Below are 68,963 nucleotides of genomic sequence, written 5' to 3' on the forward strand. Positions count from 1 at the left end.
CCTTTATATATGGGCTTGCTATGATGTGCTAATCTTGTACATATTTAACTAAGTGAGTGATACAAATAACAAATGTTATATTTTATTATTTTATATATTTTTCTAAAAATAATTGTATTTAAGTGTAAATGTTTTAAATAATAAGATTTTAATGATTTTACGTGTATATGTGTGATCATAGTTAATGTGATCTTTTCTTATATGTTTGACTAATGTTAAGTGTGCAAGTATTTATATTTTAATTATTTATAAGTATCTCCTATTTTTGTTATTTATTTTATAAATAATTATCTTCGAATAGTGGTAATATTGTGTTTGATTTCCTTTATTTTTATATTCTTGCTATGACATTGTGATTTTTTATAATTTATTATGATTTAGTAATTAATATAAATTATTGATGTTGTATTTATTTTATTTTGTGATCTTGACTATTCTCTAATGATGATATTATTTTAATGCGAGTGTTTGGAAAATAAGTATAATTATAATGATTATTTTGAATACGAGAGTTTAAGTGGTTAGTAATATGTATATTTTTTTTAACGATTAATTATTTTAACTGCTCTAATTTATAATATATTAGTTCTAAAATATTATTAATGTTTTGAAAACTAAACGATGTTTGAAGGAGTATTAAAAATGAGATTAAGTAACTATTAATTTTATTTTAGTAAAATAACAATAATAATAGTAAAACATACAATAAATAAGGGGACCAATGGATGTGACCCATGTGTGAACTCTAATTGTGTTAATAAAATAAATAAAAGAAGGAATGGAGTTGTAGACTTCCGCATCTTCCGTGAAAGGAACAAAAAAACACAACAATTAGCATATCATTTGACAATGGTGATCGATAACTATTCCAAAAAAAATTCTTCGTTTTCATCGAAATTTCAACATGTTATATTTATTTAGTTAGTCAATCAAACACATTTTCTCATATTTTTAACCATTCAAATTTTTCTTTAAAGTATTGACTTCTCTGTTTATGGAATTCTTTATTTTGCACTGTTCTTCTTCACCGTAAGTCTGATTTTAGTGAAATCAACATCAAAACAACCGTGTAAACAATGAACATATTATCCACTAATTATTTTTTTATCTATGGTAGTTTTATTTGACTCAGTTTTGAAATTGACCTCTTTTAGAGTGTGTTTTCATTATGTTTGACGTTTACCCATAAACAGTAGAGTTAGATAGATTGAAGGACAATGAGTCAAAGAACAAATGATTTTTCTTGTGGACTTGTGTTCTGTGACACCCTAAGCCCAAATTTTAATAGAAAGTAAAATGTACTAGTTTTGAAAGAGATTCGTAGCGGTCCCAAAATAGAGTATAAAAAAAATCATTTTACACAAAACATTTGCATAAAAATTCTTAATTAAAAATCCATTAACATCAAATGTAGTTGGGGTTTATTAAACAAATATTTATAACATAAAAACATGTTCAAAATTTAGAGACAATTAATTTTTTTTCTCCAAATACAACATCGAATATAACACAATTGATTAATAGAGTTTACAACACAAAAATTAGTTCATAACTCAACAAAATACTCCCACCTAGTATCACCTATCAGAGCACAGATCACCAACCGATAACCTAAAATTATTGCGCTCTCGCAAGCACCAAACACAAGCAACAATGAGTGAGCTTCGTAATAGTATAAAATAATTGAGAAGAACATGTAAAACATCAATTGAACACCATATCATATCAAATCACAATTAACAAGAATAATCCAAGTAACACATTGATACCATCCACAACGTCAAGTAAGTCAACACACAAATCAAGTAATTGATTAGGAGGCTTGATACTATGTCACTATGTAAGTACTAGATTAGGAGGCTTGATACTATGTCACTACGTAAGTGGACGGATAATTCAAATTGGTCATGTCCTCATAAATCCCATAAACTCAACCCGAGACACATATACGTGATAGTCGAGGTAAACGTGTGTTGCATGGTAGCTCTTGACATTTGGAGTGCTACCTCCAAGTCACCTAAGAATTCCCCATTCGAATACCTCCATGGTCTAACAATCATGTCTTAAGGCTCAACAGCAGACCGCCACAATCAGGCTCAATTCAGTTGTACTTCGCCAAAATCACTAGGCTACTCAGACCCTACCTATAGGATGACAAGATAATCCCCACTTCAAACAGTTATTTAACATCAATATTCTCCCCTCGTTGGTCTAGGTTACTCACTCTATTAAGAGAACCATTATTGGCACATATCAATTTCATCACTATTCAATTAAACACAATATGCACTTCATGATATTTATCAAGACGATAACATCATAGGTCAACAAGTACACATCATCAATGCATATTTCCATAGTCATATATTACATTCAAAATTTATCATAATACACAAGCTCTAACAATATAGGGTTTTCACTCACATATAATAATATTAGATCAATCACACACACCGCTTCCATTGAAATGCAAATAATTAAAATTTATCATATTTTATATCGTATAACAATATCAAGGGTGAATATAAACAAAACACAAAATACGTCAAATACATAATTCTACAATAATTCAACTACCATACGATCTTCGAAATCAAATCAAACAACACCATATAAAAGTTTCTAACTTATATTTTAACATCGCCAAATTCAAGTTCTTTTCATTAGTCAATTATTACTCAAAAGGCTTCAGCTGTATATAGCGAGTCTCGAATGAATTATGGGAAAAACGGTTTTCCCGTTCATCTCACTTAATTTACACTCATGAATTGGAACTCACTCTCACCCTATACCTCTGTTGAAGATTTCACGTAGCCTTAGAGAAGATAGAGAACTTCACGACAACAACAAACTTGAATAACTTATTTAATATACGTCTCGCCTTCGTAAATCCTTGTCTTTAATAGCTCGCAAAGACAATCGAACAAACATAACAAACCAATAAAAATAAAATATTTACAACTCGTAGTATAGTCTAAAACATTTCTTTTATAATATATAAATTTTATATGCATATCTACATAAATTGAATCATTAAATATTTGAAATAAATAATAGTTATAGTATTTTAATAATAAAAAAATATCTAACTTATTAGAATAATCCAAACAAATTATATACTTTCAAATTTAACAATAGCAATTATGAATATGAAAAAACGTATGCATAAGTTTAGCTAATCGATCAGATTGTAAATACAATAGATTAAAATTCTTTATTTAAAATTAGTTGATGTTTAAAATAATTGAAATTATAATTTAAAATATAGTAACTTTTTTTTAAAGCATAAATGAAAAAAAAAAAAAAAAAAAAAAAAACGAGTAAGAAAAGTGTGTAAAAAGACATAAAAAAAGGTAAGCGAAAAAGATCCCACACAAACAACTCGAAACTGTGCTTAGTGGTATCAACGACACATAACATGACGAATTTTCCTGATCGTTTGCAAAACTGAAAATAACGGATGTAAGATGAAACTTTTGATGCTTAGACCACGAACTATTGTTTTCGAAAACCACCATGTTGATTGGAATCAAGGTCCAAAGCCGGCATTTCGGTTCTTGATGGAGACGATGACGCTGATGCTAACGTTAAAGATATAACAATAGAAATTTTTCGGTGGGTAAAGAACTTCTGAAAAATGCATCAGTGACAATTGTTCTTTTGGTTGAGCAAGAGGTAGTTGGTGATGATAAATCAACACTTGAAGCCGTCGTTTCAGCTATTCTTAATCTTGAGTGGCGGCGACATCTAGAAGGGAAGAAGTATGCGCTTCAGAATTTTAATTTGTTGAGAGGGGGTGCTACTAGCAATTACGCCAAAGTCCATATTAAAATAGTAAAATGGGGGTGAAGCAAACAGATCGGAAGTGCATATAAGAATGTCTGTTGCAGTGTAATAAAGGGCCAAGTAGAATAGAGAACTAGAAAGAAAATAAGGTGTAAATAGCAGTCTAACTCAAACTCCCTTTTTCAATAACAAAAATCTTTAATAAATAATTTATTTTACTCCTTCATAAAAAAAAATTTCCTCCAAATTATTTATATTAAAATACTAATAATTTTGACAAAATATTTAAATAGAATAAAGTTATACAACGTTTACAATTTATCTTATTAATTAAATTAAATATTTATAAAATTATCATAGTATAGCAAATACACTTCTAACGAAAATTAATCATAATTATTTATCAACACATGCAATAGTAGATTAATTCTTTAAAATCCTATTAGATGATTAAAATAATTTATTATAAAATTTGTGGTGTTACATATTCACGTGTGAAAGCGTCAAAATAAGGTAAGAGGTGAGATAACGTTTGAATTTATGAGTATAATATAATAAACGGGAAAACCATATTTCCCAACGATTCATTCGAGGTTCGCTACGACAATAGTCCTTTTAGGAATAAATTAAATAATGTGAAGATATGGAGATTGTGAGATTAAAATGTGGAATATAAATATTTATAAGGTGTTGATTTATTTAATCTTGCTAAATGTGTGATATTTGATATTATTGTGATATTGGGTGTCGAATGAATTATGTGCATATGTTTGATTAGACGAGTTTATGTGATGTGATAATAAAAGATAAATGCATTGTGATAAGTTTATGTGATGATAATTATGTTTTAAATTTGTGATAAGTTTATGTAATGATATAGTGTATGATTGATGATATTGATATTATAAAATTGGTGCAAGTTTATGTGATGATGATGAGGATATATGATTAATGATAGTGATGTTGTAAATTTGTGATGAGAATATTGAAATAACCCCATAGTTGATGAAATAGTGGTCATTCCAATTTGTGTTTGAGATGACGATCTTAATAGAGTATCATAGGCCAATAAGGAGAGAAAAATAGATGTTGAGAATTTTTGATGTGAAGATTATTTTGTATTAATATAAGTAAGGCTTGACATGCCTAGTGATTTTGGGGAAGTACAACTGAATGAGTCTGATCGTGACAATCTACTTTTGAGCATTAAGGCAAGACTGTTAGACCATGGAGGTATTTGGATGGAGAGTTCCTAGGTGATTTTGAGGTAGCACTCCAAATGTAGGGAACTACCATACAACACACTTTTACCTCGAGTGTCGTGTATATTGTGTCTCAGGTTGAATTGAGGGGATCTACGAGGATGAGCCAATTTGAATTGTACAATGGTAAGTAGTGCCAATTTAGTTAATAATAATTTGGGTTAAATAAATTTATCGTCCCTATCAGATTTTAAAATTTTGGTTTTTTAGTCCTTATTAAAAAAATCACATATTTTAGTCTTATATAATTATTATGCAAGCAGTTTTAATAGAAATAAGTGCTAATTTTAAAAATATCAGCATAAATAAATTAGAAATGTCAAAACAAATAAATAGCAGAAATAAGTACAAAAATATATTAATTTTAAGCAATGAAGACCTTGTATTATTTATTAAATGAGAAAGTGAACACCTAAATTATGGAACAAAACAAAGAATATTAGATCATCTACAGTCACCAATATCCGAAAGAAGCTATTAAAAATGAAGAAATATGAGTTAGCTCGAATAAGCTAAACATTCCACAATGGCAAAAGACGTATAACATGTTTGAGCAATGTTTAGCCTCAGAGTAAATTTATTTATGTCCACATCTAACCCTCAACACAATCCAGCTATGAAAAGGCTTCATGAAAATGAGAAATCAGATACAAGATTCCATGCATGTATTCAAGATGGAATGTACGACACGAGCATCTGAAAATAAAAAATATTAAAATCGTTTAAGAAACACAACAAATTTAATCAATAATTAAATACATTTTTTGACCTTATGGATCATGTAATATCTAAGTTTAGTACAAAAAATTTCAAACGTTTTGTACTTCAATTATTGTATGTTTTAAAAATGATTTCTTCTATTCCTTTTTGAGTCTCAAGAAATAAATATTCAAATAAGTTCTTGCAACATGGACTTTTATTATAATGACACGACATCTATGTGATAGCTAAGTCTATATCTTAATTTTATATAATTAGTGTTCGACCCATAGATTATTTTAAATCAATTGACTAAAAAGAAAAATTTCTCAACCGCCACATAAACATCACACCATTAATAATGTTTGTTGCAATTACAAATTTTGATCGTCAAATGTTTAGTTAGCAAAAGCAATGGTACACATTATATCAAGAAATATGGAATCGATGGATGACTATCTATTGGAAAAGGAATTATTTAAGGACAAACCTAGTTGAAATATATCTATAGAAACTTAAAATATATTTAACTCTTGAATCAATACTACTAAAATATGAGATGCGTTTCATGAAATATATAATAAAAGAGATAAAATTTAATCTTACCAATATCAACTACATAGGACTTGGAAGAAGCACAATTAGTAGTACAATCATATGCATCTTTGGATAATGTCTTATGCCAATTCAATAATCTACAAGTAGCAACACAAGCTATATACATTGGACAAATTTCAAAGACATTTTTACATTTTATAGCACATTTTCCAATGCAAATGATTTCCCCGATTGTACTATTTGTTTCCTTAACTCTTGGAGAATCATCGAATTTTGCAAAAATAAACACAACCATTGTGATAATCATGACAATATTTTTCATCTCACTCTTTTTCATGATTCTCTTCTCTAAGTAAAAATTAATTTTTTCAAAGAATATGTTAAATTTGATTGTACAATAAAAATCGAAAAAACAACCTCCATTTATAAGCATAGAAAAATAAATTGGACCTAAATTTTGACATCATAACAAAACTGTTCTAGAGGCTCATAAATTGTGTCACATTCAATCTCTTATTTTGTTATAGGAACATATTAAAAATATAATTGATAATTGTCTCTTCTTCTGGAATATAATGTGGTTTATATTATCTAAGAAATTAAGACTAAACAAATTAATTTGTATGTACTTAGTGTAAAACTATTTGTGAGACTAATGTCTAATCATATTTCACCACTTGATATGTCATAATAATATTTCCTAACATAACTACAAAATATCTTAATTTATTGAAAGTATGCATAAAACCTAATTTCAGTTTAGTATATAAACTAAACTCTTATAAAAGATGACTAACTGGATCATTTAAGAATCTAAAGATTAAATAATTAGACACATAAAGTTTGGTATATTTTTTTTTACAAAGTGTTTCAAATTTTATATTTTGTTATTATATCACTTTTAATATAAATTATGCGTAAAATATGTTGACATATATCTATGAGGTGAGTCTAATTGTGTTTAAATATTTTACATTGTCAAGGTAAAGACGTTTTTTAAAAATACATTAGAAAAAGAAATTTTTTATCGTTCAAAGTTGCACTGATGGTCAGGATAAATGCTTTGAATTCATAAAAGAATAGGAATTATTTAATTTAAATATATTTTGAAATGTGTTTATTATAATTTGAATGTAATATTATTAATTTTTTAAATATGTTAAATATATTAGAGATATTAATTTATTAGCTTTTATATTTGTTAACATTATCAATTATAATAAAACGTTTTCATAAATAAGGAAAATTTCAAATGTCCCCTGTATTTGTTTCAAATATCCAATTCAAATTTATTTGTACTTTATATTTTAATTGAAATAAATGATAATGATGATGTCTTTTAGGTGTCAGTTCAAGACAAATAGTTTGACCTTGTAACTTCGTGGGACTTCAAATCTATTCGAGATTATAGTTGTACAATGGTAAGTAGTGTCAGTTTAGTTAATAATAATTTGGATTAATTAATTTTATCGTCCCTATTAAATTTTAAAAATTTGGATTTTTAGTCTCCTTTAAAAAATTCACATATTTTAGTCCATACAAAATTATTATGCAAGCAGTTTTAGTCTTTGTTGGAGCATGAACATGTGTTTTTGAAAGATTGTTTTGCATACATATTTACAACACTCTAAAAAGTTCGCAAAAATAGATCTCAAAAGTTTATTTCTAGGTTTAGATTCTAAGTGTGACACCCTAAATCCTAAATAAATATTTTTGAACTTTGACATTGAGTAATGAAATTCCTATAAAAAGTAGGCTAAATTACATTTTTAGTCCTTTAACTTAATTTCAGGTAACGTTTTAGTCCTTTATCTTTTTTTTTTCCCCCGATTTAGTCCTTTATTCCTAAAAATATCAAATAAAGTATGAAAATATGAGTTTATTTGAAGATTTGCGTTACGAATTTGATGAAATTTGTATTATATTGAAGAATATAATTAATTTTATAAGTTTTGATTGAATTTTTTTTTGAATTTTTGTATAAAAAAGGATATCATTGTTGAAATTTTAAAACATAAAATATCAAATTGTCACTTAAAATTAAAATAAAGGACCAAGTCGGGAAAAAAAAAAAGATAAAAGACTAAAACGTTACCTGAAACTAAGTTAAGGGACCACGAATGTAATTTAGCCTAAAAAGTAAATATAAACTTTCAAACATATTTACAAGGTAAAGAGAATCACATAATCACTTGATACATCACATTAATCCAGAAATATCCATCAAATTTAACCACTTGAAGTCATAGTATTAGACAACAAAATTCTGTTGAAATAAACATAAATAAGTTTAGTATTAAAAGTGAATATAATTTCAATCCGATGTCACTATCAAAGTGGGAATTTCCAAAATAAAAAGACGTTTACAAAAGGCATATAATAAAATTGTTCGAGATAAGATGACGTTCGACACTATGAGGGTATTAGTTATCACTTGCAGCTCGCCTGCATCCATTGCGAACGCCAAACATAAACAACAAAGGGTGTGTTTCAAAATCATATAAAAGTATAAGATAAGTGAGAAGAAAGCGCAAGTAGTCAAATTTTCATAAGCATGAGAAATATTCAACAACATAATATTAAAGGTTAATCCAAATCAATCACAATAAACAGTCACATGGTGAAATGCTATGCATGTCTTATATTTTATACTTCATCACTTGTTACCATGCTACTCTAAAGTACTTGGTTAGGTGACCAGATATTATGTCACTACATGAGTGGACAGACAATTCATGAATGGTCAAGTCCTTAGAGATCCCTTCAATTCAACCTGAGACGCATATGCTCGATGATCAAGGTACTCTTGTGTTGCACGATAGCTCTCGGCATTAGAGAATAACCCACTAATCCACTTAGGAATTCCCCACCAGAGATACCCCCAAGGTCTATCAGTCTTACCTTACAGTTCGACTGTAGCCCTCTACGATCAGGTTCATTCAGTTGTACTTCCCCGAAATCATTGGGCTTGTCAGACCCTCCCTATATGGTGACAAAATAATCTTCACTTCAAAAGTCTCTAACATCTATTTCATAGTTATTCGATGATCATAACTCGACAACTCTCAATTTGAATTCACAATGTTCATCAAAATTTACATATCAGTCATCCCACAATAATCATCAGAGTTTATGTCATTATATTTATAGTCAATCTCAATCAAATCCCAACATTTGTTCCGCACTACTCACAATGAACAATCTAGTTTTATCAATCATAAAATAAGGAATCAAACAAGTGGTGCATTCAAGTAAAATCATAATTTCAGTCAAGTAAACAAGAACATTCAAATACACATCATTTATACAATAATAATTAGCATAGGATTTCATAAAATCAAATATCATGCAATCTTGGCAGAAATTAATTCACAACAATTCTATAGATTTCTAAATCATATTTTAGACCTCACTGTTACCATTCATATGTTATTAATTAATTATTATTACTCAATAGAGCTCGACCGTACGTACTAAGCTCTGGATGAATCTTTGAGAATTACGTCATTCTCGTCCACATCAGGTTATATTATACTCATAAAATGAAATCCTCTCACTATTTATCTCGATTGGAGATTTCTTCAAACGAATTTGATACGCTAATGTGTTGCATCTTCGTTGATCGTCATCTCTAATAGTCCGCAAAAGAAACAAAACAACACAACAACTAAATATAAATTAATTACTTGCTACAATAGATAAATAAATTGTTTAATATTTACAATATTATCCAAAAATATATTTAATACTATGTATACTTATGGTTATATTAATATAAACAAATATCTTTCTTAAAAAAAAAAAAACAGAATTATGTATTGCTAAATAAGTAAAATGTATATAATTTTAATATTATAATAGTCTAACAATATATCATTCGTACTTAAAATAAAATAATAAAGCAAATCAATATATAATAAAATGTAAAATAAAATTAGACTTTTTATTATAAAAATATAAATTGTAAACTGTAGGGATATATATATATAAATATAGTATATACTATCTTAACTTAAAATAGAAAAGACGTATCAGATCGATTATGTGTTCTTTTTAGAAAATATATATGCAATGTTTATATAAAGGAAAATTTAAATGCATGGCACTCAGAATTGTCTAAAAAATATTATATTATATAAGATCTTAATATCATTAAATTTTATTAGATATTCAGTTGAGTTTATCAAATTTATTTCAGTACAAGATAACAATTATGCTACTTGTAAACATACTGAGAACAACTTTTGCCACTTTTAGAGACAAGATTTACAAATTTCGTTCACGCACGTTACTCATAAGATCAAAAATTCATTTTGTAAACAATTGGTACTCAAACTAAATATAAATTAAAAGTAAAAGAGTATTGATTATTTAAATTTTAATTTTATCATGATTGTGAAAAATCAAATAAAATAGGAAAAGACGGTAAAATAGATGATTAGAAAACAAAACGCAAATAACAATGGCATAAGCGTTAGGTGTTCGACAATAATTTAAGAATGATGAAAAACTAACCGAAGAAAATGAAAGGTTCTATAAAAAAGATAATATATGCTTGATTCATTAATCTGATAACATTAGCCAACAAAATCAGGAACGATGGACATAATGATAAGAAAGATAAACTACTGAGACACACTAATGTACAAATAAGTGTGTGAGATTGTGACTATGTGTTGGCTTGTTACTGTGTAGGGAGGAGTTGGAAATAAAACATAGAAAGAGGAGGAATTTGGCCGCGACAGAAATTGTAAACAAGTCTTGTAAACATCTTTGGATACAAATTACGCATTTGATTTTCGACTTCTCATGTAGCACTTTTACCAGTAGCACCTCCCCAGACAACCATAACCAATAGAATCATCACCGCTTAATTCCTTGACCTTTCGGTCCTTAATCCGTAGCGATGAAGTCTCAAAAGTTAAGTTCTCTTTTATTTTGACTCAATCACATTCGAAGGATCGAGAATGTACTTGCAAAATTGAGATATTTGGAATGTTAGAAAAGGATGAAGGCAACGCGGTTTGAGATGCTATGTTACCAACACATTTAAGGATTTGATAAGGCCTTATAAATCGAGGAGTAAGCTATCGCATTTCTAATGCCTGACCAATCCCAGTTGTTGGACTAACTCTCATAAATACATGATAACCTTCTTGAAATTCAAGGTTTTTTCTTCTTTTATCTTGGTAACTCTTTTGCATACTCTAGGACAGTTTCATCTTTTCTTGAATCATTTTTACTTTATCTGTAGTTTGTTGAACAATCTCAAGTCCTAACATAAGGATATCACCCGTGTCAAACCAACACAGGGGATTCTACACATTCTCCTATTCAACAACTCAAAAGGGGTCATTCCAATGCTAGAGTAAAAATTATTGTTATAGATAAACTATATAAGTGGCAAAAAGTCATCCCAACTCCCATTCCGCTCCAACAGACAATCTCTCAACAAGTCCTCGAGGGATTGATTGGTTCGTTCAGTCTAACCATCTATTTGTGGATGGTAGGATGAACTCATCCTAAGGTTCGTATCCAAAACGCTCTAAAACCTTCCCAAAACTTATAGGTAAATCTAGGGTCTCTATCTGACACTATACTTGATGGAGTCCCATGCAACTTCACAATTTTCTTTATGTATACCTTGACTAACTTTTCCATAGAGTACGTTATGTTCATCGGGATAAAATGGGCAGATTTATCTAGTTTATCCACAATAACCCAAATATTATCATACCTTTTTGGAGTTCGAGGTAAGCCTATAACAAAGTCAATATAGATGCTAACCCACTTCCATTCAAGAATAGTGATAACTCTTCATAACTTGCATATTTTATATTGTTTTTATTCTTATTTATATCTAATCATTAGTCAATTTAAGGAGTTATTTGATAAATTTTGTTGATTCTAGTTCTTAGATTTAATAAAATGTTTATGTTCTGGTTTCTTTAATTAAGTAGAGATTTTTCATAGTTTTGCATTATTTCTTTATTTTAGTGTAGTGTTAAATTTTGGTGAGAAATCAACATGACCTATGTGGAGTATTTCAGCCATATCTGAAGTTGTATATATCCAATTGGAGTCACACCAAGTGAGAATGAAACATAGGATTCATAGTTACAACTTTCATGAAGACATTGAAACCAAATTTGGACTCAAAAGGGGAGACAAATGCAGTAAATATCATAAAACAGATGTTGTGCGACTGAAACGCAAATTATCGCACCTAGGACGCATTTATACATCCCTGATTTTGTTCAGGCGTGCTTGGAGTGCAAATGTTGCGCCTATGGTTGGTCTGCAAAATCCATAAAAACATTTTTTTTTTCACTTTTTATGGATCTTTTTTGGAAATTTCAAAGTTTGGAGACTTGTGTCTTAACAAAGAAACTCAAACGCGACTGGTTCTAACACCATTGAAGGGGTTTTATCAAGAATCATTCATGAATCTTTCTTGTAATTCTTCTTTAATCTCTATCTTTTGTATTTTTGTCATGAGTAACTAAACCCTATTTGTTAGGGATGAGTGAAACAAGATGAAACCCTTATATTTCTGATTTGATTTCTAGTTATATGAATGAGTTTATTGAATTAATTTTCTCATTTATGTGCTTAATTCTTTTTATTGCTTGATTAACTTTAAACTGTTTTACGATTCGTATTTTGAAACGAAAGTGGACTTTACGAATGCTTGAGATGAGAAATTTATAATATTGTAGTCTAGCGATAGATGTAGGCCATGAAACCAATTGAATTATTTGTAGAGGTCATAGTTTAATAAGAGAATTCTTGTACTGTAAAACTTAATTCTAATTCTTGTATTGCAATAGCTATATGCTAGCTTATTGGCATGACCAAACAGTGCCAAAGTATTTGCGCTTGTCGATCTTGACACTTGGGGGCTATGTTTGGTTCCCACATGCTAGGTACTATCATATAGGGATGACAACAAAAAAACTATACCTGAGGGTATTTGCAGATAAAATTTGCGATGAGCACAAGCCAGATAGCCAAATGGATACAAGTGAATAAAATAAATAGATATTTTGAGTATCTATTAATTTATAGACATAGAAGCATATGCAATGGTATATGTACCCACTAATATTCGTACACGTTAGTAAATTAATAAAATGACTAAATTTTATTTGTATTAATACTTTTTTAGACTTAATATATCCCAGAGTCTTTTAAATTTCACAAAAGTATAAAATTTGATTCTTTATGTTTTTTTTGGTAATACTCAAGTTCTTTAAGTCATAAAACAAACCATTATGCATTTTTGGTTACAAAAATACATATCGCTAATACCATTATCACTATTTTCTTTGAAGTAATTTAACATCAAGTGCAAATTGTTAGAGAGGTTTAGCTTTAAGGGGAAATTCAGGAAGTGGTTTAGTGTCAAGTGAGAATTTTTGGATGTTTAGCTTCAACAGAAGTATATTTTTTTACAGTGGAGTATGATAATTCTTTTAAATTATGATTATCGATGTATACAATGGAAACTGAAAATGCATCAATTTAAATCAAAGTGAAGATTGTTGAGTTTGGTTGAAATTGAAGTTCCACATTGATTAGAATTGTTTAGAAAGAGTGAGGCCAAAACTATACATATATATATATATGGCTTTAATTCTTTCTTACAAATTGCATTGGTCAGAAACACTTTAAACTTTTTTTCATTTTTTGTACACTCTTGAATTAGTGTTGTAAGATATAGTTGATGTATTTGCTTTGAAGAGTATCTGTGTACTGGAGATCATGAGGTGTTTTTAATTAATAAAAATCTACTGTTATTCTATGGTTGTGATTATACATTTTTTAATTAAATTTTCGAGTTTCTATAATATATTAATGTGTTGTAATTGTATTTTTTAAATTTATTTATGTCTATTTTTTATCAATAATTTGCATTTTTCATTATTATATAAAAATATTCTATTGGTACAAGTGCTGTGTAGATACATATTATAACTATTATATAGATCAGGTAGATGTAAAGCCTGAACTATAAATTGTTCAATATTGCTACCAACACCCCCTAATTTACTACCCACACCCCTCAAATGTTTAAAAAAATTAATATTCCCAAATTACCCTCTCCTTCTTCCTCTTCATTAACCTAACTCTTCTTCTTCTTCTTTATTCTATCTTCATCATCTTCATTCAACACATTCTTCATCTTCTTCATTTTATTCAACATTAACCATCATTATCATTAACTATCTTCATAAATCATCATCAACCATCATTAATTATCATCAATCACCATCAATCCCCATCAATCATCATTAATCATATTCAATATTTTGCTAACATTTACGTGAATTCAATTTCACGTAAGTTTACGTGAACTAAGTTCACGTAGGTTTACGTAAACTGAATTCTAGAAAATACACGTGAACTCAGTTCACGTACACGTACGTGAATTCACTTCACGTAAACTTACGTGAAATTGAGTTCACGTAGGTTTGATTTTCAATCTTCAATTATTTCAAAATCTTAATTCACACATACGTGAATTAAGATTGCGTATATACTGAGATGTTTACGCAATTTCAGTTCACGTACATGGCTTATTATTCAACATTCAATGATTACGCAATCTTAGTTCACGTAGGTGTACGTGAATTCAGATTGCGTACACTATGAGGATTCAAGTTTCAAACTCCATTGATTACGCAATCTGAGTTCACGTATATGTACGTGAATTCAAATTGCGTAAAGTCTGAGATTTTTAATCTTTTTTAAACATACGTGAACTAAGTTCACGTAACTTCAGAACGTACGTGAACTGAGTTCACGTAAAATACCCAAATTTAAAAAAAAAAAATATATATATACCTTTTTGTTGGTGAGGTATGATGATTTTTGTATGTGAGTTATGAGGTGTGATGAAAGTTGATAAATGTGAGTTATGAGATAATAAATGTGTAACATTGATGGCAGGGGCATTTTGGGTATTTTGATTTTTTTTAAATTTTGAGGGGTGTGAATAGCAATTTGGGGGGGTGTTGGTAGCAATATTGTAAATTGTTTCTTGATTTTGATTTAAAAATTTGGATGTAAAATTTTCGTTACAAGGGAAAAATATCAAATGCAAAATTATATGATTTCATTCACATTATCAATCACAAGATTTTATAATTCATATCGATCATCTTTTATCATAGAATTAAAAACAGTATTATTAAAAAAATAAAATTCCTTTTTAAAAATATTGTTTAATTACATTGAAATATTTTTTTATAAAATAAAAAATAACAATTTCAATATTATTATATATACTTATTAATAATTTTAAGAAAACGGATGGTGGTTTACGCTGCCACCGATAAGAGCAAGGTTGTGACGTATGATACTTTTTTTTTACGTTGTGACTGATTTGTTAAGGTAAGAGTATAATTATAGGGAATGGAATAAAATTTGTTTGGATGAATTTGATTAATTTATTATTAGATGGATTGAGTGAATTGTAAATATATGGATCGTATTGCAACCTATAAGCCTCCATGCATTCTTATTTATATGTAACATTTATTTCTTATTTCTAAATTAGTATCAAAAGAAAAATCGACCTTAGTTTCCTGAAGAAAAAAAAAAGCATTTGATACATGATAAATAAACACACACAATAACATGCACTAACTTTATATCAATTTGGCACCTCATCATTATGCTAAAAGCAAAAGCAGAATAAAAGAATACTTATGTATTCATTTGCATAGTTTACATTTACAATGTAATTTGTCTGGTGATATTTATGCTTTCCTTTTATTCTAAAATAGAACAAAGGTTACAAAACTAGGATAACACAAGAAACATGCTTATTAGTTTGTCATGTGACAAGTAAAGCATCATTTTTAAACTTAACTGCAGTGACACTTACCACTTGAATTGCAAATTGGATATTTAGGAAGCGTACAATTCAAAACTGAAAAATTAATGTCAAAATTAATCAGATGATATTATGTGACGTAAAACTAGAATAAATCAGATGATGAAACATTGAGTAAAAAGAGAAAAGTTTATAAAAGAAAAAGAAAAGGAAAAATGGACTTACTGTATGTGTCAGTTACAACAATAAAGAAGCAAAGAAAGAGAACTATTGCATAACCCAATTTGAAAAACTTAATCATATCTTTTTGCATGTAATAATTAGAAAATTGTTGGATCGCTTTATTTGGAATGTGAAAATCATCCACATTAGATTTACTATTAAATAATTTTTAGAATTTTTGGAGTTGTACGAAAGCTTTTTTCAATTAAAAAATTTTGTTATATTAAATGTCTTTTAAGTATCGCTATGCATGATGCATGTTCTTGTGGCTCACAAAAATATTCATACGAGGTTATTTAAAAAAAAAAAAAAAAAACAATTTATCATTATGAGGTTTGTAAGGCCACTACATAATTTGAAGAACTTTTGGAATCGTAAGAAACCCTTTTTCATTATAAAAAATTATTAAATATATTGTGAGTGTCTATTCATGACACCTATCCTTGTAGCTCACTAAAATGATCATATGAAGTGTGTATACGTCAAGTATTGGTCATCATGAGAGATCATTGTCTTTTTTTTTTTACCAATCATTTATCATTATTTATATATATTTGTTAGCAATTCATGATACACTATCGAAACAATCTAAAATAAGGAATATTAGTATTCTATGATGGTAAGATGGATCACGAGTTGAAATCAGAGCCGTTTTGAGATGGGGTCCTATGAGTGATAACTTTGATGTCTTATTTTAGGTAATATATATATTATCAAAAGGAGACGGTTTTTAAGATAAAAGTTAATGATTTTTTTTTCTACAAAAACATTAATAATTTGTTAAGAATTAATATTTTTTTTAAATGATTTCTATTCAAATCAATGCAAGACTATTTAATTCATTTAAGACATTGTCGATCATGAATAAGATTTTGATAATTTCAATTTTGAAAAACTTCTCTTAGTAGATGCAGCACTAACAAAGATAATTAATATTATTCTATAAGATATGCAAGTTTTAGGCAAACAATAAAATGTTTTAAGAGAATTCAATATATATTGTAAAACTTAATTTTGATTCAATTGTTAAAATAGAATTTCACTATCAAGTTCATAAGAATTATCATGTTTCAAATAAGTATAAAGATTTCTGCAATATAATTTCAAGTTTTTATAGAAAATGATGTAAATTTTCAATACAAAACACAACTAAAAATTATCATCATATGTTTTATATTGCTTGAATCTTATATTAATTGAGTCAATTGCTTGATCTACGATATATAGAATAATGAATCCTAAAAGGTTGTTTAGAATAATGAATCCTCAAGTCAATTTTTGTTAGCAGTCCAAGGACATGAGAAGATACAACATGTTCGAACGCAAGAAGAAAATAATTTAATGGAACAGACACAAGCTTTCTTTAGCCAGAGACGACGAGGTCGAGGTCGAAATGGACGTGGCGGTAGAGGTTACTTTAACTCTCAAGGAAGAGGATTCACTCCAACAATTTGATATAATGAACAACAAAATAATGAATTCTCTTTTAAGTAGAACCATATTTCAAATGGAGAAAAGCCACATCAAAATATTCAAACCAATGAGTATAAAAGAGTATGTCACATTTTTAAGAAACCAGACCATGAAGCAATTGATTGACAGTACATGTATAATTATTTGTATCACATCTCACATGATCAATGCAAGTAATCTTTCCTATATTAAACTTTATCATGGAAATGATGTAATCTATGTGGGTAATGGAAATAGCATATGAATAACACATACTGGTTATATGAATGTTATTACAACTAATAGAAACTTAAAATTGAAAGATGTTCTTGTGATTCCTGACTTAAAGAGTTTGTTATCTGTTGAAAAATGTGTATCTGATTACCATTGTAGTTTTGAATTCACCCTTCTGGTTTTATTATTAAGGACTAAAGTCAAAGTATGATTGCACGTAGGCATAAGAAAAGGCAGTTGTACACTCTCAAAAATAGATTGTTGAGAGACTTTAAGTACAATAAAAGGAGCTTTGTCCACAATTTGGATCAAGGACTTGGACATCCAAACTTCAAAATCCTATCTTTGTTGAAAGATAAGATCAATGTAACACAATGGATATCAAAATCTGATGTTTGTGTTAGCTGTCAAATAGGAAAAAGTTGTAAATTGCAAAGTTCTAACAAAACTTTTTGAATTTCCTCTTGACAAAATCCATTGAGACCTTTGAGGACCTACACCTACAAATTCTAATCAAAATTTTCTATATTATGCACTTTTTAATGATTATTTATGGTTCTCATGGATTTATCCTTAAGAAAAAGTCAGAATTTTTATATTGCTTTTTATGATTCCAAAGACTAGTAGAAAATTAGTTTGATAGAAAAATTACGATTTTTCAATGTGACGGTGGAGGAGAATTTAATTTTAATGCTTTTCGAAATCAAATTCATACTTGTGGTATTGAATTTCATACACCATGTCTAGGGACCCCAGAACAAAATGGCACCGCATAGTGGAAACATCGCCGTATTTTTAATATTGGACTAACCATGATGTTTCATGCCAATATTCGATTACGCTTATGGGTTGAAGTTTATCTAACGGTTGTATATTTGATAAAAATTGTCTTTATCTATATTGAACAAAGAAAGCCCATATTTTAAGCTTTCCAAACGACATCCACAATATAATGGCTTGTGGGTGATCGGATGTCATTGCATTCCTTCACTGAGGTATAAAGGGAAGGATAAGTTTTCTGCAAAGACTTATCCTTGTATTTTTCATAAGTTATAGTCCAATGCACAAATGGTACAGATGTTTGGATCTAAAAACCAAATACTCCACATAGTTCGTGTTGATTTCTCACCAAAACCCAGCACTGTATTTAAACAAAGTAACAACGCAAAACTCCGAAAAATCTCTACTTAATCAAGGAAATAAGAACATAAGCATTTCATTAAAGCAAATAAATAAAATTAACAAAATATATCAAATACCTCCTTAAATTAATTAATAAATAAAAGATAAATAAGACTAAAAACAATGAAAAATATGCATATGATGAAGAGTCACCAGGGGGAAGGGGAGTATATAGTGTTTTATGGAAACACAATTAGAGAAAAACTTAATGACAATGAGAGAGAAACTTGCAGAAATAATTATAATGAGTTGTTAACAACTCTAGGCCAAGCAGACGCCCAATAAAGATCTTACCTTCCTAACCACCCTTTCCTGATTTTGATAGACCTGACTTCACCCAACCTTGAGGTGAAGGCTTGGTCAATCTCTTTCCACCACAATGTGGAATCTTGCTCTAACTTTTTAGAGGTTAGAGTGAATATGGCCCTTGGAGTCTTTTCCTTAATGAAAAGGCTTCTAATTAATCTCTGACAAATTATTCCAAACAACATTGTCAAATTGGAAAACGAAGACAAGAATGTTTTAGGGCATGCTTCTATCATTCACATGTGTTTGGCACGGGGGTCGAGAGTGACCCAAAGGATGGTAAACTGATTCATTGCAAACCTATCAACATTAGATGGTTTGAGAGTGAACATAGGTAGATTGGTGAGACCCCAAGTGATAGTAGAAGACTCAAATACTAAAGCAACAACCTCAACTTGAACCACATAAACAATACCCACCCCTTCAGATGCGAGATGAGCGAACTGATGAACACTGATTATGAATGATGATATTGTGCGATCTGCATGCGTTTATTTTCCCAAAGTTTATCTATTTTTATTGTATATTTTATCTTTTAATATTTAACTGTACATTTGGTTAAACAAATTAATTAAAAGGACTTGCTAATTCATAAATAACGATGTTAGTTTTCAACATGGTTGACTATAGCCATTGATATTTGTTTACTTTGTAAAATAAAATGACGATGAACAATTCATTTGACATGACACTTGAAGATTTATCTAAACACTTTATGGTTCCTCATTGTGTGGTATTTTGACATGCACCATTTTTTCAGAACTTGCATTTTTTCCTCTAAAGTGTGTTTATTTGTAAATTGTGCATAGATTGAGGCATTTTTCTTAGTACCTTATGAGCAATATTTGTGCCTATCTTGAATTTACTTAGCTCTATTACAAGCCAATGGTTCAAAATTATTTTTTTCCTAAAATTTTGTTTGGAATTAGATAAAATTTTGATTTTTATGACTTGACAAAATATTAAGTTTGAGATTTCTAATGCAATAACAACTTTTTAAGTTTGGGGTGAGGTACAAGAGAAGCAAAAGTAGAAAATTGTTAAATATAAAATAATAATAATAATAATAATAATAATAATAATAATAATATTGTTTAAATGGATGTTTAAAATATAATTGAAATTTATCCTAAAACTACTTGAAGAAAAATCAAATTTTAACATGGAAAAATAGAAATGACACTTAAGAGAGACATTATAATTTATATCCCGTCAAACTCAGACATACTTACGATATTCATGCTTAATATTAGAAGTGACATTTTATCTATTGTCATAGGTGTTTTTTTCTTAGATGTTTTTATAAATATGGGATTTGATTACTAAAGTTTGTTAAATCTTAAGATTAAATTTAATTTCCTATGACATGAAATTATTGGCTTGATTTAAATCTTATAAATGATTTCTTGTTGTTTTTCTATTTTGATACTAGCATAATGTATTCTTAATTGTGCCATATTTGTGGAATAAGTTTTTATTCCCCACTTTCTTGCTTTGTTTTAACCATGTTTTGATTGTTGTGTGGCATTGCTTTAATAAATAAAGAGACATCATATGAGGTCAAAGTACTAGGTAAAAATTTGTTCTTTAATGATACCTTGAATGAAGAATGTAGCCTTAATTAATTTAAGTTGTAATCGTGAATAATATAAAGTATCAATTGAGCTAGGCATATATTGATATATTCTAATTCTACATTGCTTAAGTATAATGCTAGTATATGATTACATTGAAACATGGATATAAAAAGACCTAAAAGACCTTTAAAGCTTAATCACAATGCTAGCTTGATTTTGTGGAGGCATATATTTTGGATGATTTTATTTTAAATTTAATGCTGCTAATGATATTTTAGTTGTTGTCATGCAACGATGCCCTTTAATCTAATATGTAATAGTTAATTAAACTAAACAGGATAATCTCTAGGTGTATTTTGATAGGTAAAGCATGTTGAAGTTTTGTACATTCTAAACTATGTTAATAAATAAGACGTAGTTGTGTAAATCTTTCTTCATCACATGAAATTTTGTCTTGTTTGGAAATCGTTATATGATTTGTATGTAGTTAACACGTTTTCATGAAATTGAAAAGAAAAAATTTCGCATTGAAATTAGGTAAAATAATATGGAAAGAAAATTAGTTGCATGTGTGTATCCATGTTGAACCTATGATTTTTTTTCTCTCACTAACTTATCACTACCAAATCTTTAGGTTTTAAATAGATAAAACTGCATGTAGAATCCTCTTGGATTTAGGAGTTCACATTTGAAATTTATTGACATCCATGATTTAGAAAGAAAAAAAATAGATAAGCAAATTAATATTATGTTATTCTTGTCTTACGTTAGTATGCTCTGTGTGTTAGAGTTGTTATGTTAGAAAATAGAGAAGTGTAATGGAAAAAGTGAATTAAAATTTCTCTCACATGTATAGTAAATCAGAACTAGAGAATGATGATTTGTGTTATAACATTGTGAAGGTGACAAAATTTATTCATATCTTATTTATTTGCAATTAGATGCATTCTTTGATTTGATGTGTGGATAATTCATAGAATTATGGTGAGTTGATGTTGGTATATAATTTATGACTCAGTTGTACTTGATTTGAATTATATGATTGACACCCATTAAGTTCAGTGTCAGCATAACCATTAAGATCCAATTCTAATATTTCATAAAAACCTCGAACTCTAACATTTCATAAAAACCTCGAACTAAATAAATTAAAACCTGTTATTTCTAAATAAATGAACTCATGTATATGTGTTTTAAAACCTGTTATTTCTAAATTAAGTGCTATTTAATGTCATGTTATAGGTTACATTAGACAGCACTTTCTAAAGAAAATGGTTGTCTAATGTACTCTTATTAAGTTACATTAGACAACTTTCTAAAGAAAAGCGATGTCTAATATAACCTATAACAGCGCTAGTGTTATCTCATGTACAATACGACATCGCTTTTCTTTAAAAAGCACGATTATAGGTTATATTAGATATCTCTTTCTATTATTTTTTTTAAAATGTTGTCTATATCTTTAATAGCGTTGAAATACACAACTCTTGTAAGTGTTTTCTAATACTTAAAAAGTGTCATCTTAGACTTTTCTTGGTGTAGTGCCACCTTTAGATTAAGATTTCGACCACCATGAATGTCACCATTGAAAACCGAAACCACATATGAACTCCAAGCAGTTGTAGTTCACCTATATCGTATCGCTGTGATTCTTGAACCATTAGAAACTAGACAAAATCAATTTTATATTTAGATATTGACATAATTGAATTTCACACATTATAGTAGGAGAAAATTCATTTACAATTTCGATTTTCTTTGTTGTCCTGTTTTGGTACCTTCATGTCTTCTCTTAATAAACAGAACCAATTAGATACTTCTCTTGGATAATAAAAATTATAGGTATAAACTAGAAATTCTAAAATTTCTAAAGAGTAGTGATTTACTCAACTCTGACATCGTTTTTTGGTATTTTAATAAAATTTTCTAAGTGGAGGCTAAAAATTATGTTGCTGCTGAAGTTATTAAGCCAACACCTAGTGATGCGACAAACCCCTTTTTAGATATTTTAAATTAATATTTTCATATTTTATTCATGCTTTTTCAATCTTGTATTATGATTCCTTAAAGTGTTGTAGAACTATATTATGATATTTTAAGGATTAAAATTATTCTGCCTATTACCTAATTAAAGTTCCATTACTTCAATGACAGATGAAAATGTACAAGTCCGTGCTTAGATTGAATTTTCAGTATGGTAGTGATATTTACTATGTACTCCTCATATATGAAATTAAACAAGAGGAATAAATATCTATATGCATATACATCAAGTGCTTACCCTATATTGGTAAGAATATTGTTGTTATGAATATGAGGAAATCCTTACTTAATAGTAAGGTAATAATATATATATATATATAACCATGGTGGAGAATGTTGGTAAGTCATGGTAAATTGGACGCCACTTGTAGGTCATAATAATGATCACCCTTACCAAATACTACTGCAGTGTATATGACACCGTTGTCAGATATGACTAAGTTCTCTCAAGTGATCCATGTTTGAGCGACTTAGGAATAATATATGATTTATGGTATATAAATAAAGTAATGTTCCACAGATATCGTTGATATTGAATGTTATGAAAACTTTATTTTTGAAAGGTTATGTAAAATATTTAGATTGTGATGGTTGAATGATAATTCATTATAGGAGAAGTTTTCCATGCTTAACACACTGAGCATTGCTAGAAATATCTTTAAACTGTTTTATTACATCCTATGTTACTCAATTTTATATCTCACTATTTTATTTTAGGGTGATATTTACAAGTAACAATAAACATTTGAGTTAAAGAGTATATTCAGATTTTTACTTATCTTTATTATTACTTAGCTCTTTTGGCAGAACCACTGGTTAACATGCAAATTTCAGCATAGATGAATACAGATTTTAACTCAATTTAACAATTTCATGCATTCTAAACTTAAATGTTTCAAGGATTTCAACCCCTAACCTTTAATCACATACCAAGACATATACTAAACAAGATCAACACTCATGAAGACAAAACCTACAATCAATTAATCATGTAACAAAACTATTTCTTCATCAGATTAAAACAACAAAGAAAGGTTCAAACACAACTTTCTTAAACATATATTAAAAATCCCAATTCAAACAACTCACAAAACCTTATTTGATTATGAATGCAAGAAATTTACTCCCACTTCATTTCAAAACCCATTTTAAAACAAAACCTCTAACACTCATTATCTACACGGAAAAACAAATTTCAAATCAAAAGAGGGAAAAAGGAACTCACTTTATGATCTAAAACCCTTCATAATCTTGAGCTAAGACTTACTCTTTATCTCTTCAATCTACAACCTTGATTTTCCTTTTCTAGTCCTCTAATTCTAGGAAATGGGGGAAAGATGGGTTTTTGATATGATATAAGGTTTGCATGTATGATTATGGTGAGAATGAGGTGAAAAACTTAGGAGGCAGAGAATGAAGGGTGTAGTCGAAAGGGAGAGAAAAGGAAAGAGCAATAGTGGTGTGATATTAGTGTGATGAAGATGAAGGGAATGAAGAATTGAAAGGGTGATGATGGTAGTGAAGTTTCTTAACTTTTGGGTTTGTTTGAAGATGAGATAATAGATTTTGAGTAGTGAATGAAAATGAGGGAGAGTGAGAGATGGGAATTAAGATTTTTAAGAGAAAGTATAATACATCGTTTTTGGTCTTATATTAATTTACATATTTAATAAACATATTGTTTGAATAATTTCAACAAAAGTACATGTATAAAGAAGACTTAGGAGTAGGATTGTTGTAGACACAAAACTTCTCCTTTTAATTCTCCATGCAATAATTCAAAATCAGTGTAAGTAGTTTAAGACTTTAAGCCAACTATTATATATTAAGGACAATTTCTTTTTAGATATCCTTTTATTCAATAAAATCTCTATTTTCTTGTGTGATTAAATATATAATATAATATTGAAATTAGATATTTATAAAATAAATAAAATAAAAAATTGTTCCATCATATTCATATGTGCACAACATTCATGACATAAATCTCAATTTCTAGTTTTACACCTATTTTCCAATAACGTAAGGAACTTTGAATCATAATGGCAATCAATCATTGAAAATCATTACAAAGAGAGATAATTACAACAACAGACATAGATGATATTGGCATATGTGACATAAAGAAGATATCATTTTTCTTTTTGTTTGGTAGGAATTCTATGAATTTGAAATATGGATGTTAATTCCTTCGTCATCTTTCTTTTTCACCTCATATTTTTCTATTCTTGAAGGCTCATCACAATGACCATTTTTTATGATTACCCCAATAAAATTCACAAGGTGGTATTTATCCCTAGATACTGGATTTGATTTCAATGAAAGACAAAAATCCGTTATTTCCACGAGGTAAAAAAAGGGCGAGAAGTTCGTAATTAATAGTGTCGGAAACGGTAAGTGTTGGGTTGTTATAATATATAACGTTTTTGTCCTCTGTTTTATCTTCTTCGATTCGATCCGTTGTAAATTAACAATATCAATCACAAGGAATGGGATTTGAATTGTGATTTCATTGTAAAAATTAATTTTTGCTTTAAATTTTAAATTAACTCAAGATCAATTTTGGTTACATAACAAAAATACATAACGTTTTTTGTTAGTGAAAACAAATAAAACATATTATTTCTACGTGATCAGTTATTGTGAGTGAGAAATAATTAAGGATAATGATAAAGAGAATCACACAATGATTTATTTTGATCCATCCAAGGTGGACTACGTCCACTTCTAACAATTTGTGAGTTTTTCAATTAATGTGTTTTACACAAGAACGTTATTGCTTTCACACAAATTTTTTGATCAGTTACAGTTTTCACCTTTCAACCTTGAAAGGATTTCTTAGAATTACCTTTTAGTCCAGAAAGGATTTTTACACATTGTCTTTTAATTATAAAAAAGATTTTTTACAAATCACTAAAACTATCTTTAAGAATATAATTTTGAGGTTCAAATGAAATTATAAAAGAAGGTTGAAGGACCAGAATCTACTCAACACTTATTTGAGGTTGATTTTTAGCAAAAACTCAGTAAAAATATCCTTAAATTTAGTGTATGAGAACTGCAACTTTTGCTTGATTTAAGAACTTTGATTTTTCAAGTATGATTATTTTAGTGATGAATTAATTGCACTTAAAACTCTTGTTGTTGTATTCACCTTGAAGTTCTTCTTATAGGCGTGATGAAGGTTTATGACAACTCATATGTCGTTACCAGAACATTCTTGTTTTGTTACCATAACGTTCTTTCGGATATGTCCCAAAGTTTTTTCATGCCCCAACAACTATGCATTTGGGATATATCCCCCGTAGTTGAGAATAATAAAATTCCTCTTGTAAATGACTATTCTTTAGTCATTCAAGATTGAGTCTCACATGTTGCATAAAGATCTACATGTCTTACCCTTGACTTTTACTTTGTGACACTAACTTTGTTTTCCAATTTTCTCTTTCTAAACCAAGAGCATTATGTTAAGATTTTATCTCAAGAAGCTTAATGATTTTCAAAATCAACTACTTTCTCTTCAAGATACAGAATGATATGAATTGCTTGAGTAAAATGCACTCAACATGTAGTGATTATATACAAGACAAAGTAATTATTTGACCCCAAAAAAAAATCAGAGTATTTCATTAAGTAATGGTTCATTGGTTCCAATGTTACTTTTAGCTAAATGCCTAAATCATCAAGAAAAATGCTTCTCAGAAAAACAGTTTCTCTGGAATATTTATATGTGTAGACATATTTGCAAATGAGAAAAGAAATATTGCTAACACATTCAAGCAATGGATAATCAATCACAAATTATTCAGACAGGTATATGAATGTGAAATATATGTTACAATACCAGTGTGTAGTCAATCCTCGGCTGTCAAAGGTGGGAGGTAACATTCTCCACTTTCTGCACTTGTCACATTGCACCCACTCAGAATCTGGTTTGTAGACACTGTTATCCTTATCCTAAGGAAGAGAGAGAGGTAAAGTTCAGAAAACCTTCAGGTAAAGGAAGAATAAGATGACATTAAGCATTCACAATTTTAATTAAGTTACTGCTATCCAATTCAATCATTTGAAACAACCTACTACGATAACTTGAAAATCTAGCTCACATGTAGAAAGCAGCTTCACTTTAAAACAATATATTCTTTAGTCCTAAGGAATACTTAAATATGAATATTTCACATATTAATTCATAAGGGATTTAATGCATATGTTTACAAGAAGTGGGGAAAAAGAATCCCATAACATCAGAATCAGATCAAATCAGCTTAGGCAATCTAAATGAATCTAGGATGCTAGAAAATAATAACATAATTAATACTACATACAAAATACAATACAGTTAACATGAATAGAATAACAAGAATTGATGATCTTTCATAAATGATGATAGAATTTAAAGAAAAGTTTTATCAACGTAAGCGAATCAAAATTATTGTCCCAGTATTCATATGTTTTTTTTGCAAGCTACTGCTCAAGACATGCATATGCTTCACAGTCTTGGAATCCCTGCTTGTTATTGTGCACCCACCACAAACAACACATTTTAAATTAACAATCAGGAATCACACATTTTAAATTGACAATCAGGAATCAACGCAATAGAAATTGACAATCAAGAATCAACAATAATAACATTAACAATCTGAATTCATTCCGTAAATTCGATCTCACATTTTGCCTAAACAAATACACAACTGAAATGCAATAAAACCTAAACGGCTACACTGAGAGTGAGACGACAACACTTAAATTGAGAATGGACCACAAACGAGCGCGAGACGGCGACACTGAGAGTGAGGGTGACAGGTTCGATAGGGTCACGGGTTCGAGAGGGTCACGAGTTTGAGAGCTAGGGTTCCAAGTGAGTGATGTGATGGAACCGTTGATGCGGCGACGATATTCACAACGTTGAGATGGTTGAGAATTAGTGATGGGTTCAAAATCTAGGTTTCATAGTGACGATGACGAAGTGAGAGTTTTGAGATGAGGGCTCAATCTGATTTTACAAAGTATGTTATTAAGTTTTCAAATAATATTAAAAAAATTAATTTTAAAAAATCATAAACTTAGCGTCGGCACTTCGACGCTAAATATTAAAATAAAAAATAAAGTAGTGTGTGCCTTATTTTACTTAGTGACGGCGTAGCCGACGCAAATTGTTTTTAAAATTTAAAAAATTGTTACTTTAGCGTCGACTGGACCGACGCTACAGCGACGCTAACTAGCGTCGGAATCGGAGGTCGATGCTAAATATAGCAGCTAAAATAGATTTTTCTAGTAGTGTATGTTTTAAGACATTTGTTTTAAAAATAATCATAATAATTAATAAATTACAATTTAAATATAATAAAAAATTGTTCATTACTTTTGAAATAATAAAAAATAATACAGCAATCTTCCACATATTTCTAAAGTATAAAATATTTTTTAAAATTTGAGAAATTATTTTTCTAGGTTATAACGAATGGGTGTAGGTGTCTAATTTTAGACTATGAACTTAGATCTTAGATCGATAAGACTGAATATACAGTAAATTGGTGAAACAAATTTTATGAACCAAAGACACTTCACATGCTTTAAAGGTCTACCAATCACTTCATACCTACAATTCTCGTTGTTGGCGTTGGAATGCGCAAATAGGTCGTACGCACAACTGGTCATATTCATGATTGGTAGCACTAGTAGAACTAATTAACAATTGATTTATTTTTATCTATATGAACCTTCTTTTATGGGATCACTGATCGCAAAAATTGAGTTACTATCATAGTTAATTTCAAGTCAACTTAATTCTCATTTCTTTCAATGTTTACTCACTAGACTCTATAAATAATCGGTCAAATGTTTGACTTCACAGGAAGAAAAAGAAGAAAAAACAAATGACATTTCATTAAGTTGTCTATATTTTTTTATGATAATATCATAATGAACCAATTTTTTTATGTTAACTAATTCCCATGATAATACCGTGGAATGTTCTCTACCGTCCTCTCACCAGCGCCGCCACTCAAACTTTGCCGCCCTAGGCAAGTCCCGGTCGTATCTCATCCTCTCTTGCTACAAGAACCACCCTCCACTCAGATTCGCAACCAGTCAATATATATATATATATATTGCTTTTATGCTAAAATCCATACAAGACTTTATCGTTGCAAATCCTGGTCTTTCGCCCCTCAATTTGAAGCACGAATAACCCTTAATCATGTTCTTGCAAATCCATTTCATTTGCCCAATTGATTCATTTTATTGGCTCAATTTGTAGCAACAACCCAATCACATATTTGGAAGTATCAGAATTATATGTAGATGGCGGCAAAAATCGTGATTAATGTGGAACCATATTTTAATTTTGGGTTATTTGTGTTTCATCCCTAATCTGTAGGTGAGTTTTGGTAGAGCATATCTATATTTGATATTGTAATTGACAGCGGCTTATATGGTTTATGTTTATGGAATTTTTATTTTTTCCATTTATTGAAATTATATTTTTATAAAAATAGTTTACTTTAAAGTTATAATTAAGTATTATAAAAAGATATTTTAAATAATATTTTTATTAAAAAAAATTATTTTGATGATTGACTACTTCGTATCAAATTGTTAATTTTTACAAGAGTTACAAATATTTACGAGAAAGACCAAAAGTGTTAAGTTTTAAAATAGAAAACTAAAACTACAATAAAACATAACTAATATTAAAATATAACTAAAAAATGGATTATATTTTTTCTCCACCTACAAAAATAGTTAATTATTACTTGTATGATTTCATGATAAAAAAAAATACGCGAACAAAATATTTTACTAATATATAATTTCAAAGAATATTTTATTTAGATTTTGTTCTTATATCATTATTTAAAAAAAAAATATATATCTAATCTCATTGACACATTAAATATCAATGTCATAATGAATGCTATAAAAAAAAGATTAAATTTTGAAATGAGATATGAATTTTATTGGACCCTATAAAAACTTATTAAAGATATATATCAACCAAATTAAACTATTTAGCTTTTACACTTTATATTAGAAACAATGTATTCAAACAAAAATTAGAGGGAATAATTCGTAAGAAAATTACATCAATTTTTGTAGACTAAATTATAATCTAAATATCTACTATTAGAAAATCATAAGGAATAATTCGTAAAAAAATTATAAAAACAACTACTATACTTATAAAATAAAATTTTTAATCTAAATTTCAACTAATTTTTAATTATTAAAAATGTCAAACAAAATTTGATTTACTACACTTCTTCAATATATTTTTTAAAATTTACAACTTAAAATTATTATATACAATACAATATTATACATTTTATTTATTTATTAAAATTTTAAAAATTTAGCCATCAAATATTTTGGTTCAAGATCCGCCATTATAATGCTTGCTAAATTAAAATAGTTGGTGGGTTGTGTGTAATGATCAAATTAATGTATTGAAAGATTGTTGAATTTACTATGGTTTTACTTATGCATTTGAAACTTGTTGAATTTATTTATATATTTGAATATTGTTGTTTTTATTTTATTCGTGTCAGAGGTTGTTGACTTTTTTAAAGAATTGAATAATATAATTAAAATTTTAGTATCCGATAAAAATTAATATTGAGTATTAAATATATTTTTATTCAATTAAATTGTTATTGTTGTTATTAATATTTTTTTCCATAAAATAATATAAAAGTCAACCCAATTAACCCAACTAAAAAATAATAGTGTTTATTGCTAGTTCTATGAGTCAATATTTGATTTGATTGATTCTAATCATTACTCTGTTTTCGGTGTTTATTTCCTCAAAATTCTCTTCTCAACCGTTAGCGTTTAATTCAGTTTCTTTCTCTTGTTACGGTTTTTTACTCATTACAACGATTCAATGTTGAAAATTTTCCCTTGTACCCACTCATTTATCCCTATACCCCAAAAGTAAAGGAAAAATACTAAAATACCCTCATATATATAAATATTTTTTTTTTATTTCTTCATTTAACATTTCCGGAACAGAAATAACAAGCAAAAAAAAACATTCCGGAAAACTTCTTTCAAGTTTTCCGGTACACAACTTTCATTCTGGAAAACTTGAAAAAAGTTTTCCGGTACAGAACATCATTTCCGGAAAACTTGAAAAAAGTTTTCCGGTACAGAACATCATCTCCGGAAAACTTCAACGTAACATTTCCGGAAACCACCGAAAAACTTCATCCACATGTTTTCCGGTAGTTATTTGATTTTTTTTAAAAATATTTTTTAAAATAATTTTTTTGTTTTATTTTTTTTATTATATTAGTATTTATTTTATTTTAACTAATTTGTAGATCTTGTTATGGAAAGGAGTATTAATTATTAATTATGAATTATTATGGTATATTAATAGTGTATTAATTATTAATGGTATATTTATGGGTGTTAATTAATATATATGATACGTTAATTATTGACTAATGTATTATCATTTATAAAAATAATAAAATTAAAAAAAAATTAAAAAAATGGTGTATACCGGAAATGTTTTTGAGAAAGTTTTCCGAAAACACCTTCTGTACCGGAAATCTTTGGAATAAAGTTTTCCGGTAGTACAATTTTTCACTTCTGTATCGGAAATCTTTTTTAAAGTTTTCCGGTAACAACTTTCTGTACCGGAAAACTTGAAAAAAGTTTTTCGGAAATAAGGTGTGTATCGGAAATCTTTTTTGTAGTTCCGGAAAAGATGAAATTATAAAAAAAAAAAAATAATTTAAATTAATAAGGGCATAATTGTCATTTTCAAAAAATTATGGGGGTATAGGTATAAAAATGGAGGTACAGGGGAAATTTTTCTTCAATGTTCATTTGACTCAAGCCTTCAAATTCCTCACACCCTTTTGCAGAGTCCGTCTAAGGGGCCTCTCCCTAAAAAACAAAATTTTTTATTTAAAAAATGCCTCAAATATTTTTTTATCTATGAAAAAGGCCTTAGATTTTATTATTTTTAAAACTAATTTTGATAAAATTTTATATAAATTAAATAAAATATTTTATTTTTATTACAAATTATTTAATACTTATCTCAGTACAACTAAATTGATTAATTAAAACAATAGAGATGAGAGAAATATTAATTATAAATTGAATAATCATGAGATAAAAGGTGAGTGCATCATTAATAAGAGAAATACTAGTTATAAATGGAGAGATCATGAGATAAATAGTGAACATATTGTTAACATGAATTACTTGAGTGCTACAATATATACACATTCTTTTCTTATTTAACTAAAATATGAAATATTTTACATGAGTGTTTGATGTTGTCGTATAACAGTTGAAATGTCTTATTTCATTATTTGAAAAATATAGAGAAAATAGATTTAAAAATATCATTAATTTTGTTAAACAAAATTTATATAATTATTAAATAAAATATTAATAATTTATTTTAAATTTTGAAAAGATTTTATTTAATAATTTCGCTTTAGGCCTGTTGGGCCGGGCCTGCCCTTTTGTTACCACTCACATCAAAACCTAAAACAAAGGAAAAAGTTACGATTTTTCGGATTTTTCTGATATGGGTATTGGCGATTACTACAAAATACTAAAGGTGAATCGTGATGCAACGAATGAAGATTTGAAGAAATCTTATAAGAATTTAGCAATGAAATGGCACCCAGATAAGAATAATCAATACCCTTTAAGGAAACAAGAGTTTGAGGCAAAGTTCAAGAAAATTTCTGAGGCTTATGATGTTCTTAGTGACCCTAAGAAGCGTCAGATCTATGATTTATATGGTGAATATCCGATTAACTCGAATCGAATCGGTGAGGAAAATGGTGATGGAAGTAATTTGAAGGAAGATGTAGCAGTTGACGTTGTTGAGAGTTGTTTGGTTTGTACTCTTGAAGAGCTTTATAAGGGTTGCAGGAAGAAGGTTAATATTATAAGGACTGTTCCTGATGAATTTGGGTAATCTACTTTCTCCTTATTCCTTAATTATTGTTATTAAGGTTTTAAAATAGTGGTTGAGGTGACTATTGATTATGGTTTTAAATAGTGGTCTCAGTGTTCCAATATTATTGATATTGCATCGAATTGTGGTCAAATGCATCTTATGCTGCCTTAATTGCGGTTGCATTGCGTTTTTTGCAATATGAAAATGGTTGTGTGGTGGCCTTGGTCACGGTGTTGCCACCGTGGTTTGATCATTGATATTGTAAAGAATTTTGGTCAAATGCGACTTATGTTGCTTTAATTACAGTTGCATTCCGTTTTTTGCAATATAAAAAATGGTTATGTATCACCTTTATTTAAAATCCTTATTATAATAAACATTTGTTCAACAAGGCTTAATTAAGTTCTTTGGCCTAAGACACTTCTAATTCTAGTGTACTGGTTGTGTTACATTTTACTGTAAGCATTTGTAATTATGACAGAAATTTTGAATTGTCTAAAAGAAACTATTGTATCATTTGTTGCATACTGAATTTTGGATGTTTTACTTGGTAGTCGATCCCATGGTGTGTTGCCTTGGCTATCATTTGTTTTATTATCTTTTGTAGTATAGTTGCTGCTTTTTTTGTTATGCTTCACCTTCACTTGGCTATTACGTTCTTCTATTTTGGTTGGTTTAATCATGCTCACTTGCGCATGGAGTGTGCATTTAGATTTATCTTTATTAGATAAAAGTAGAAGAAAAATATGTTTGATTGATTTGTTTGAATCAGTGTTTTAAAACCTGAATCGGACGGTTCAACCGATTGAACCATGAACTGACATTGTATTTGGACATTGAGCAATTTGATTGTGATTTCATCTCGGTTCAAGTGGTTTAATGTCTGAATCAGATTTTAAAACATTGGTTTGAATATCATGCTTATTTAGTGTTGAACTAAACCAATTGAATGACAATTGCATGAACATAAAATTAGGACTACAATGTCCACTATTTCCTGCCTTGCTTTTCAATTTACTTTGAACCATAAGTTGGCTTAACAAGAACCCTTTTTTTTGTTTTTCTAAATTGCTTTTGATAGGAAGTTGAAGTGCATAGAAGAAATCTTGAAGATAGACATTAAACCAGGTTGGAAGAAAGGCACAAAAATCACTTTTCCTGGCAAAGGAAACCAACAACCAGGATCTCCTCCATCCGATCTAATATTCGTCGTGAATGAGAGACCACACTCTTCCTTCAAAAGAGATGGAAATGATTTGGTAATGATTCAAAAGATATTACTTCTAGAATCTCTTGTAGGAAAGACTCTCAACTTGAGAACCTTGGATGGAAGAGATCTCACAATCGAAGTAACCGATATTGTGAAACCAGGCGATGAGTTGGTGGTTCCAGATGAAGGTATGCCAGTTGCAAAGGAACTAAACAAGAAAGGAAACCTTAGAATCAAGTTTGATGTTATGTTTCCATCAAGGCTTACCACACACCAAAAACATGATCTAAGAATGATTTTGTTTGATGCGGATGATAACTAAACCATTTTTTTTAGTTTAATCTAATGTTTTTTTCTTGGACCGAGTTTAATCTAATGATTTTAAGTCTTAATTAACCTTGTTCTACATGAAGTGTAAATAGCTTGATATGAAATTTCCACTATTTGATATGAAATTTGTACATTATATATATTAGAGGTTAGCATAGTTGTGATTTATTTGCAGCATGATATGTAGCTTTGGTAACAAGTGTTTATCTACATTGACTGATTTCAGTTAAATAGAGTTGTCATGTTTTATATGACGTGCCTAGTTTGTAAATTTGAAATTGACATAAAATTTGTTTAGATCGGTTTATTTGAATTTATCTACTAACATAAAATTTATGCTACCATTTGATAAAGCTTATGAAAACAATTTATGACATGTCTATTAACTATTTTCAGCGTATTTCTATATCAATGTCCATCGGTTTTGTACTCATCATCTATCATTCAATTTTCACATTTAATTTTGTAAACCATTTATTTAGATGTTAAAATTTGAAAATTATTTTTCTCTTTTTTCTTATAAGACAGAACTAAGTTAGTTTGGTCTATAACATATTGTAAGTTGAAGATTTTGATAATAAGCAGAGTCAAATAACATAGAAGAATCCAATTTTATTGATAGTAGTTCATAACATATTACATTGTATCATCTTAAATGATAAAAGAATGACACCTTATTTGAGTGAATATTATGGCACCAACTTGTTGCAGCATTCTGAGCTTGTAGTGAAGGAAGAATGTACTGCAAAAACTCTGTTTGTGTTGCAGTGCATGATCATAAACTTTAGTTTCTATTTTTTTCAATCATCCTTCGTAGCTCTTCCTTTTTAACCCCAACCACTTTATCAACAACTTTTCCTTTCTTAACAAGTATGAAAGTTGGCAATGCATGCACCTCAAATCTTTGAGACACTCCCTGTAGCAATTTATATTGTGAAAATAGTAAGTTCTCAAGTGATAAATCATCATGTCATTAAAAAATAATAGCATTTATAATAGCTTTAATTAATCTCTTAGTCTTGATCTCAAATTATATAAAATTTCAGAAACTCAAATACATAAAAATCTAATTACAAGTATTTAATTAGTGTAGCGAGTTATTTAAAAATTCTCAAATAGCTTAAAAGCTGACACAATAATTCTTTCGACGAAAAAATATCTTATGTCAGCTTCTCAATTTCAACAGTTGACAGAGTAATTATAACGATTTATAAAGTTATTTTTTACATTAAATAAAAAACCAGTTAAAGTAAAGGGTGATTGGTAAACATACCATTATCTCATCCACATCAAGCTTAATGAACTCAACATGAGTGTATTTTGAAGCAAACTCTTGCATAATTGGGTCCATAAGTTTGCAAGGTCGACACCATTTAGCTGTGAAATCAATAACCATCTATACCAAAGAAAATACAACATTCAGAAACTAAATTTTACCATGATTAAGATACTAGCTAGTTAAAGATGGTAGTTACAAAAACATACCAATTTATCAGTTTCTTTGAAAGCAGCAAAATGAGCATTCCATTTAGCAGTAGAATGGAAGGTAAGTACATGGGAAGGGTTTGATGGTCTATTAACATACAAAAAGTTAAATGAGTTGGATCCCATGTTTGGTATATGAATGATAAACCAAAAAAAAAATGATTTAGGTGTATGAATGAGCAATGAGTTTGTTAATTTGTTGGAATGATGGAAAAAATGGTTGGAATATATATATAGAGAATTGTAGAATTGTGTGATTTTGTATGAAATCTGAAATGAATCAGATGCTTTACATTGTAAGCTGTAAAATGGAATCCTGAAGCTGTTAGGACAAATTTTAGAGCGTGTGCACTTGATGGAATCTTGAATGGTTGTTCTTATTCCACACATTACTTGATGTAAACATAACTAAAAAGGTTATGTTAAGGATTATTCCCAAATTATAAGGGACTTTGGCATTTTCATATAGATTACAAAAATTCATAAGTTTGTACCCAAAAAAAATCTTATAACTTTTTTTTGACTTTGTTACAATTTATAAACTTAAACTATTTTTCTATTTTATACTTATAAATATTTAAAGTTGCACTCAATGAGCTCGTTTGTTATAGGTTTAAAGAAAATGATATTTATAGTATTTTATTTTTAAAAAAGAATTTTAAAATGAAGTTTCAAACGAAAAATTGATTTAAATAATTTATTATAAAATATCATTTTGAGTTTTTATTCTATTTGTTACAATTATTTTTGGATTATGAAATTTCAAAAAATAATTAAAATGAAAAACTATTTTGAGAAGTTTTACAAATTACATTTTTGAGAGATATTTTTTAAAAAAACAAATGTAAGTTGTATTATGTTAAATCTATAATATTATTGTTGGTATTACTTTAATGACTTTCATTATCTGGTTTACTTTAATGACTTTCATTATGTTGGTATTACTTGGAGATGGAGATTTTCTCTTAAAAATAGAAGAAAAATAATTATTTTATGTTGATATTAACAACAACAAAAAATGAATAATGGTACGATAAAGACAAATAAAAAGATGATGGAAAGAAAATGAACAAAATCACTTCTACAATTGATATTGTAAAACAATTTATAATTTAAAATAACTTTTTTTTCCATGAGCAAAGAGCTAAAATGAAAATTTGTAAAAAAATGATAGTTTTTAATTATAAAAAAATATGCATAAAAATATATTAAAAAATGGGTTAAACGTGCTTTTTAGCCTTATAAATTTTTATAAAATATTATTGTTGTTTCTATAACGTTTTTTTTTTTACAAATTGGCCCTATAATATATTAGTAACTATATTTTTAACAAAAATAATTTGGTTTAGTACCTTATCCATATTTTATTCAAGACAAAAATCACATTATTCTTTATAGGAAATTTTGTCAATATTAATGACATAAAAAATAAATTTAATCCTAAAAATATTAAATGTTAGAAAAAAATATAATCTTATAAATTACTTGTGCTTATTTTTAGATAAATTACTTATGATTATAAAAGTAAACAAAAAGAATCTGACATATATATAACGAACAAACCTGACAAAAAAAAATCATTTAACTTAACTTCACATTGAAATATTGAATCGCATTATAAATTGAAAATAAATAAGAGTTCAATACATTGTTATCCTTAAAAAAATATACAGATGTGTTAAACAAATTAATTTATATAGACAGTCTGTATAAATATTCTTTATATTATCTATCCATCACAACTTTTAAATTATTAATAATATTTAATTTTTATTAAAATTTATTGTAAAATTATTTATATAATTAATTATAACTTATCAATCGTATAAAATATTTTATCATATAAAACTAAAACTACAAAAATAATAATAAAGTCCAATACAGAAATTGCACCTCTCTTCTAGAGATCTATGTGACTAACTAGACCAAACAAATTGGCCTTTATTTAAAGAAAATAAATAACTAAAATTTAAAAACATTCTAAATAAATAAAAATTACCAATAAAAATAAGTAATTATTATTTTTAAATTTTAATTCAACTGATAAATATTAATATTATTAAGTTGAATGTTTTATCTTAAATTCGAATATATTTCAAACCTATATTTATTATTTTGTCGGCAAGAACAAAAGCCAGAAGATAGTATCAAACCCCTCATTGGGCTTAATTTCCATCAAATTGGACTGATTGAACAATTTTTAGTGTTATTTTTTCTCGTATAGGCTTAGATGACAGAAAGTAGTTGACTCTTTGTCACAACACAAGCCTCTTTAGCCTTCTTGGCCCTTGATCATGACATTGAGCCTCCAGTCGAGCTTCCTTTATCTCTATTAGATCGAGAACAATTAAAAGATCAAGGACATAATTACATAAATAATGGAGCAATAGGCAAATCTACAACTTATCTACCTACAACTTGTTAGAATTAATATACTAATTCATCAATTAAAATAAATATAATCATTCTTTATTGTAGAAATCAAATAAGTATGTTTACATGTATATCAATATAAAAAAAAAAATCATAAATCTTGACAATTTTAAGATTTACAATATGTTTGACCTATTAAAGATCAAGTCTTAAGAATACATAGATTTATCGCTTTAATAATTTTTCAACAGCGAACCTGAATAGTTTTAAGTATCCTTAAATATAGATGGATGACGAACATCTATTGGCTTGTAGTTCTTTCTCAACCAGAATTTCTTATGCTTTAAACACTATTCACATAGGGAGAAGAGACAATATGCAATATCTGTTATATCGAAAATCATAGTCTTTATATGGAGTAATGGTCAATTGAATTTTCATTATTCCCAAATGAGTCGTATGATATCCACTCATAATTTTTTGACTCATATCAATTAAATAATAATTTAATTAATTATTTAATCAAAAATATGTGTAGCCTTATTCTTAATATGATCACAATTCTATTAAGATAGAAAGACACTTATTAACAAATAGCTAATATAATTATAATAGAAAATATATGCCCATATAATATTATTGAAATATAATATAATATAAATATTCCAACAGAACCTCTTTGATAAGTGGTCTACCGTATACTGATACTTGAAAATTATTTAAAATTTCAATAAAAATAGATATTGTCTCATAGAAACAGACGTTTATGCTCCTCCTCATTCTCAGAGTTGAGAAAGGGACTAGATTAATATTCACTCGATAAAAATAAAGGAAAATAAATAAGTACTCCTCAAAACTGAACTCTTCAAATCGATACTAGGAATTTATCATCTCAATTGTAACGACAACAAAGATCTTCAACTTTTACTTTCAAACAACGTCACAAATCATCATTACAATTTCAAGTGATTTTTGGGAACTGCTCCACAGTAGATCATATATTGTACTGATCCATTTAAACACTCATATTAAATTGTGCATATTATCTTAAATTATATACTTGCTATTACTTTTAATAATATATTTGTTTATATATTTTTACATATTTAAAAGTCTCGTAGTAATTAAGTTTAAGTAAAATATCATATTCAATACTTAAGAAATTCATAGATGATAGCTAATAATATATAACACTCAATAGATTATAGTATAACTTGATCAAGCATATTCCAACTCCTACTCATTGTCTACATGTTACAATGATTGTTACATTAACAATAAATTGTCTCAAAATAAATATTAATTTTAATTTTTAATGTTAAATTAATTTTTTTCAATTATATCATTTAATTAATATTATGTATATTATTCTCAAAATAGTATAGTCTACTTTACCTTTACGATAGAGAATAACACTCAAATTGTTAATAAAGGATAATTCAATCAAATTATTATTATTATCCTTTTCATCCATATTCATTTTATTAATGCTTAAATATAATTTCGATCTTTTATCTTTTACTAAATATTTGTTTTTGTCTTTTTTTTTTTAATTTCACTTTTGTCTTTTATCTTTTATAAACGACGAATATTAATCTTTTTCATTATACTTCTTTCAAACAACTATATAATTATTGTTGTTAACTGTTGAGATCTAATCTTATATCAATTGTAAAGTTAAGTTATTCATTTCAAAGAACTTAGATAAATATCATTTATTTCAAATGATTTACATATATTTCAAAAGCATGCAAGGATAATTTTTTTTCAAGTAAAAATCTATTATTTGGTAAAATAGATGTTTTTTTAAAAAAATATTATGGTGGATATATATTGACAATTGTTGAAAAGAATTCAAACGATTAAATGTTATCATAATTTTTATTGTGATAGTGATAAGAATTAAAATACATCACTTAATAAAGATAAAAAATGAAATTAATAAAATAAAAAAATAATAATAATTAAAATGAATATTAAATAAAATATAAATAACTAAAATTATACATAAATATTTTATTAATTAATATATATGAAATGAGGATAAATACACTTGTGAGTTTGATGACGTATATATCTAAAAAGATGTTAAAAAAGTGATTGGGTATGAAAATTTCGAATTTCGACCTAAAAAATATTAATAGATGAAAAGCCCAAATAAAAAGTTGAAGCAATTAATGAGGATGACGCGCTTAAATAAATATAACCAAAATTATTGTAAAAAAAAATTAAAATGTTACCAAAATCAATAACCAAAAAGAGCGATTCTCATTTGCCCTATGGTACTAAAAGCAATATTTGGATATCGACCGACAGCTTGAGCCTTGAAGGCAATGTTTGTGTTTGACTTTTGCAGCATATATACAAACAAATCTAAAGATTCTGACAGATGAGATGAGAATTGAGAGGTTCTGCTTCTGCCACCAAATTTACTTGCCATCTTTTCTCCAAAACCATACCTAAAAGAGCTGTTACACAATTGGATAGAGAGCATCTACTTTATAACAATTGCATTAATACCGCTCAAAATAATAAAATAAAACATTAAATACATAAATAAAGAAGTAAATTTAATGGTCCCGAATCTTTTTAACTCCACTACTTTCTTTGCCATACCAATGTATTCTTCTCGGCACCAAAATTTGGTGGACCATAACCTCACTTTAATTTCAATTTATTTGGTGTATGTTTAACTTGACCGAATTAAAGTTCTGTAAAACCAAATATGAATTTATATTTATATAGGGCAACAAAACTAATAGGAGATTACAAAATTATTTTTTTTCTTCCTTATTTTAATTATAATAATAAATTTGAATTAGGAGAAGTATATCCATTTATAAGATTATAGAAAACTATTTCTGTGAAGATTTATAAAAAAATTTACATATAGTCTATCAATTTTAGAATTCCGAATTTGAATCCAACTAGAGTGGATTGGATTAGAAATTTTACTTCTAATAAAAATTTGACATGATTCTTGCGATCCTTTAACTTAATTTCAGCTAATACTTTTTTTTTTTCAATTTGGTCCTTTATTAAATTTTATTACAAAAATTTAAAAATATAATGAATGAAAATATGAGTTTATTGAAGATTTGAGTTATAAATTTGATTAAATTTGTATTATATTGAAGATGATAATTAATTTTATGAATTTTGTGTGAAAATTTTGATGAATTTTTTTAAAAAAAGGATGACATTGTTAACATTTTAAAACATAAGATATCAAATTGTTTACTTAAAATTAAATCAAGAAAGAAAAAAAACAAGATAGAAATATTATCTGAAATTAAGTTAAGGGACCGAATAAACAAATATCTCTAAATTTTTTAAGGAAGTAATTTAGATAAGGAGTTATAATTTTAAGAATGAATTATAGTTCTCATCACGCCCGCTATCAACCTGTGCAACCAGAACATTGGCATATGGCCTCCAATTATGGAGTACCTCAATTTTTTTGTATAGTATACCCTAACATTTAAAAAATTGCATTTATTTCTTAATTTTATAAGTTGAACATTCTAAAATTTTATATTTGCACCTTATATCTATAATAAATACTCAATTTTCTTCGTGAAAATGTGACAACGATTATAGCCTATTGGCGCCACCTGCTATCACTAAGTGTTATAATTTTGAATCTTGATGTTAGTTTTGTAATTTTAGAGACTCGAATTTTTAGATTCGAATAGAACTTCCAAAAACATTGAGACAACCCTAATTCTGATCATCGTTGAAAGCCTGTAGACAATCAATAAATTTGATCATTGAATTGAACTAATTTTTTTATTTAGATGATATAATCCCCTATTTGATATTGGGTCTATTTTTTGTGATGGACCAACAATAAAATTTAACCCCAAATTAAAAATGTTAGGCACAATAAAATTTAAAGATAAATAATTTAATTAAGTTGAAACATATTTGAAATATTGCATGCAAGTCAAATTCGTCTCATGCATCTAATCAAGATTTGGCATATTAGATTTTAAGGTAAAGTTTATTTTTTTTAAATTGGCAATCTCAAAATCAAAATTGTTTTTGATTTTAAACGGACAACTAAAGTAGTGTGACGAAATGCAGTTACATAGTTATATGGTATTGGGTGGTTTAAAAATATCTAAGCACCTATATTCTTCTTCATCCATCCGAGAGAGGTGATTTAGATTGAGATATTTTTTAGTCTAAAATCACCTTTTTAAATTGTTTTCGATCTTTTTTTGTTGAAATAAATAGTTTTTACAAAGAGTTTGTTTCACTTTTGTGTTTTGTCTGTGTTTACGTCATTTGAATGTGACGTTAGTTCGTTATCTTGGTGTGCCATTTTTTTTGTTTTCAATTTTGTTATAACGTTTGTTTCATTTATACTTACATATTAGATTTGATCAATTACAAATTCAATCAATAACTTTGATTTTGTCAATTTGGTATATCAAGTGTGAGTGAAGAAGTTTTACATTGGATAGAAAAGTGGATGTTGAATATTATATCGGTGAGATGACCCATATACACAATGACTTAAGGTTTTGGATGAAGATGTGATGTCCAATTCAAAAATGTGGTTGCTGTTAACCTAATAATAAAATAATAATAATAATAATAATAATATATCAATAAAGAAAAATAGTTAATACTTCATTAAAAATGTAAAATAAAAAATAATATGACAGAAACAAATATTTCAAATAATTAGACAACATATGATGATTTTGAAATTAACCAAGAGAGTTCAATCTTGCATAAATAAAGCTTGGTATGAAAATAAATTACAATTTACTTTTTTCGCTTTTGGTTACACAGAAACGCTTTGCACGTCAAAAACAATCTAAAAAAGGGAAAAATGTAAATCACACAAATTAACATGTAAATGACATGATATATATTAAATAAATTTAACCTTATTCTTGTTCCTTTGTGATCAACACACAGCCTTAACCACGTGCAAAGATTAAAAGACTCAGTTTTTATGCTTCTCAATCAGCATTGTAAGCTCGTCTTTTTTTGCTCCTACCACCTTGTCAACAACTTCTCCTTTCTTCATCAATATGAATGTTGGCATTGCTTGCACCTGATATTCTTGAGTCACATCCTGTTTACAATTGAAATAAAAAAGCACAAATTAATTCCTAATACCAACTAATCATCTATAAATTTTATATATATCAAATTTATTACATCGTTTTATATCGTTTTAACTAATACAAATTTTACAAAACCGTCCGTTAAATTAAAAGTTTATATTAAATTATTTAGATAAAAAAAAATTACAAATTTAAACTATATTTTAAATTTCTATTGGAAGAGATGTTTATGTTTAATTCTCACCAAAGTCTTGCCTATAAAAAATAGTGAATTGAAAGAAAAAAAAAATGTATACCATTAATACATCCACATCAATCTTGATGAAATCAACAATATTTTTGTACTTTGTAGCAAACTCTTGGATGATTGGATCCATGTATTTGCAAGGTGCACACCAAGTAGCCGTAAATTCAACCACCATCTTAAGCCAAAAAAAAGAAAAAAAACACATGAGACAATAATAAAGAAAAATAAAAAATGAACATCAAAATAATGAGTAATCTTTAATTAATAATATCACACCAGCTTGTTAGTTTGTTCAGAAGCTTTAAGGTGAACCTTCCATTTAGCAGTGGAATTAAAGGTAAGAATGTTAGATGATGACTTTGCTGATGATGTATGAACATACTCCATGTTGGATAAATTGCCACCCATTTTGCTTCTTTCTTTTGGGATTGAGAAACAATTTTTTTTTTTAAAATTTTGAATAGAAGTTATTCTTACCTTGTTTGGATGATAGCATTCACTAAGAGAGCCTCATTTATAGGACTAACAAAGTAAAAGGAATCACTCTTTTTTTTTGTAAGGTATCAGATTCTTTCTAATTGACATGCTAGTAAGTACTTAATTCTTACAAAATAAAATTAGGGAGAGTTTTTTGATGTGATAGTGACCCTTCAAGAGGGGTAACGGATGGAAAAATTATTAGCAATAGAGATCGGATTCTAGACATTTTTTAGAGAACTAATTCAACTTTGCAACCCATATTAATGAGCTATCACAAAAGAGACTTATATCATCTCAGTCAAATCAAAAGAAATCACTAGCTCATCTCCAAGATTTATCACCATCGAAGTGTTGTGCCTCCATCTTTTCACCTTCATATGTTGATTCTAATCATTGCTAAGACATGGTCAAGATACTTTATTTTTATCAATTCATCTTTCAAATACATATTCTCTAACCTCAATATTCAATAAACTAAATCATTATATTCTTCTTGAGTCTGTTGAAATTAATTTACTAATTCATCGTATAAGACATATTTTTCGTATACTATATTGTAGAAACTTAATAGTCAAATAATTATGCTATCAAGAATAAACATAAAATTTTGATTATTTTAAAATCTATAATATGTTGATTTATCAAATATATTAGATTTTAAGATTATCTGGACTTATAACTAATTCTCTCTTTGTTGTAATATTGAATAGTATCTGAAATAAGGTCAAATGCAAAATATTACTTCATACTCATAAAACATATTGCTTCATTCATTTGCATTGAACAAAAAATATATTTAGACTAGTTAATCTCATACTCATAAAACATTGTTTTATGAATAAGTTTTTGCATCATGACATTTTCATGCATGTCATTATTTTCTTTTATCTTCAATAAAGAGCACACAAAAATAGATATGATGTTGCATCCCTGTATCTTTTCTTGTGTAAGGTGTGTGGTCTTGAAATAATGGTTACATGCAAATAAAATTAAATTGATCTCTCCTCCTTAGAAAATGAAATAGGCTAAATAATATATGAACTCAAAATCAATTGAAACTCTTAAAGAACACCTCATAGTCTTTTATTGACGAAAAAAAAAAACATCTAATCTAATGGTCAAATTCGCTGACTAAAGTGATTGACATAATCAATATTTTTTTTTTCACGTAGAAAATTAATTTTATCTCTCTTTTAACCATTCACTTAGTGAATATGCATGATATATATGTCTCTACTCTTCATAAATCCAATAAAGTGTTTGGTCTCACAAAAAAAAAGTTAAGAAAAAAAAAAACCAAATACATGAATTTATTAATTTTTGTCTTAAATTAAATGCACAAAATTAAATGTCCAATATTGATCATAATCCAAATTACGTTGGTGAAGCATATAGAGTACAAAAATTTATGATGCAAGAAAATACACGTTGGTGTATATATAGAAACAGGAGCTAATTTGTACTCATGATGATGAAGGATGATATGTTTTTGCAAAAACAGAATGAATGTTGCCTATTTGCTCTGCTGACAACAGTTTTCAATCACTGTCAGTAAAAATTAGTTTACACTTACAATGCATTATACTTTTTTTCTAAAGAAAATCTAAAAGTAATTGAGCTCTTGGTGACCACTAATTAAGAATATTCCATTATGATAATTAGTTCAAAGGCATGCGAGAAAAGATTATAAACTAGAGGTCTCCATTAAGAATGTTTTAAGGTTATTAATTAAATGAAAGAAGTTTTGACGATATATTCATAAATCGAAAGGTTTTGGTACATTTGTTTTATAAATTAATAAATTAGTAATATTTTTATAAATCAAAGAGATATTTGTCGATTATTGTATTTAAAAAAAATATTATTTCATAAAAAATATTATATTATTATTTGTAAGCATTATACTAATTTTTTATATTTTATTATAAAATATTAAATATTTACTATTATGAATAATAAATAATATTTAGTTATTATAACCATATAAATGATAGAAAATAATTATTTTTCAAAGCAAAATTTATTTACTATAAATTTAAAGACAAATATGTTGGTACATATCAAACTCACTTATATATCGTAGAAATTCTCTTAAATTAATTATCATTCTTTTATTATATAATAATTATCGTTTTAGGAAATAAATTTTGTTCTAAAATAAGTGTCTTTTTTTTTATGTAACATTATTTAATTTATTTCAATTTTAAATCTAAATCAAGTGTCATTATATTTCATGATACATTTATAAAAAGTATTAATACCCTATAGTTAATAAAAATAAATTTATAAAATTTTTATGATTATTATTAATTCATTTATGATTTTTTCAATTTATGTGAAAAAAATTCAAACGACCTTTATTTTAAAAGATAGATGATGAATTAATTAAATGGTAAATTTTAGGTTACTATTAAAAATGTTATGGATAAATTTATTCACACCTAAATTAAATTAGTTATGTATATTATACAAACTTTTTTTCTTATAAAAAAAACAAATTTAACATAATTAATGAAGTACGTCTGGATGATTTTAAAGACAAGATATGTTTTACTTAATTAAATTGTACCTTTTTTTATTATGTCAAACACCAATGAGCTGTCTCACAATTTGTCAAATTAAAGTATGAGCTGTCTCACAAGTCGAATTGCGGCTAGTAACTAGAGGGCATCATCTTTATAACAACGGTATGAGTTCATCGCTGAATATATATTTATTGAAAGAAAAGAAAAAATAATATTAAATTGATAATAAAATATCTACACAATAAAGACCTAGCTCCCTGTCCCTCACCTTATCTTTTAAGATGCTATTATTCATATGTTTTTGTGGTTTATATACCTTTCAAAATAAAATATCGGTTAAATATCACTTGTAGTCCATTAACTTAATTTCAGTTAACATTTTAGTTATTTAATTTTTTTTATTTGGTCATTTATCTCTAACAACATCAAATAAAGAATGAAAATATGAGTTTATTTGAAGATTTGTGTTACGAATTTGATAAAATTTGTATTATATTGAAGAATATAATTAATTTTATGAGTTTGGTTTGAAAATTTTGATGAATTTTTGTAAAAAAAAAAAAAAAGATAACATTGTTGACATTTTAAAACATAAAAGATCAAATTGTCACTTAAAATTAAAATAAAGGACCAAATCGAGAAGAAAAAAAAAAACTAAAACGTTAACTGAAATTAACTTAGGGACTACAAGTGGTATTTAGCCTAAAATATAAACAAAAATATTAATTAAAAACAATAATATTTTTAAGAGTAGATTTCAACCTTATTAGGCTTTGGCTTAATCTATCACACATCTAAGATCTTCATTGATGCATAGTTTTGTATATCACATTCGGACACAATCTATATGATTGATCGGAGTATATATCAAACAACGATCTATTAATTTGATTAAATATATTGTAATGGTATAATCGTATCCACGATTATCTTTTTTCAATGGTCTCACTATATTAAAGTTACTCTTATCGGAAGTAGGGTACATATTCATTTATACACTTTACTCCCTTCAATTCTAATTGATTTATGCGTTAAAGTATTTGTAAAAACACTTCATCTAAAGTGACTCTACCGTTTATCTAAAACGTTAAACATCTCCGACCATTTTTAACAGTCCTTTTCCGATCAAAATCAAATACTTCAATTTTTCATTAGTTATGATTTTTATTTTTATATATATTTCATTCTATAATAATATAATCATATTCTAATTCAGCTCTCAAACTAATTTTAAAATAAAATACCATAGTTGACGCATGTTTTTAGGAGTTTAATCATAGGTGATAAATGATAATTGTGATTTGTTGAAAAAGCACAACATCATTTTTTTTATAAACAAATATATATATTAATTTTGTAATTAATTTATTATGAGGAAAAGAATTTGCAAACAGTAGAAATGTAACTCTAGACGTCATTCTTAATACTCATTCAACGTGACAATCTATACTTCATCCCAATTTTGGATTGAATGAACTATATATCTATAGTTGTTAACTTGTGTTAGTTTCTTTTAACCCCTGATCAATGCACTTGAAGAAAAATATAAATCAAAACAAAACATGTACACGTATTCTATGAAGTTGAGGATATAAAAAGGTGGATCATAATTTTATCCAGAATATATTAACGTTTCTATGTAAACTATATATTATGTATGGTCGTAAAGAAGATTTTACTTTCTTTTTCATTTCTTTAAAAAATCTTTTTTCCTTTTGCTTTTGCTTCAACAATTGTGTTGGTTGGTCAGTAATAATTGGCTTCTTCGAGAAGATCTTTGGTGATATGAGTAAAATATATAAATTTCTTTATATATAGTATTTGAGAAACATTTCTTTTAAGGAATATAAATATTTCCTTGTTTGAAAAAGTCTTCGGTCTTTATGCTCTGCTCCTATTAAAAATTAGATTTAAAGGGTGTGCGCTAAATGAGATTTATACTGACATATAATAAAATTTACTTTATGTCACTTCATACACAATTAGTTTAAAAAATACTATACTTGAGTATGCAATAATATAATAAATAATAGGCTGTAATTTAATTCAAGTATAAAAAAGGTGTGCACATACTATACATCTCCTTTAAACCTTGATAACATTTATTTTTCACTTATTTTCTTATTTTTAGATATTCAAATAAAAACAATAAAAGATGTAATTTTCATTATTTTACATACAAATATTTAAAGAAGAAAAATATCAAACTTGACAAGTCTTCAGAATTTCTCAAAATTGTAACTTATTTTTTTCTTTCAATTTTATTAGTAATAAAGAAATAAATGAGACTAATTTTGTCTCATTGATTTTATATTAATTATCATCACATTTCCTTTGTGAACCCGAGGATTAAAGACTAAAAAATATATTAGTATATCCATCATTTAAAATAGATATATAGTGTTATGTATCTAGTCCAAGATTAATTAATTTAAAATTTAAAATTATATAAAAATATGTATGGTCAATTTAAAATAAATTTAGAAAAAAGGGAAACAAAATATAATTACAAAGTCAACAAAAAAAATTATAATTTTTTAAATGGATTAAAATTTAAAATAACAAAAACATAAAACTACACTAAAAGGAAGAAAATGTAAATGATTTACCAAAATAATAAATAAAATAAACATATAATGAATTAAAAACAAAAATTGAAGTTCATAATGATATTTGTTATGAAATGAAGAAAAATAGGATCAAGATATTATAAAATATTGAAATATAAAATAAATATAAATCATATAAAAATGGATAGATATATAAAAATAATACTAATATTCTTTGTCTCACCCTTCACATGTAACTCACATTGATGACTATAACCAAAATATTCGTCATATTCAAACATTATAGTATGAAACATTCACTTGTGTTGAAAATAAAGTTCAATATATAATATTATATGATTTTTTTTTTCATTTTTAATTGATAATCACTCTTTTGTTCAAACAATTAGATGTCTAGACTTTATTTCTAAAATATTCTGAAAAATATTTTCTTATTTTTACTACTCAAAGAATATTGCTGATTAACATAAAAATAGATATTTTTTTCTTTCAGATTGTTTCAATTTATACTAAAATCAAATATACTTATAATTCTTATAAATCAGTCTAAAATTCTACTTCTTCAAGAATTGTATTACAAATTTAAAAAAAAATGAAGATCAAGGTAAATTATAGCGTGCACAATCATATAGAGAAACTTGAATGTTAAATTCTTCCACAATTTATTAAGACTATACAAAATATATAATATTGATGTTTTCTATACAAATTTTATAGTGAAATTTCCATACATTAAATATAAAATAAATAAATAACATGAGAAAACAAATATATCAATAAGAATATAATTAGTCATGAATCGCAAAGAATAAAAATATTAGGCTATTTCTCTAAGAGTGAACATGTATTTTTGATTAAAAAGAATTTAATAATTTTCAATGAAGTTATGTGTAGATTACCACCAGTTTATTAAGGTGACATGAAGAATAAATATCATTTATTTAGGATAGACAACTTTATGAATCAATTGAGAGGTGATTGTGTGTTTAGTACTTAAGATAGATATGAGATCATCTTGTCATCAAATAGATATGAGATCATCTTTTCATCAAATTTGTGTTTGCTAGATAATATGTTATTGAGTTTTTATATTTATAAGATAATGATAATTTAGTCTTTTTATGTTTTACTATATATTTTGTTTCTAATTTTTGAATTCGTAAGATTTGGTATTTTTATTGAAATTCTAACCGTATTTTATTTTTTCTCTTTGTGTAATTCTCTATATTATTAATAGTATTAAGTCTAAAGATATTTCGAAGACGACCTTTGAAATCCGTCATGGCCATAAGTATTTGTTTAATTGCTTATGTCCTTTTTTTTTATGCAAATTAAATACTAAATATCCAACTTTATAGAATTGTGCAGTACACATGGATTGATATTTAATTGAACACTAGATTTACATATAACACAAATCATACTCATGACTAACAACAACACCAATTTAATTAGTGTCTTATTTTCTCTACGGTACTTAATTACTTAAGTGATACCTTAGTTTTAAAATATAAATAAAATATTATCAAACATTAATATATTTAACTTAGATAAAATACATTCATTTTATTTCACTTAATTTTACTAATATTTTAAGACAAATAATTAGTATTTTTTTATCAATATACTACTAAGTAGTATGTCATGAAGTCATCGTGACTTTATTACAATGCAAGAGGATCAACACACACTCAATTCTTATGTTTCTCAACCAGCTTTTGCAACTCCTCCTTTTTTGCTCCCACCACTCTTTCAACGACATTTCCTTTCTTAATTAGTATAAATGTTGGCATTGTTTGCACTTGGAATGCACGAGCCACCTCCTATTTCCATTTGTACATTAGTAAAAATGTTGCATATAGTTAAAGATCAAGTAAATTAAAACGAACTAATCATATGTGTATATATATAAACATCATACCATTAACTCATCCACATCAATCTTAATGAACTCTACATCTTTGTATTTTGCAGCTAATTCTTTCACAATTGGGTCCATGTATTTGCAAGGTCGACACCAAGTAGCTGTGAAGTCAATCACCATCTTTGACATATTAAGAAAGTAAATTAATCAATTCATAAGATCCTGAATAGAATAATATATCGGGTAAATAGACATTTTAGTTCTCGAGTATATATATGTCTTTGTCTCAATAGTATTTGAATTTATCAAAATTACAAAAACATATGTAAATATTAATATGTCTTTTGTTAGTATTTTTTTGTTTTTCAAATATATCTTTAGTTAATTAATTTTATTCTCAAATGTATTTTTTATTTTCAATTTAACCCAAAAAATTATTAACGAAAGAGATATTAGAAATTTATTTACAATTTTAATATATTTCAGAAATATAATAACAACGCTTCAATTGCTTTGGTAGTAATAAAAGTATTTTCATTTAAATCCCAAAATATATAACTAAAATTATATTTAATTTTAAAAATTTCAAAACATAAAATAAAAAATTACCCTGAATTATATAATATCAAAACTTATTACCAGTTTGTTTGTTTCTTTAGAGGCCTCAAAGTGAGCCTTCCATTTAGCTGTGGAATGGAAGGTGAGGATTTGTGATGGCTGCGTTGATTTCTCAACAACAGACTCTAAATTAGAAAAGTTGGCTCCCATAATGTTGATTTGTTTTTTGCTAATAAAAAAAACTAAAATTAATGGGAGAGTTTGTTTGTGTAGGAATTGTTGTTATTATGTGTGAATTTTGTGAAGGACTTTATATAGAGTGATAATGTATTTATAGACCATAATTATCATATTCTAATGAAATCAATCACATGATAAAAACAAAATAAGAAAAATAAATTAAAGGAAAACAGAACAACAGCACGCATCAGATTCTTGGTGGGACCATCTAATAACACTTTCTTCTCATTCTCATGACAGCGGTATGTCTCTCATTTCAATGTCTACATTTTAAAATAATTTATTTAATTTTTTATTAATTTGTTAAAAATTAAATTTTATGTAATTATACTATACGCTGACGGACAAATTCATTTGACTACCGTTAGAGATGCTCTAAAATAATTCTTAACTTTATAAAAATTAAGAAAATATACTGCATACACTCTAAAGCCAATTCACACTTACATCGAGTTAGAAATAAACAAAGTGATGTGACATATTAATAATGTGATATAAAATAAAAAATTGTTGGAAGAGTGTATAAAAATTAATGATATATAAATACAAAAGTTGCAAAAATTAACGTTATAAAAAGACATTTTGTTTTTCTCTGGTTTTTTTTTCTAACTTAAATTTTGACTTTTTGTTTCAATTTTTTTAACTCGCCCATTTTAAATAAACCAAACACATTGAACGCTTTCAATTTTTATGAAGACACTCACGTGCTTAATAACGAGTGAATAATATCGAAGTATGGGTTCCGTTAAAAAGAAAATTAATTTGAATCATGAGTCTCATCAAATTAAATCAAAGAATAATTAACTCTTTTAAAGTTAGGGAGTAACAGAGTAAATTGAGTTGTAATATGTTTACACTCTATTTCTATTTTGTTTCATAATATTTGTGACATTTATAAAACAAAATATCTTAAGAAAACTGTAGTTATTTAGTCTTCAATGTAATTTTAATTTCATTTTCAATTATATCCTTTAATTAATAGTAAATACTTTACTCTGAATTTATTATCATTTTCCTTTATATTTATAATAATTAGAGTATATAATAGTTAACAAAGATAATTTGATAAAATTAATATTTTTTCTTTTGTTCATTTTATATTTTTAATTTAATTGTATTTTTAATCTACTTATTTTAATATATTCATAAAAATAATTCTCTTATTTTAAAATCAAATTTTTTTATAGCTCTATTTTCATATTTGCTACAATTTTAGTCCCAAACCATAAATTTTACCTAAAAATGGTGATATGTTATTCTAAAAGATATTTTTTTTTCCTTCAAATTTACAATAGGAACTATGAATCACTATTTTTTAAACTAAAAATCACTATTTAATATGTCAAAATTCTAATTTAAAATTTAAATTATAACAAATATGAATTAAGAGGACTAAAGAGTTTGATTTTAAGATAAATAAACTATTTTTGTGAATGTAAAAAATTAATAGATTGAAAATACAACTAAACATTTTTTTTATTTAACTCTCATTTTTAACTTAAGATCGCTAAATACTCAAAGTTAATTACTTAATTTATTTTTAATGTGTGCTGAATTATTTTGACAAATATTTTTATTTTCAACTAAGTTGTAACATATATTGCAAATGTTAATCAGTCAATCAATATAAAAAGATACCGGCTGATATTATTCCCCTTTAAAAAAGAAGGGTGTTGGGAAACCAAAGAAAATATATAATTTTTCACTCAAAATTGTCGCATACAAACTTATATTTAAAGATTGAAGCAATTTGAAGAACCGGTAGGGTCAAGTAAGGATAACAAATGATATTAAACTCTATGACTTTTTTATATATATAAAAGTAAACTCTCGGACTTAGAGTGCAAGTCATGAGAAATACTACTCCATTTTAAATATAAATAAATATTGATGAAATTGATGTGTTTAATTTAAAATTATAATTAAATATTTTTTTTTTGTTTATAATTGAAATAAAAAAATATTTATTTGAGTACAATCTCTATTCAACAATATTTAGCACACATGTAAATAAAAAATAAATAATAAATAATCTAATCATATAATTCAATTATTTTTTACTTATGTATATGTAAATATTATTCAGTTAGGTCCAGTCGAGTATTTCTCAGAAATCATTATCATATTCCATAGGATGGTTTTATTTTATTTGAAATGTAAAACAAAAAGGAAGATTTAAAATTTAAAACAGAAGAATATTAATAACACTACACATATTACATTACACTTTTTTTTATTGACTAAAATTCATATGAATAACTATATAAATTTTAATGTGTATTAAAAAATATGAGTTTATTTATTATTTAATCATAACAAAAAAAAATTAAAAATGTTAGGTGAATTGAACGATGACAAAGGTTGTATTGACATTCTGCGTGAAGAAAAATACATATATTCTGCATTTGTTGGTGGTGTTTTATTATGTCATGGGATCTCATTCCAATCGGCATTACTTCATGGGCTACCTTCAAGTGGTTGAATGAAAATCAAGATTATTTTAGGTTCTAGAGTTTTAACCACGTCATCACTTGTATATATTAAATAATTAAGTGAAAATAAAATCAACTAAACAAAGTGGATATTGAATTATTGATAGAAGATTTAGATGCTCCATCCATGTACTGCTGGATTTATTAATAGCTTGTTTGGAAATTGTAATTTCCACAATGAAGTGCTGCGATTGTGCTGAAACTAGAACCAGTGGTTTTCAATTAACCGTGTATTGTGAAAGTTAAGAGTGTTTGCATTCAAATCTATTAAAAAAAATTATAAATATATTTAACAAGTAAAAGAATAGCAAAAAATAAAAAATAATTAAATATGTTTACATCTTTTATAAAATGAAAATAAATTTGTATTATTTTTTAAAATTGAATCAACCTACATATAATTTGAAATTTATTTATTTTTTATTGGTATCTAAAATATTCCATTAGCCTATAATTTGTTATTTTAATTTTTATTAATGTTTATTTGTTTAATTTAATAACTTTTGTATATTCATTTATTTCCAAACATAATTCATCAATGTTATATTTTATAAATTTAATTTAAAATGTCGTCTAAATCAAAGTGAACTACAAATATTTTAACCTTTTAAATTAGATAATTGTTTACTTTATAACTGATCTAAACACCACCAACACGCAGTAATTACCTTCTATTTGTCTTTCCTAAATGGTTTAGTTTGTATAGAAACCACGCCACCACTGATTTCTTATGTTATAGGAAAAAATGATACGAGAAAGAAATCCATCTTGTCTTGTTATTATGTAAACAGTTGAAATTGAAAGTATAAGTTAACCAGCATCATGCCTCCTCCTTATGTTGTCTATCACTTACTGGAAATGTGTATTTGGAACCTATACTCTTCAATTAAATTTGGCAAAATTACGAGGGTCCAATGCACAAAACATTTGAATGCTAACGCCAAAAGTCTAAGAATATAACATTTACGAACATAACACAGAATAGTTTCTTCCTGTTAAGATTTGGGACACCAAGGTCAACTAGCTACTGGACTACAAAATGGCGGAGTCTGGATGTTGAAAGTTATCAAACAAAATTGTTCAAAACATGTTTCATGCCAGACGAGAATAAAAAGGTTCACCTCCACCCAATTATAATAACAAATACTATCAACAACTCATAACTTATCAAGATTGCACTCCAACATCACCTGCAACATGATTAACTTGACCACCTGCACCATGGTTGTTATAGTATCCACCACCTCTGCCTCCTCTTCCTCTGTTGTTGTTATAATAGCTCCTTGGATAATAATTTCCAGGCTGATCATTGAATTGGTTACGGCCATTCGGGTACCCTCCTCCTCTGCCTCCACCACCACCACCACGACCTCCACGACCATTTGAATAACCCCTCCTACCACCTCCACCACGACCACCTCTTTGATTCTGATAACCTCTCCTGGGGTAATATTGTTGCTCCATTGCCTCTCCATCTGGTTGATTGTGTTCCATATCCACCTGCGGATTCGTCTGCTGCTCGTGTTGGACCGATACCACCTCCACTGCAATTTCTCCTTCTACTTCATCCTGCAAGAGAAAATCCTTTGGCGTCATATCAAGTTCAATGTAGACAAGATATATACACCAAAATTTTACTTATACATACCTTCTGAAACTCCCCATCAGGGCCAGACAGATCATCTCCAGATCCTTGTACTTGAAAATTTGCAGTTCCTTCATCCTACATAATGCATATGGAACTTGTAAGCTATATAAGTGTGAAGCGTCGGGATTTATTTGGCCTTGATCAAAGACAATAATAAACTTCGCTCTCATTTTAAAATGTTTTTTTAACCAAATGCAAACAAAACAGGGAGAACTTGATAAAAACTACTGTTAAAAGTCTGACAGAATAATTTGAAAAATAAGTAACAAACAGAGAAGCTCATTTACCGATAAAAGTGATGGACTCATTTATGATAACAAATAAATAAACAATTTCAAATAGAGGTGAAAGGGTAGATCAGCTACTAGCAAAAGACAACAGTTAATAATTAGTTCACAAGGCACAATGTCTTTGTCATTCTTCTTTTTCAACGCCTAACTTCTCAGTCCTCCCCCAACAATAACATTTGGTTATTATTCAAATGTGTTATCCACAATTATCCACTCAACTCAAACAGAGTCTTGATGTGAAGTTTATGCAACTGAAAATTCTATAATTTCTCAAATATGAATGAGGATTATTGCACATCCAAAACACCTTGGATGTTATGTCTCACCTACCACCTTGAAAACACCATACCATCATCATTAAACAAATGAACTTACAAGTAAGATAAAATGAAAAATTCTCAAACAAGTAACTAGAAACTACATATTTACAAAATTCACAAAAAGAAACAAATGTTAAAACCCAAGAGCTAAACAACATGCCATCATTCTTAACATGAAATTTTTATGATAAAGATCATATGTTAGAATTAACATGACCATCAAGCTGACAATCTCTTTAAACAAGAAAACCATGGAGTAGTGATGTGCCAGGTTTCCAATTTATAACATCAATCGCAACTTAGAAAAGGTGCATTCTATGTTATGATAGGGGTTTGAGAGAAAAAAACTAATATGGAGTAAAATATAAGGCACAACGAAAGCATCAGCAAACATTGAACAATAATATATGACTTCCTGTTATTAATAATACTCTTGAAGGACCAATGAAAACCTATTTCTGCATATGTTTTAAACATTATACTATTGATATAACTCTCACCAATGCAAACCCCAAATCAATGAAAATATTAGCAAAAACTGAACATATAAATAGATGAATATATGTTTATATGCTTATATGCACAGTAGTCAAAATCGCAATATTAAGTTCGCACAGTTCTACAATTTTTGGAGCTGTAGGAGATTCCAATCACATAGAATCGCTGCAATTGAACCCTAATACACATACAATGGGATAAAGCCAATGAAAGTGAGATGGGTTATCACTTAATAACACTGACCATAAATTGATGGTCAAGATTAATCTCACTCTTAGAGCCTGCTCTCATCTACCATTATTGAGTGTTTTTGTGTGTAAAGTAAATGCATCCCCTAACAAGTTATTCTATGCCACTCCAAACCACATTAACACAATGAGGGGAAGGGGATGGAACCTTGTGAGTTGGCTACGCAACAACAGATAGACACATACGACACTAAGAACATATGCATACCCGTGCTATTAAACTCCTCAGAATTATCAACAATGATGGACACACATGACACAAATATTGGAAACACTTCATATCGGATAAATGTATTGGATAAAGTGATAATAATTCTTGAAAATACATAAGATACGATAAATCTAGAAAGCTTAAGTGATATACATAAAAAATCGCAACATAAGAAATATAGAGTAGCAACTTTATAAAATTCACACTAAGAACATACCTTTTACACATTAATTTGTAAAACAAGTATGCAATTTCGGTCAGATGACATTGTTTTTAACTTCAAAATAAAAATCAAGATAAAGGAAACAAGATACTGTAGCAAACATAACTACTGTAATACACTAAGAACATATCTTTTAAACATTAATTGTAAAACTAGTATGCAATTTCAGTCAGATGACACTGTTTATAACTTTGAATAAAAATCAAGATAAAGGAAACAAGATACTGTAGCAAACATAACTACTGTAATACAAGAGTCATGCTTTGAAACAGAATTTGGTATTGAATAGCACAGTAAACATAAATAAAGAAAAACAAGTATTTGCGCTTCACAAATCAATACACACAAATCCACCAGATATATATGTCAATTACAACAGATATATAAAAAGAGATAGTCACAGAAATTGCTGATGCAGAAAAAATCCCTTTAATAACTATAGCATGTTATTTTCTATTGAAGTATTAAATACAAGGCTTGCGCCAAAATAGCACTTGCAAACACATCTGGCTATAACTGAAGACTTGATTCACATAAAACTATAATATATGATATGCAAACATGCTTTTTTGACAAAAAACAATAAAATATTCAATATACTTAAACAGGTCAAAATGCAAAACAATGTAAGAAATACAAAATAGAGGCCAGAACCTTCAGTCATGCATTCTTCAATAATGGCATTGGTTCTAAGCTTTTAATAAAATTGTCATGGGTTGCACACTTAGCAGATTAAATGTGAAAACAAAATTCAAATCAATTTAACTGTTCACGATAATAATGTACTTGACATATACATATTACAAACCATTAGGTTACTAGAAAATGTAACATAACATTTCAAATGCTGGTAGATAACACTATTTTTCACATAACAATACATTGTTCACAATAGAAAACAAATTATCAATTCATTTCACTACCCTTTTATAGCTTAGGCACAGAGTACAGTATCTATCAGTTCCCCTCCTGCAACAATTTAGAATAATTATCTGAAACAAATTTGTAACTTGCCAACTTTTATTTATATCAACAACAATTCACAAGCACAGATTGAAATCAACAGCATTATTCTCAAAAACAACTTCATCAATACAATATTCTTCCAGGTTGCAAGAAAAAGGAAGTTTAATAATTACTAAACTTCGAGTAGTGTTCTTCTGGAATAACATAAGAGAAGCAAGTTTATGGTTTTCTTCAAAGTTCAAACTCATACCCACAATGATCACACAAGAGTTCTCAAAGCAACAAACGTAAGAAACAAAGAACAAACATTCTACCCCCTCGTCCCTCATGTCCTACCTATAAGATCACAAATAAGAATGACTTTCTAATAAAAGTGTTCTCACTCTCAAACAACAATTTATCAAGCCAAATAAATTAATCTTGATAGCCAAAGTGTATAAACCAAGCAAAACATTAAAAAAAAAAAATACAAGTACACAGCAGTTATGTGTGGGTTGATGGAAAATAGACAGAATGTAGTAAAAATGTAATGATATGATAACTATAATTTGGATATTCAAAATAGGATAGAATATGAATCAAATGAAACCAACTGGAATTCCATCGAAAACTCTCTTTATTCCACCCCCATTTGGTTCCCTCTCAATTTGATACAGAAAAAACAAACTTAACACACAAGCAAAAAAAAAATCATAAACAACCTATCCAACAGTTATTATACCTTCTCCTCAGGCTGAGAATCAGAACCTTCAACAGAAACCACAGAACCATGCACCGGAACCTGAAAAGACGCATAATTTCCAGCAGCAGCAGCAACTTCGACCGTATCTTTCATCTCAGGAGTAGTTGTAAAGTACTCCGAAGACATAATCTTATTCAACTTCTCCCTCAAACCAGCATCTACCCAAAACAAACAAAAATATTAATCAACAATCAATACAACAAAGACACACAAAAAATGAACAAAATTTCAAACAATACAAAAACCCTACATGTAACATCAACATTGGGATCAATAGGTTGTTCAGCCCTAGAAATCCACAACTTAGCATGTTCAATGCATCTCCGAAGTGCGTTCTTATGCGAAAAGCTCGAATCAGCAGGTCTGGAGATCAACAACCCAAACAACGCCGAGATCGAGTCTAAATCCTTTTCGCCGAGCAGATCGGTTGCATCATCAGTAACATAATCATAAGTCAAACAACAACCACGCTCATGCGTTCTCGTAAGCATCGTAGAAGTGAAATCGTTCTGCGATTTCACTTCAAAGAGTGAACCGAAATAAAGCAAATTGATAACATCCTCAACGACATCACCATTTTTGTTTTGGCTTTCGTTCAATCGTTCAGATACCGGCGCCGAATTCTCAGGTAGGGTTTCGCGTGTGTTTTGAAGTGCGAGGTCGAGTTCTTCTGTTAAGGCAGATGAAAGAGGCTGACGAAGCTTCTCGAACTCGTCAATGAGAGCGAGAACGGAGGATTTTGAACGAAGAACTTCTTCTTGTTCTTTGTTGAGTGGTTTTCCTTGGGATTGTGACTCTTCCATGGCGGTGATTCGGTTGAGTTTTTTCCGTAGGGCTCGGAGGCGTTTGTTGATTAGACTCATGACGGGACCGTCGGTGGTTGTTGAAGCCGCCATTATCAACTGAGAACCTCCGATTTCCTTTAAATTAATTAGTCGCTGGTTTGTGGTGGCGCCGCTGTTTGCGGCGACGGAGGAGATAGATAGAAAGTGATTGAGTAAGTGTGGTTTTGTGAGTTTGTTTACTTCACTGTGTGAGTATATAAAGGGTTAAGGGTTTTTTTTTTTTGGTGATTATTAAATGGAACCCAGTGGGCTCGGGCTTATTGGAGTTCTGGACCCAATCAAACCTCCACGCAATGTTTACGTATGCCAGCTGTTTCAAATGGATAACTGGAATCATCTCGAAGAAATCAGAGAAAACGATACAAGGGAATCAGATTTTTTTTAAGGTTAGATCCATGTTTCTTCTAAAAAAAACTCCATCCATGTTTTATTTTTGGAATTTAGATTTAGATTAGAATTAGAATACTTTATTCTCTTTAAAGTATATATTAGATTTAATGTTACGATTTTATCAAGAAAAAGTAAATAGGAAATTTAATATGACAATTCTATATATTTATATTTCTAAAATGTCATTTGAATATATATTTGTATTTGACTTTTTATTCTTTAATAAATTAATAATAGTAATAAACAACATAAATTAACACTATTAATAAAGAATATGTTTAAAATATATTATTAATATTTTCCTTTTCAGTTTACCATTCGTTTATATTATTTTATTTGCTGTTTATATTTTTTATCAATAAAAAAATAATTTAAAAATAAAAGAATTAGATAAAATAACTATTATAATATCTTAACAACTTTCTTTTATTTAAGAGCCTATTAAAGGGAGTTGTTAACTTATTTTTTTTAAATCCAATATTAGAAAAAATAGAAAGAAGTTGTTATTAATTTATGTGTAAGCTGTAAAATATGATGAGTTTGTTAATTTATTTGTAAGTCACAAAATATAAAGAAGTTGTTAATAAAATAGAGGAAAGATTTATACCATAATGAAGTTAAGATGCAGATTGGGATCATGAAGGAGAAACTCAATGAAGTTCAAGAATTTCCTTGGAGAAAAGCTCAACATACACTATACAAGAGACATTAAAGTGGTCTCTTATTATATATTTTATCTTTGGTCCTTTGTCGGATGTTGTATATATACTCTATATAAATCGGGAACTAATCATTCCTTTATTACCAATCTGCAAAATATGAATATTATATCAATATTATCAATATTGTATTGAAGTTAACTACACTAGTTTGATATTTCTGTGTGTTTGAGTTCAAATTTGAAACAAATCAATAAATTCTATATGTATTAATTTTAATTTAGTTTTATATAATTTAAGATAGATTGTTCAATATTCAAATCAAACCATTAAATTCTTTATAGATTGTATCAATATTATTATCTTCAAAATGTGTGGTCTCAATTAGGATTACCCCTAAAATATTGTTCCATATATTGAGGTAACTAGGTCTTATTTAATGACAAATGATTCTTCTTAAAAAATTTATGCTCACTTAATTGAACCTCACTTCGTAAAAATGTCATCTCTGAAAATATTTGTAGATAAAATATGTGACGAACACAAAATGGTTAGTTAAATAGATATTCGCATATAAAATAAATAGATATTTTAACTGTATATTAGTTAATAAATAATCTGATAGTAAATTAGTAAAATTGATATCTTTTTATTTATGTATTTATATTTTTTATGTTAAAAATACAGTTTTTGTCCATCCATTTTATAAAATCTACAATTTTTATCTCATATATTTTCTTCAATTTTGGTCCACCATTTTCAAAATTATTGGCATTTAGTTTCCCATTTAATTTGAGATTTTATTTGGTAACGTAGGAAGTGACTTGTACACGATGACATGAATTTTAACTTAAATAATACGTTCTAATAATTTTTAAAATAAATAAATAAATTTATTAAAATTCCTTTTTTCTTTAAAAATTTCTAAAAAATTAAAATAGATATATATTTTAAATATTTTTTTTTTTGTTCTAGAAATTTCTGGAAAAAAATATTGTTTTAAAAATTTGAAAAAATCAAAAAGTCACAAAAATTAATTACTTTTATTTTTTAAAAAATGACACTTCTTTGTCTTTAAAATAATTGTGCTTAAATGCCTTAATTTTGTGCTGATTCCAATATTTATTAAAAAATAGAAAAGTAAGGAATGTTTTGTGACTTTATGATTTTTTTTTCAGAATTTAAAAAATAAAAATAAATATTAATATCAACTAAATTTGTTTCTTTAATTTTCAGAAATTTTGTAAACAAAACAAAAATTAGAAATTCTTTTCTGAATTTTTCTTTTAAAATTTAAAAATTTTGTTTATTTTCAAAAATTACTAAAGTGGCATTATTAAATTTTAAATTGCACATCATTGTGATTTTCTACATCATCATATACACATCTCTTAAATGATTGTACATCATCAAATAGAAACTCAAATTAAGAAAAGGTCATATGCCAACAATTTTATAAATTGATTGATCAAAATTGCGAGAAAAAATTAATAGAGAACCAAAATTGTCTATTTGGTGAACCGGAGAGAATCAAAACTGCATGTTAGTCTACTTTTTATGATAAAATTTTATTATATATTTTATTTATACATTAATGTATTAATATTTTTATGTGTTAATATTTTTTTGTAGATAGAAAGTGATTGAGTAATTGTGGTTTTGTGAGTTTGTTTACTTCACTGTGTGAGTATATAAAGGGTTAAGGGTTTTTTTTTTTTGGTGATTATTAAATGGAACCCAGTGGGCTCGGGCTTATTGGAGTTCTGGACCCAATCAAACCTCCACGCAATGTTTACGTATGCCAGCTGTTTCAAATGGATAACTGGAATCATCTCGAAGAAATCAGAGAAAACGATACAAGGGAATCAGATTTTTTTTAAGGTTAGATCCATGTTTCTTCTAAAAAAAACTCCATCCATGTTTTATTTTTGGAATTTAGATTTAGATTAGAATTAGAATACTTTATTCTCTTTAAAGTATATATTAGATTTAATGTTACGATTTTATCAAGAAAAAGTAAATAGGAAATTTAATATGACAATTCTATATATTTATATTTCTAAAATGTCATTTGAATATATATTTGTATTTGACTTTTTATTCTTTAATAAATTAATAATAGTAATAAACAACATAAATTAACACTATTAATAAAGAATATGTTTAAAATATATTATTAATATTTTCCTTTTCAGTTTACCATTCGTTTATATTATTTTATTTGCTGTTTATATTTTTTATCAATAAAAAAATAATTTAAAAATAAAAGAATTAGATAAAATAACTATTATAATATCTTAACAACTTTCTTTTATTTAAGAGCCTATTAAAGGGAGTTGTTAACTTATTTTTTTTAAATCCAATATTAGAAAAAATAGAAAGAAGTTGTTATTAATTTATGTGTAAGCTGTAAAATATGATGAGTTTGTTAATTTATTTGTAAGTCACAAAATATAAAGAAGTTGTTAATAAAATAGAGGAAAGATTTATACCATAATGAAGTTAAGATGCAGATTGGGATCATGAAGGAGAAACTCAATGAAGTTCAAGAATTTCCTTGGAGAAAAGCTCAACATACACTATACAAGAGACATTAAAGTGGTCTCTTATTATATATTTTATCTTTGGTCCTTTGTCGGATGTTGTATATATACTCTATATAAATCGGGAACTAATCATTCCTTTATTACCAATCTGCAAAATATGAATATTATATCAATATTATCAATATTGTATTGAAGTTAACTACACTAGTTTGATATTTCTGTGTGTTTGAGTTCAAATTTGAAACAAATCAATAAATTCTATATGTATTAATTTTAATTTAGTTTTATATAATTTAAGATAGATTGTTCAATATTCAAATCAAACCATTAAATTCTTTATAGATTGTATCAATATTATTATCTTCAAAATGTGTGGTCTCAATTAGGATTACCCCTAAAATATTGTTCCATATATTGAGGTAACTAGGTCTTATTTAATGACAAATGATTCTTCTTAAAAAATTTATGCTCACTTAATTGAACCTCACTTCGTAAAAATGTCATCTCTGAAAATATTTGTAGATAAAATATGTGACGAACACAAAATGGTTAGTTAAATAGATATTCGCATATAAAATAAATAGATATTTTAACTGTATATTAGTTAATAAATAATCTGATAGTAAATTAGTAAAATTGATATCTTTTTATTTATGTATTTATATTTTTTATGTTAAAAATACAGTTTTTGTCCATCCATTTTATAAAATCTACAATTTTTATCTCATATATTTTCTTCAATTTTGGTCCACCATTTTCAAAATTATTGGCATTTAGTTTCCCATTTAATTTGAGATTTTATTTGGTAACGTAGGAAGTGACTTGTACACGATGACATGAATTTTAACTTAAATAATACGTTCTAATAATTTTTAAAATAAATAAATAAATTTATTAAAATTCCTTTTTTCTTTAAAAATTTCTAAAAAATTAAAATAGATATATATTTTAAATATTTTTTTTTTTGTTCTAGAAATTTCTGGAAAAAAATATTGTTTTAAAAATTTGAAAAAATCAAAAAGTCACAAAAATTAATTACTTTTATTTTTTAAAAAATGACACTTCTTTGTCTTTAAAATAATTGTGCTTAAATGCCTTAATTTTGTGCTGATTCCAATATTTATTAAAAAATAGAAAAGTAAGGAATGTTTTGTGACTTTATGATTTTTTTTTCAGAATTTAAAAAATAAAAATAAATATTAATATCAACTAAATTTGTTTCTTTAATTTTCAGAAATTTTGTAAACAAAACAAAAATTAGAAATTCTTTTCTGAATTTTTCTTTTAAAATTTAAAAATTTTGTTTATTTTCAAAAATTACTAAAGTGGCATTATTAAATTTTAAATTGCACATCATTGTGATTTTCTACATCATCATATACACATCTCTTAAATGATTGTACATCATCAAATAGAAACTCAAATTAAGAAAAGGTCATATGCCAACAATTTTATAAATTGATTGATCAAAATTGCGAGAAAAAATTAATAGAGAACCAAAATTGTCTATTTGGTGAACCGGAGAGAATCAAAACTGCATGTTAGTCTACTTTTTATGATAAAATTTTATTATATATTTTATTTATACATTAATGTATTAATATTTTTATGTGTTAATATTTTTTTGTGATTAAAAAATTAGTAGAATAATTCTACATAATTGCAAACAAAAAAATTAATTTGTGTTCATAAATAACTTTTTTATATAAAAGATAATATATACAAATACCAATATTTAAATAAAAATTTAAATATCTATTAAACACTTTCGGAATGTATAATCCATTAATAAAAGTTGAAATCTTGAAAAAGTTTTATAAAAGAAATTTATTCATAAATATGAATACAATATGAATATTATTTTTATCCAATGAGTTAAAGGAGCAAAATACCATCCATAAATTTGATACATCGATTTCATTAATTAATAACACGTGCCATAAATAAATCACAATAACAGTTCTATAATAAGCATCTAGTTTCCACATGGTTTTTTAGTTTGAATGTGGGATATTTGGGGGGTTTGATCCTTTACCTTATGCTTTTGGGTTTGACTTTGGTATCTATAAAATATGTCGACATAATATCGACATAAAATACGATTTAAAAAAATAAAATTATTAATTATAATTTTATGTGAACTTGTCACTTCAATGTTTTTTAAGATACATCAATAATTTTTCAAGAAAATAATTGGAAGAAAATAAAATGATCCCTTTTTTTAAAGATGTATACTAAAAAAATGAATTATTACAAATAAATAAGATCATTGACTATATGGGACTGATCCTTTCATAATTTACATTCAATAGTTTGAGCATTATTTGTATAATGGTTTGGGTTTAATTTAAAGAGGAATAAACTTTTTGGATATTTTTTTCTCACTCTTAACTAATATTTTTAAATATACAAAAAATATACGTTGACATTGATCAATCCAAGAATGTAAAATAATTAATTAATCTGAATAAAAAATTTGAATGCTTTTGAAAAAAATTGAAAATGTAATTTTTTTTTGGTCAACACTTGGACAATTCAAACGAGTAGACTGGGTAAGATTTGCTATATGGGCCCAAATGTGGGATATCCCAAACAAGTAGGCAGAGATTTGTATGTGGGCTTTTTTTAGGGACGCACAAGACTTCAGAAATTTAGGGACGCTAAATTTTTTGTTGCTTAGTATATATATTCTTAAAAGACTCATTTTTTATGCTAAGGTATTTTCTGAAAAAATATGTCGTTATATTAAAATAATATTAAAGAAAAAATTACTTTTCAACTAAATTATAAGTGAATTTATTAATTTTTATTGATTTAATTGTCTATTATAAAAAAAAAGACTGAATGAAGTATTTTATTATGTTATAGTAGTAATATAATATCCTTTTATGTTTGAATGTAAATTAGATATTTAAAGTTTTTATGAACTATAAAGTTCTAACCCAAATTTCAGATAATCTAAAAAGAAATCTTAAAAATAACAAAAGCATCAATTCACCATCATTAATAGGCAATACACAAATTTATTACTTAATGAATAACCTTTGTGAATCAGTATTTTGAAAATATTGAATTGTATGTTAGGATTCATTATTGTTTAATATATCGTACGATGTAGGTCAAACAATTTACTTACTTAATACAACATTCGAACAATATAAAATATATATGGAAATTTTTGAATTTTTGTTTTTTATTGAAAAACTTAACTAATTTTCTATGAAATGTGAAATTATGTTGCAACAATCTTGAAACTTATTTAAAATATGGTAATTCTTACGATCTTGATAGTGAAATTATATTTTAACAATTGAATCAAAAGTAAGTGTTATGACGTTGAATTCTCTTAAAATATTTCATTATTATCCCCAATATTTGCATATTTTATAGAATAATATTAACTATATCTATTAATATTGTATCTGTTGAGAGGAGTTTTTTGAAATTGAAATTGTTAAAATCTTATTTATAATAAACAGTTAATGTTGTAAAAAAAGTTAAATAGTCATGCGTTGATTTCAATTTGAAAATGTATTTTTATAGAATTTCGATTATAAATAAATTATTAATAATTTTACAATAAAAAATATAAGGTGGATGATATTTGAAGAGTAATATGTTGATAAATATTGTTGTTAATGTTAGATGTTACAATTATATGTTCGGATATATATATATATATATATAACTAATTTTTCTATAATTCAAATATAATTTTAGTTTAATATAAATTTTTTCAATACTTATGTAATTTTAGCCTTTAAGCTGAAGACCATATACATTTGATAATAAACTAGAGCATTAAAATTGTTTGTTCACTTGCACAAAACACCCAAAATCTTAGAGACCGGAAAAAACTATAATTCAAATGAATAATAACGATAAGAGTCAATGAATAATAAAAAGAAGAATAAAACCAAAAAAAAAATTGATATATCATAATGGAATTAAAGAAGATGTGAGTGTTGTTAAATAGACAACTAAAAAAATGGTGTTAGCCTCAAAGATTTGAGTGATATCGTTGAATGAATGATTTTCTTTTTCAGTCTCACAAAATTGACTTTACAAAACAATTCCTTAAACTTTGTATATTTTTGAATACAAAAAGTGACATTTCATAAATTGTGAAAAATCTCAATTGAATACCATCACATTTTGTTGCATTCTAAAAATAATCTCTTTTTTTTTTTTTTTTTTTTCTTTTACCAAACTTTAAAAACAATCTTGAAATTCCTAATTCAACATCATAAGATGTTGGAACATAGAGAATGTTTGTGCGTGAATTTAACAGTTGTTGTAGTCTCACATTGGAAAACCCATATGTTGAGTAGTTTTTGTCGCGTCCGATTTGTCCGCGAAAAAGGAGTCGCCACCAATTTTATTTTTGTTAAAGGAAAAATTGGATAAAAGCTAAAATAATATTTTTGAACCAAAAATTTGGATTCGGGAGTCGATTACGAGTAAGGAATTATTAACACCCTACGACGTCCGTTAAAACGGTTACCCTATAATTAATTATATACAAACTATTTATTTATTTATTTATTTTTACCCCAAAAAAATAATAAAAAAATTAAATTATTTACATTAATGAAAGAAGAAAAAAATATTTGTTTTATTAATTTGGTTTGACAAGGGTAAGACATTGCTCCTACGTATCCCCAAGTGCAATAGGGAAATCAAAACACACGTAGTTCTTAGGTAGAAAATATTTATGTGTTGACCGATTTTATTATTATTTTTATTTATATATGTATAAAAAAAAATGTAATAATAGTAATAATGATGATAATAATAATAATAATAATAATATTTATTCATGG

At 27.0% G+C, this 68,963-nt stretch overlaps 5 protein-coding genes and 1 long non-coding RNA gene across 9 annotated transcripts; 1 reads left to right on the top strand and 5 right to left on the bottom strand.

Moving 5' to 3' along the window:
* Positions 1 to 16,005: 16,005 nt before the first annotated feature.
* LOC113785404 (uncharacterized) lies at positions 16,006 to 16,549 on the bottom strand. The gene is made up of 2 exons (XR_003471477.2): positions 16,372 to 16,549; positions 16,006 to 16,242 (listed from the first exon to the last, which is right to left on the bottom strand). It is a non-coding gene; the product is annotated as an uncharacterized lncRNA (long non-coding RNA).
* Positions 16,550 to 32,673: 16,124 nt separating this feature from the next.
* Positions 32,674 to 34,890, top strand: LOC101490542 (uncharacterized). The gene is made up of 2 exons (XM_004489906.4): positions 32,674 to 33,110; positions 34,178 to 34,890. Exons 1-2 carry the CDS (start codon positions 32,716 to 32,718, stop codon positions 34,626 to 34,628), a joined length of 846 nt encoding a protein of 281 aa, XP_004489963.1. The 5' UTR covers positions 32,674 to 32,715; the 3' UTR covers positions 34,629 to 34,890.
* Positions 34,891 to 35,228: 338 nt separating this feature from the next.
* On the bottom strand, positions 35,229 to 36,334 carry LOC101490867 (thioredoxin H2). The gene is made up of 3 exons (XM_004489907.4): positions 36,122 to 36,334; positions 35,910 to 36,032; positions 35,229 to 35,552 (listed from the first exon to the last, which is right to left on the bottom strand). Exons 1-3 carry the CDS (start codon positions 36,245 to 36,247, stop codon positions 35,421 to 35,423), a joined length of 381 nt encoding a protein of 126 aa, XP_004489964.1. The 5' UTR covers positions 36,248 to 36,334; the 3' UTR covers positions 35,229 to 35,420.
* A 1,858-nt stretch (positions 36,335 to 38,192) lies between these two features.
* LOC101491183 (thioredoxin H-type 2-like) lies at positions 38,193 to 44,331 on the bottom strand. 4 transcript variants are annotated; one of them, XR_003471637.2, is made up of 4 exons: positions 44,102 to 44,331; positions 43,875 to 44,000; positions 43,395 to 43,586; positions 38,193 to 38,450 (listed from the first exon to the last, which is right to left on the bottom strand). XR_003471637.2 is itself a non-coding variant. In XM_004489908.3 (3 exons), exons 1-3 carry the CDS (start codon positions 44,231 to 44,233, stop codon positions 43,455 to 43,457), a joined length of 390 nt encoding a protein of 129 aa, XP_004489965.1. In that variant the 5' UTR covers positions 44,234 to 44,330; the 3' UTR covers positions 43,202 to 43,454. The 4 variants fall into 4 exon arrangements, 1 of the variants encoding a protein (XP_004489965.1); XR_001143331.3 differs by lacking the exon at positions 38,193 to 38,450 and adding an exon at positions 40,692 to 40,953; XR_189415.4 differs by lacking the exon at positions 38,193 to 38,450 and adding an exon at positions 40,692 to 40,962.
* A 6,405-nt stretch (positions 44,332 to 50,736) lies between these two features.
* LOC101491626 (thioredoxin H2-like) lies at positions 50,737 to 52,129 on the bottom strand. Its single transcript, XM_004489909.4, has 3 exons — positions 51,904 to 52,129; positions 51,322 to 51,444; positions 50,737 to 51,223 (listed from the first exon to the last, which is right to left on the bottom strand). The coding sequence occupies exons 1-3, from the start codon at positions 52,030 to 52,032 to the stop codon at positions 51,092 to 51,094; spliced, it is 384 nt and encodes a 127-aa protein (XP_004489966.1). The 5' UTR covers positions 52,033 to 52,129; the 3' UTR covers positions 50,737 to 51,091.
* A 3,397-nt stretch (positions 52,130 to 55,526) lies between these two features.
* Positions 55,527 to 60,732, bottom strand: LOC101491934 (uncharacterized). The gene is made up of 4 exons (XM_004489910.4): positions 59,951 to 60,732; positions 59,680 to 59,858; positions 56,203 to 56,277; positions 55,527 to 56,123 (listed from the first exon to the last, which is right to left on the bottom strand). Exons 1-4 carry the CDS (start codon positions 60,594 to 60,596, stop codon positions 55,722 to 55,724), a joined length of 1,302 nt encoding a protein of 433 aa, XP_004489967.1. The 5' UTR covers positions 60,597 to 60,732; the 3' UTR covers positions 55,527 to 55,721.
* Between the last annotated feature and the right edge of the window lie 8,231 nt (positions 60,733 to 68,963).

This window comes from Cicer arietinum, chromosome 2 (assembly GCF_000331145.2).
Source record: "Cicer arietinum cultivar CDC Frontier isolate Library 1 chromosome 2, Cicar.CDCFrontier_v2.0, whole genome shotgun sequence".
In the NCBI taxonomy this organism is placed as follows: domain Eukaryota; kingdom Viridiplantae; phylum Streptophyta; class Magnoliopsida; order Fabales; family Fabaceae; genus Cicer; species Cicer arietinum.

Coding starts and splice junctions, on each gene's coding strand:
- LOC101490867 (XM_004489907.4), bottom strand. CDS start 36,247: ATGGGATCCAACTCATTTAACTTTTTGTATGTTAATAGACCATCAAAC. Junction 36,033..36,121: donor TCAAAGAAACTGATAAATTG/GTATGTTTTTGT, acceptor TCTTTGGTATAG/ATGGTTATTGATTTCACAGC. Junction 35,553..35,909: donor TTGATGTGGATGAGATAATG/GTATGTTTACCA, acceptor AAATTGCTACAG/GGAGTGTCTCAAAGATTTGA.
- LOC101490542 (XM_004489906.4), top strand. CDS start 32,716: ATGGGTATTGGCGATTACTACAAAATACTAAAGGTGAATCGTGATGCA. Junction 33,111..34,177: donor ACTGTTCCTGATGAATTTGG/GTAATCTACTTT, acceptor TGCTTTTGATAG/GAAGTTGAAGTGCATAGAAG.
- LOC101491626 (XM_004489909.4), bottom strand. CDS start 52,032: ATGGGAGCCAACTTTTCTAATTTAGAGTCTGTTGTTGAGAAATCAACG. Junction 51,445..51,903: donor CTAAAGAAACAAACAAACTG/GTAATAAGTTTT, acceptor AATATGTCAAAG/ATGGTGATTGACTTCACAGC. Junction 51,224..51,321: donor TTGATGTGGATGAGTTAATG/GTATGATGTTTA, acceptor AAATGGAAATAG/GAGGTGGCTCGTGCATTCCA.
- LOC101491183 (XM_004489908.3), bottom strand. CDS start 44,233: ATGGGTGGCAATTTATCCAACATGGAGTATGTTCATACATCATCAGCA. Junction 44,001..44,101: donor CTGAACAAACTAACAAGCTG/GTGTGATATTAT, acceptor TTTTGGCTTAAG/ATGGTGGTTGAATTTACGGC. Junction 43,587..43,874: donor TTGATGTGGATGTATTAATG/GTATACATTTTT, acceptor AATTGTAAACAG/GATGTGACTCAAGAATATCA.
- LOC101491934 (XM_004489910.4), bottom strand. CDS start 60,596: ATGGCGGCTTCAACAACCACCGACGGTCCCGTCATGAGTCTAATCAAC. Junction 56,278..59,679: donor ATTCTCAGCCTGAGGAGAAG/GTATAATAACTG, acceptor TGCATTATGTAG/GATGAAGGAACTGCAAATTT. Junction 56,124..56,202: donor CTGATGGGGAGTTTCAGAAG/GTATGTATAAGT, acceptor TTTCTCTTGCAG/GATGAAGTAGAAGGAGAAAT.